General features: G+C 33.8%; 4 pseudogenes; all 4 read right to left on the reverse strand.

Moving 5' to 3' along the window:
- Nucleotides 1-8621: 8621 nt before the first annotated feature.
- LOC120197344 lies at nt 8622-33163 on the reverse strand (annotated as a pseudogene).
- Nucleotides 33164-47305: 14142 nt separating this feature from the next.
- Nucleotides 47306-48540, reverse strand: LOC120197345 (annotated as a pseudogene).
- Nucleotides 48541-49555: 1015 nt separating this feature from the next.
- Nucleotides 49556-55577, reverse strand: LOC120197346 (annotated as a pseudogene).
- Nucleotides 55578-57393: 1816 nt separating this feature from the next.
- Nucleotides 57394-60457, reverse strand: LOC120197509 (annotated as a pseudogene).
- Nucleotides 60458-60948: the final 491 nt, after the last annotated feature.

A 60948-nucleotide genomic window follows, 5' to 3' on the forward strand; every position in this document is an offset into this window, starting at 1 on the left:
TGTTTTTTATTTTATTGACATGATTCTATTTAGATTATCTCACATTCAAAGTTTTTTAAAGTAAAACATAAAATAAAAAATTGTTAAAATGAAATGACCAGATGATTTTTTATATATTATTGTACTTCTATGATTTTCATGATGTTACATCAAAGTGTTTAGGAAAAATAGATATTTATACTTGATCATAGAAATACACATAAAGTTTTAGTATATTTAGATACATATAACATCAATAATTTTAAAATATAAAATTTTACTCTTTTATATAAAAAAAAGCTAATATTATAAAACAATTGTCATAAAAAATTAAATTATAAAACTCTTAAATTATAAAAACAATAACTTTCAACATAAATAACTTCAATCGTCTTTGTATAAAAAAATAACAATCACACAGTTCATACATAAATAACATAGCTACAAAATAGGTTCTATATCAGTATCATATTCATCACATTCAATTTCATCCCCTCCAATGTCATCTTCACTCTCTTGATCACTGTCAACCAAAACATTCACATTATCTACAATATTACAGTTAATAACAGTTGATGTAATGTCATCCCTATGAAAAGATATATTTGCTGAAAACTGCATTTCCATATCGCGATCATAAATTTCAAAATCTTCATCAACGTCAGAGACTTCATCGTTTTCAACAGTTTGCATCTCTGGAACATCATATAAATGTCTATGGTGAAACTTTTGAATTACTCTCCAATCTTTACCTATCTTGGTATCATCCAAATAAAAAACCTGCTTAGCTTGAACTGCCAAGATAAAAGGGTCACTTTCATACCAACATTTGCTAATATTGACACTTAGCAAATGACCGTCTTTGTGAATTCTCCTCTTTTTATCACCCAAGTCAAACCACTTGCACTTGAATAAAACAACTTTATAATCATTGATATAATTCAACTAAATAATATCATCCAGTATACCATAAAAGTTGATTTGGTCCTCATTACCTTCAACTGTCACTCCACTATTTTGACTTGTCAAATGTTCATCACGTGCTATAGTGTAGAACCTAACCCCATTAAAAATGCAACCTGTGTATTTTTTTAACACGTCTATCAGGACCATAAGCTAAAGAAAACAATTCACTAGATATTCTTTCTGAACCTTGATTGGCAACATGCAATTTACATGAAATAAAATCAGCATAAATTATAATCGATATTTGCACAATCTAGAAAAAAATTATAATATCATATACTCACATAATTTTTAAACCATAAGGGAAATTGCTCTCTATGTCTTTCTTCAATATGCAATGAACTCTGCAGCTGAATCTCCATTTTATGTTTTCTGTTTTAATAAACATAATATAAGTTAAATGACATTAAAAGTAAATCTTACATGAATGAGTGAATGGTAAGAAAATTACTTACTTCATAAGTGGTTCAACTTCATCACAATTTGTCAATATATACCATTGCATCATTTCAAACTCTTGGTCAGACAAGAATTCATATTTTGTACTTCCTAAAGAACGAAAACTTCCTGAAAAAATGAGGAGACTATGATTATGAAATTCTTTCCCCCCATCATCATCATCATTTCTTTCTTGTCGATTAAATTTAGTCTCAATTCCAGAGAGATACATAGAACAAAAGTTCAGACATTCGGTTGAAATATATGACTTTTTTATACATCCTTCAGGACGAGCCTTGTTTCATGTATATGTTTTAAGCTTACCTAAAAACCTATTATATACAAAAAAACTTGTTATGAAAAAAAATTATAATATTATAATTTAATTTAAAATATAAAAATTAAAGAATTATCTCTCAATAGGATACATCCATCGATAATGTACGGGTCCCCCAAGCTTGACTTCACGAGGCAAGTGTATAACCAAATGTACCATCACATCAAAAAAACTTGGAGGAAAAATCTTTTCCAACTTGCACAAAATGATGGCACTATTCTTTTGTAAGTCTTCTACTTCATTCTTTTTAGCGTCTTACAACATAATCTTAAGAAAAAGTTTCCAAGTTCATCTAGTGCTTGAAACACATCTTTCGGAACGAAATCCCTAATGGCAACTGGAATCAATCTTTGCAAAAGGATATGACAATCATGACTCTTCAACCTTGAAACCTTACCATCATTTACATTAATGCATTGTGAGATGTTCGACGCATATCTATCAGGAAACTTTACTGACTTTAGAAAACAACAAAAAATTTTTGTTTCCTCCTTTGACAATGCATGAGGCATCAAGTAAGAACCATCTTCCTTTTTTTTCAAATGTAATTCTTTCTTGATTTTTATGTCCTCAAGATTTAATCTTGCAATTACAGTATCATTTTTTTCCCTTCAATGTTCAACATCGTTCCTAAAATGTTATCACAGATGCTCTTCTCAATATGGATGACATCTAGATTGTGTCGTAACTTCATTGTTTTCCAGTAAGCCACTCAAAGAATATGCTTTTCTTTGTCCAATTCAACTCTTCAGGGGTACGTTTCCTCTTCAATTTATTCAGATATTTCCCAAAGTCATTCTCTTTGAGAAAATTTAATTGTTGTAACAACTCAATCCCAAATACATCTTTCGGCTTTGATCTATTTTCTATCTTACCATCAAACATTCTACTTTTTCTCCAAACATGATTATGAGGTAGAAAACGACGATGAAACATGTAACATATCTTATTTCTCAACTTTTGTGACGGTGCATCAACGTTACAAATGGGACATGCCAAATATCCTTTTGTAATCCAACCTGATAAATCCCCATAAGCAGAAAAATCATTTATAGTCCAAAGAACAGCTGCATGCAATTGAAAATGCTCATTCTGGTAAGCATCATAAGTCCACACTCCATTTTACCATAAATCTTTTAGTTCATTCATCAATGGCCTTAAATAGACATCAATATCTTTTCCTGGAGAGTTTCTTCTAGGAATAATTAATGACATCATCATGAATGGCTCTGTCATACATTTCCAAGGAGGAAGATTATACAGAATAACAATAATTGGCCATATACTATATGTACAACTCATATTCCCGAATGGATTGAATCCATCAGTTGCTAGGCCAAGCCTAACATTTCTCGAATCACTTGCAAACCATTCATTCTCCTTGTTGAAATCTTTCCAAGCATCTCCATCTGTCGGATGCCTTAATGTATCATCATCAACACGTTTTTCTGCATGCCACTGCATATCTTGTGCTATGCTCTTTTTCATAAACAATCGTTGGAGTCATGGTTTTAGCGGAAAATAATGTAGAACTTTCCATGGTATTTTCTTCTCAACAACCTTCCACAATGACGTTCCACATTTCGGGCAACTTTGTCTATCTTTGAACTCCCCCCAAAATAGAGCACAATCATATCTGCATGCATGAATTGGTATGTAACTAAGTTCTATTTCTCTCAGAACTTTAACTGCATCATAATAGGATGTTGGAATTGTACTATTTGGAAAAGCCTCTCTCAATAGTCCCAATATCATATTTATTGCTTTGTTACTCATTTGGCAATAAGCCTTGATATGTAACAATTTAACAATAAAAGACAATGTAGACATGCTTGAATATCCTGGTAATAAGACACGTTGTGCATCATTCAACACATTGTTAAAACTTTTACCTTCTTTTTCACCTTCACTGAAATTAAAACCTTGATTTGTTTGATCTTCATCTAATATGGGGAACAAATCTCCTAATAAATCATTTAATCCATCATCTAAAACTTCAGCATCATTAGATATCCCCTCATTAAATGGATCACTCCTACCAATGAAATCAAATTGCTCACCATGATAAACCCATTTGGTATAAATTCCTGAAATACCTTTTAAAAGTAAATGATCTTCCACCTCATTCTGAGTTCTAACACATACATTTATGCATTCCCGACAAGGACATCGAATTTTACATTCTGATCCCATATTGCTTTTAACAAATTTCATGAAAGATGAAACACCTATAACATAGTTCGTAGAATATTTGGACTCCATCATCCAACTTTTATCCATGGTGTTAAATTATCCTAGTACAAAATAAAAAATATATATATAAGAGGTTAAGTAAAGATCAAATAGTTAAATTAGAAAAAAAACATGAATTTAGAATTAAAACATGAGCATAGTTAAAACAACATAATACAACTTCACAGTAACATAGATCACATGTGAAACAACCATTGCTTTGGACGGGAACATATTCTTAGCTAATGAGCCATATGAAACTCAATTCTCCTACTGGAAAAAGAAGGTTGGTCTCGCTTTACTTGTGGCTTTATCTGGGATGTCACTCATAGATGTGAAATAATTTAAACTACTTGTTATTGGGTCATTACATATATACACCATAACCTTAATCCTGAAGTTTATCTAAACAAGTTACGTGGTTTGTGGGGTTAAGAGAGAACATTCTCATGATTTGCTTAGTTTTCATCATCACGAAGACTTTCAAATCTAAGTAACAAGAACAACTCTTTGCTAAAATGAGAACGAAAGGAAAAGGAACCAAAACAAATATTAATAACAAAATTTACTAAAGAAAAGATTAAAATTATTGATTGTACTAATGATTTGAAATTTTGAAGTGAATCTTTAATGAAGATATCAAATCCAGGGTTCCAAGATAGAATTATTCACTTTGTCATTATGTGTGAAAACAGGGGTAGTGATACTAAAGACATCATTAAGGGGTAGCAGAATTGATGACAACAATTTGAATGATCAAATCATAAAATCAGTACTTACTTGAGAGATCACTTCAAATGATGAACTTGGTCTTCATCAAGATCACGCTCGTTCCTCAACGACCTTAGTTGCTGCATGAACGTACATGTATCGGTTGCAAGGAATTAAAATGCTATTATAAAACAGGAACGTGTAAGAGTTCTCATGCTTTAAAACTTCTACATGTTTTGGGCTGAATTATCCTTAAATCTTACCAAAAAGATAGATGGACCATGAGATAATATAGATATGGACTAACGAATTCTTATCAAGTCAAAAACAGAATATCGTCTAAGTTATGCCACTTGTGTGATTACAACACATTCTTCTTAATGAATTAAAGTTTTACAATAAATTACCCAAACAGTCTCATACAAAATTTAAATTCCATGATAAACATCAAACATGTAAATCCACCTTTCGCTTATCTCTTGATTCCCAAAGCAATTCAACCTCCCTCTCAAGCTCTGGAACAACAAGCATTGTCCTCCATCCTAATCATAGAAAAATTACAGAATTCAAAGCTCTTATGCATCAAGATAAACCAAATATTCAAGTAGATGCAGTTTTTGTATGCTTTATATCACAACATTATAGTAAGTAGAAAATAATTCAATATACCTGTTGATTAAAAAACCTGATAAGCAAATAATTCAACAAATCCCGTTCTTGAACCTTTTTGGAGCAACACAAATCTAAAAAACCCCAATTGATGGCTCCACAAGAATAACACAGATTCCCGATAAGCATATAAACTGTTAGACATAACAAATATACATAGAAAGTAAGTTAATTATAAAAATCTTTAATATTCAATCAAAAAAAGATCTTTAAAATATATTAATAAATTATTTAATATACAAAAAGTAAGTTAATTATAGTTAGTAAATTAATATATAGTTGATTAAAATATATTAATAAATTATTTAATTATTTAATATATAGTTGGTAAATTATTATAAATTATGATGTATACATAGAAATCGGTGAAAATGACGTATATAGAAAGTAAGTTAATTATAGTTAGGGGTGAGTGCTTGATAGAGTCAAGTCAAAAAGTTTTGACCTATTCGGGTTGATGAGTTATATTTTATAACTCAACTCACATTTAAGTTTTTTTTTAGTTATTCGAGTTATTATTTGAGTTATATTTATAACTAAACTTGATTTTGAAATCTTTTAAGTTGAATTAAGTCTGTAAACTTATTAGTTGAGTTTTTTTCTAGTCGAACCAATTTGAAAATATCAATTTTTGAGTCGAATTAAGTTCTATACACACCTAATTATAGCATGCGTTCGGACTATGAGTGTTAATAGATTCAAATCATCCACTCTTTATTCAATAATTGTTGGATACAACATAAAAGTATATAACTTTTATTCAAATTGTGTGTTACTTATGAGCTTTCCCTAGCAACATGTACAATTGATTGTATTATTTTTTGGTACAATAAAGTTTAGGTCAGGGTGCCATCCCAGTCCAAGGCCAGGGCATACTTAAGATCCAATTGAGATTTACATAGGAATTTACATATTTTCCACCAAGAGTGACAGTGGTAGGATTCAAACTTGGCCTTACAAGCTTAAATTCATGAATCTCAACCACCTGTACCAACTCTCATTGGCTTCGATCATATTATTTTAAATTCTACATATTTTTAAATAATTTAAAAAATAATATAATAAGAAATAAATATAATTAATATAGTTATTTATAGTACAATCAATTTAGGGTTTTAATAATCTTATACTTCATATAAGATACAATAAAAATCATAAATTATTTATTAATATATTTTAAAAAATTTACTAACTTACTTTCTATATATTAAATAATTTATTAATATATTTTAATTAACTTACTTTCTATATATTAAATAATTTATTAATATATTTTAATCAACTATATATTAATTTACTAACTATAATTAACTTACTTTCTATATATTAAATAATTTATTAATATATTTTAAAGAACTTTTTAGCAAAGAACTCTCTTCCCTCCTTTCATATAACCTTATTCTTCTCTGCGTTCCCTCCATCTGGGACTGCTTTTAGGTAACAAGACTTCAACTTTGGCTTTGATTCTCACTTCTTTGTCTATTAAAAGTGATTTTATGTATGTTTGATCTGATTTTTTTAATGAATTCATGAGTTCTCGTCTGTTGGAGTTTTCTTTTTTGGCTAAAAGTTGTGACTTAATTCACATGCTCTATACTTACGCTTGTATTCCCCGGACAAATACTATAGGCCAAGTGAAGATTTCACGCCTCACGAATTTCATATTCTTCCCTTGTGAAAGCTGTTCCCTTGCCGAGAACTGAAGGTAAGTGTCAATAGCTTAGGGGTAGGATATGAATGTGTTTTGAATCTCATACCAGTGAATTAATTCAAACTTGGCTTAGATCATACAAAATAAAACACATTCATGAACTTATATAATTCACTGTTGGTGACCTTAATCACATGGGAAATCATATTTCAAGCAAATCTATGTAGTGGAATATCACGTGTAATTTATATAAATTCAATAGTATTGTTTCGATTAATTGGCTATAAAATATAATATTTATTTTATTTTTTATTAAACACAAATGGTAGCAGCATTATTCTGATCTCATTGCTAATATATATTACTTATAATATTTTTTATATGTTTTAGGATGGCACCAGGCAAAGTATTTCGTAAAAAGATTTGAACGCAAGAAAATGAAACTCAAGAAGTCTCCAGTAAACTAAATCGAACCCAAGAATCTGAACCTTAACAAGTTACTGATGCTCCAAATCAAACACATGAAGAAATTAATCCAGATACAACAATTGAAAATTTAGGTAAACATTTATTTCCAATATATATATAAATGAATAGCAAATGAGGATTGAGTAGTACCAATGATATAGTTAAAAATATAAAAAATAAGAATATGTATATATACATATTATTTTAATTTGTAGCAAAGTATTTGATTTTAAAGTTGAATAATTTATTTATTTTATTATTATTCCAAAGTTAATATTTTTATTCTATAGATTCAGCCAATTTATCTCATCAAAAGGTACGAGGACCAAGTCGAGGTAAGGGACTAGAAAATCTCATGAAAGGTAAGAATAAGTTGATAGTAGAGATACCAGAGGGAAAGGGTCGACCTATTGATGCAGTTCAATCAGCCAAATTATCTTCTGAAATTGGAATCATTTCACGACAATTCATATCAATACCAACAAAATGGAAGGATATGAAGGATAATGATAAACTTCATGCCCTAGAGAGACTCAAAGTGAGTTTATTTAGTTTAATACTTCTCTTTTTAATATTTATGTACTTAATTTATCTAATTATATATTTTTTAATGTTTTAGTCAAAGTTTGATATGAAATTAGATGATGATTATGTGAAGAGCTCTGTCATGTCAATTATGTCAAAGTTATCAAGCAACCATCGACATAAGGTTCATTTGCACTTTAAGAAATTCCCAAGTGATATTGTGGCACGCCAAAACAAACCAACACAATATAACTTGACACAAGAAAATTGGGAACAACTTTGTGATTTGTTTAGCGATCCTGAATATCAGGTACGATTACTGTATTTTGATTTATGTGATTCATAATTTTTTACTCTTTTTTTATTTCTATAATAAATTATAAATTATGTTTATAATTGAAGAGAAAGTGTGAAACTAATGCAAGAGTTAGAAGAAATGTCAAGTTAACTCCTAATCAAAGATCTCGGGCTTTTGTCGCTAGCCGATATGCTATGGTAAGTTGGACACTTTTAATATTTATTATAAAGTTTATTTTTAGTTTAAAGTATAATTTTTATTTTTGAAATCATATAGCGCAAGGATGATGAAGAACCAAATAGGATTGATTTCTTCAAGGCAACTCACACACAGGTTGGTGAAATGATTCACATGAAAGAATAAAAGGTGGACCCACTGGGTTCCTCAACCTTGGATTTGATATCTACAGATTCCGCAAATCGTGAAGATTTCCCCCTAATTTTCTTGGCATTAGAATTCAGGTCCCCACCTGTGATTTGAATTTCTAGTTTGGGATCTTTTGAAGAATTTTCCCTCTTAATTGGAAGCAACTTATCATGTATGCACAAAGGGAAGCTAATGAAATGTTGTTTATCAGCCCCATCTCTACAGGGTCGTGTCAAGGTTTTCGGGGGCCCAGTACAAATTCTTATAAAGGGCCCTATTTTCTAGATATATTCGATTTTGGGGCAACAATAGTGGCGTTTGTTTGAAAAAAATGTCGCAATAGGTCCATCTATAGCGGTGTTTATTGGAAAAACGCCACTATATATACTTTTTTTGGGATTTTTTGGGGACCCTGTGCAATAATAGTGGCATTTTTATGAAAAAACGTCGCAATAAGTCTATCTATAGTGGCGTTTATTGAAAAAATGTCATTATATATATACTATTTTAGGGGGCCATTTATTGGGGCCCTGCGCGATCGTGCAGTTCGCGCCGCCCCAGCCACGCCCCTGTATCTCTGGATAAACCCCAAAAGCTAGGGTGATAGGTGACATGGTACCAAGCAGAAGCTTTTACAAACTTATCTTCTGGGCTACTGCTAACCTTCTCATTCAACCAACCTTTTGCTTCTTTTCTCAGTGATTTCACCGCTGCAATGATGGTCTCTAAATCTACGCTTCGATCATAATATTTGGACAGTTTCAGGATGCATCCATTGATGATTTTGGCCTCGGTTTTTACCCCAAATCTAACCATCAGGCTAGCTAGCTTACGGTCATACAGACGCTTGTAATGCAAGGCGTCGTTGACATGAGCTAGATACCCTTCAAATTCCAATGTCGGGGTCGTAAGAAAGTTTCGCTACCGATCTGGTGAAATGTTTAGCAGTACTGACCTCGGCTTCGATGCTTTTCACCTCATGGTAGAGCCGACGATCACAGATTGGGACTCATAGGTTAACCTGTCAGGCTTTTCCATGAAATCCGGGTATTCACTGATGCGTAAACGACTGGGTATATTGGCCGGAATGCCGGTTTTAGGGAAGTCAGCCGCTTTGGACGATAGCTTGGCGAGCGCAATACATTGCTCGCTCATTTCCATTGATGGCTCCTTGTCCGCAAACACCGTGTGGGCATTAGAAATGATGCCCAAGCTGTCGTTTATTATGTAGTTAGTGAAATATTATACCACATCCTGCACATACAAGTGTATGCATTGAGTTATTTAGATTCTTCAAGATTTATATCGCATATGTATCAGACAATTTTAATATATATATATATATATATATATATATATACACACACACACACACACACATACACACTTATATCGAACACTAACCCGAAACCTGATAAATGCAGACATGTTTCATGCAATGCTGGTATTAATGTTAATGATTTGAGCAAATACCTCCATTGTGACATCACGATCCAAAAGCTTAGTTGGTTCAGCACGATAATCCATGGGCACAAAATTGCAGGGAGGAATGAGATCTTCATCCCAAGAAACGAAATACAGATCGCCATCAAGATCACTACCGGATCATTCATTTGGATGGGGTCTGTTTGATCATGTAGCCAATATCAGTAAAACAAGTATTTTGCAATCGAGAAAGTAAGTTCCTTGGACTCTTTCATTAGTTTAAAATATTCGTGTTCAACACATATTTAAATACGGATCCTCAAGTATTTAAAAAAAGTGCATTCGAGTATTGGAAAGTCATACCTAGGGCCTTTTTGAGGGAACACAATGCAATCCACCATGTGATGCAGGACCACAACATCCACAGCCTGTTGAACCCGTAGGTCTCCAGGCTGCAAACAAGGGTTTTTAGCAATTGCGACCTTCCCCTCGATGATATGGCAATTTCGATTTGATTGACGATCGTTGAATGTTAATAACGTCTCACTCGAAGATTGCCTTGATTTAGAGTCGGAGTATTGCACAAAAACCTGACCATATTCGAGTGTCCCGGTTTCATCCAGACACCCCATTAGAATCCCTCCTTTCTCAATCAAAATTCTTGTTCTTGTCCTCAAATCGAGCAATTTTGAGGCACGAATCGTTCGTAACATCATTGAAAGGAAAGGTTCAGAATCTGGTTTGTAACCGCACAAAATCATTTCTCTTAAGATTTTTACAAGTTCACCATGGCATATCCTATCCATTGCCTCCCTTGCCTTTTCTGGATCCACCAAAATTGCATCTAATTGAGCTAAAAACTCTTTCTGCTTCATCTCAAAAACACTATCCTTGACCCCAATAGTCGACATAAGGATGATTATTTGCCGGTTAAGGTAGCAAGGGTGAAGTTTGCTCCATGACAAAACATCAAGACTTGTAGAGTCCGCGTCAAACTTCTGCATACTCTCTCTCAAGGATAATTTCGCCGAAGATGATGGATCGACAGCTACGACTCCTTTGTAACCTCCATATTAAATTTGAAATGTGGATGGTGTGTTTCTCAATCCACATTTCCTAGCTACTTCCCTGGCTAGTTTAGTCGATGTTTTCCCAATGCCATCAAAGAAATTATACTTAGTGTCATCATCGATTTTAACTTCTATATCTGGAATTATCTCGATTTCGTTCTGGCTCACTTGCAAGGTCTTGGGAAATAAACCGAGTACAAGTAATTTCCCTATAACCAGATTAGTGAGAATGCGAAATAAAAGCAGAAAAATAATACCCGAAATTGATAACGGAGTTAAGCCAATTGTGCTTACGTCTCCGGACTGCTGCAGATCTTTTACTAAGAGAGAAAATTTACAGGTGTTTATAAAACACTCACTACTCATAAGAAATCTCTCTAGTATTGGGAGAAAGAAATGATTTTTGGGATGGTTTTGAAGATAAATGAGATAGGGTATTTATAGTTGAAACTTAGGGACTAATCTTTGAAAATACCCTACAGTGCAATGACTAAAGTGAATTTACCCATTCCTATTTTCAACAAACATCTACCAAACTTTGAAGAACATTTTTCAAAGAAACATTTACCAAACTTTGAAAACTATTTTCAAAGAAACATTTACCAAACTTTGAAAACCATTTTCAAAGTTGGTTGCCAACCTTTGGACTTTTAACAATCTCCCACTTGAAGACTGATTTTAATATGCCTTCACACCTCGATCGATGCAGCGGAATTTCTAGTCTTGTTATTCTTGCATGCCAACTGAAGCTGAACACAACTTCAGTTTGTCCGTGGTCACCGTCTTTGTCAACATGTCTGCCGGATTTTGAGCTCCACTGATCTTTTCAAGTTTCAAAATCTCATCTTCCAGAAGAGACCGAATAAAATGATATCGCAATTGTATGTGCTTTGTCCTGGAATGAAAAGACGGGTTATTTGCTAGATGGATAGCACTTTGACTTGTCGCAATACAAGACATTATTTTCTTGTTTCTTGCCTAACTCTTCCAAGAAACTTTGGAGCCAAACCATCTCCTTGCTAGCTTCCGTAACAGCGACATATTCTGCTTCAGTTGTGGAGAGAGCAACTATCTTCTGTAGTTGAGAAACCCAACTCACTGCAGTTCCTCCTAGAGTATAGACATACCCTATAGTGCTCCTTCTGATGTCAATATTTCCGGCTAAGTCAGCATCTACATAGCCTGTCAAACAAAGTTCTTTGAAGCTATCGTCGAACCTCTTGATGTAGCAACAATGATCTGCTTGGCATCTGGTAAAACAACTGCTACTCATGAAGCTATCGAACATCTTGTACCATTGTCTAGAAGTTTGTTTTAAACCATACAAGCTCTTCTTTAACCTGCATATCATGTTTTTCTTGCCTGTCTTTATGAAGCCTTCTGGCTGCCTCATATAGATTTCTTCCTCCAAATCACCATGAAGGAAAGCTGTCTTTACATCTAACTACTCAAGATGTAAATTCTCTGCAGCTACAATTTTCAACACCAGTCTGATTGTGGACAGTTTTACGAATTGAGAGAAAATTTCATTGTATTCAATACCTTCTTTTTGCTGAAAACCTTTGACAACCAATCTTGCTTTGTAGCGTTTTCTCCATCATGCTCTTCTTTGATCTTGCAAATCCACTTGTTGTGGAATGCTTTCTTGCCTGGTGGTAATTCAGCTAATTCCCACGTCTGATTTGACATAAGTGAGTCCATCTCATCTTTCATGGAAGACTCCCACTTGACTGAATCCTCCACTTGCATTGCTTCATCATAACACTCTGGTTCACCATTATCAGTCAGCAACAAGTAGTGCAAATAAGGAGAATACCGTTGGGTTGGTTTAGAAATTCTGGAGGAGCGTCTTAGTTCCGGTGTGCCTGGTTCTTCTTGAACTGCTTCAGGACTGATCTGAACATCACTTCCAGAAATCTCCTCGAACTCAGCAAATTCCTTTGTTTCAGCTTTGGTATTGGAGCTGCTTGATTCTACAGTTGACCTGTCTTTGTACATCACATTCTCATTGAAAATGACATCTCTGCTTCTGATGATCTTCCGATTTTCATAGTCCCAAAACCGGTAGCCGAACTCATCACCACCATAACCAACAAAGACACATTTGTTGAACTTGGCATCAAGTTTACTTCTTTCAGCAGAGTTTATGTGTACATAAGAAATACAACCAAACACTCTTAAGTGTGAAAGGTTTATTTCTTTCTTGCTCCAAACTTCCTCTGGTATTATGCCATCCAAAGGAACTGAGGGCCCATGGTTGATCAGGTAAGCTGCAGTGTTGATAGCTTCAGCCCATAGAAATTTGGGCAATCCGGCATGTATCCTCATGCTTCTGGCACGTTCATTCAGAGTTCTGTTCATGCGCTCTGCTACGCCATTCTGTTGCGGTGTCATGGGAACTATTGTCTCTATCTTGATCCCATTATTTGCGCAAAATTCTCTGAATCTACAATTTTTGTACTCTCCTCCATTATCAGACCTTAACCGCTTGACTTTCAGACCAATCTCATTTTCCACCATGGCCTTCCATTTTCTGAAGGTATCAAAGACTTTTGATTTTTTCTTCAGAAAATAAACCCACACCTTCCTTGTAGAGTCATCGATGAAGGTGACATAATATAATGAGCCTGCAAGAGATGGAACTGGAGAGGTCCCCATACATCATTATGAACCAACTCTAACTTTTCAGCCTTGGGTGTCTTACCAATCTTTGCAAAGCTGACTTTCTTTTGTTTGCCAAAGATGCAATCCTCGCATAGTCCGATATCTACATTCTTTAGATCCGATAACTTCCCCTTTGACAAAAGTGTCTTCATCCCTTTCTCGCTCATGTGACCAAGCCTTTGGTGCCATAGGTTTGATTTTCCATCAGCATCTGCGGCTGCAATAATATTCTCTAAATTTGAGGTTATATAGAGAGTACCAGTTTTCTTACCACGAGCAATGGCGAGTGCTCCTTTGGTAATCTTCTTCACAACCTGAAAAGGTTGTACTATATCCTTCTCCATCAAGCTGTCCTACAGAAATTAAATTCCTTTTGAGTCCAGGAATATGTCTCACTCCTGTCAGCTTCCAGGTGGTCTGGTTTGGCAACTTTAATCGGATGTCTCATTTTTCGATGATCTTCAAGGTTTCATCATCGGCTAGATGAACCTTCCCAAAATCACCACTGACATAGTTCTCCATGATTTCTCGGCATGGGGTGGAGTGGAAAGATGCCCCTGAATCCAAGATCCATGATTCAATCAGAGTGTTGACGCTTAGAATCATGGCATCACCTGTCTCCTCTGTCATGTTGGCAGATTCCTATGCACCGGTATCTTTCTTCAGTGCTTTACAATCTCTTTTAAAGTAACCCTTCTTGCCACAATTATAACAGGTAAAATATTTCTTTCCTGTTCTTGATTTGCCCCTTCTGGATTTTGATCTGCCACGATTTAAATTTCTTTCTGAAGTTCTCCCTCTGGACTCCATGTGCAAGGCTGAGGAGGTTGATGCTTCACCCGATTCTCTCCGTCAAATTTCTTCGCTCAGTACTAGATCTCGAACATCGTCGAATTTCAATTTACTATTTCCCGACGAGCTACTAACTGTTGTACAGTAGCATTCCAACTGTCTAGTAGAGATGATAAGAGAATTAAAGCTCGAACTTCATCATCGAATTCAATTTCCACTGAACTTAACTGGGTTGTGATTGTGTTGAGTTCATTTAGGTGTTGTGTCATCGATGCCCCTTTCGTCATCTGCAAATTGAATAATTACCTCATCAAGTGCACTTTGTTTGAGGCTGATAGCTTCTCATACATACTGGAGAGAGCCGCCATAAGACCCGTCGTGATCTTTTCCTTTTCTATGTTGAAAGCAACATTGCGGGATAACGTCAGTCGGATAACTCCGAGGGCTTGTCTGTCGAGAAGAGCCCAGTCTTCATTCTTCATGCCCACTGGTTGCTTTCCTGAGAGATGTTGATATAGATTTTTCTGGTACAAAAAATCTTCGATCTGCATCTTCCAAAAGCCAAAGTCCGCACCATCGAACTTTTTAATTTTCACCTTCCCTTTGTCTGTAGCCATCGCTCCCACTCGAATCTGGTTTCGTTTGGATCGTTTCTGACAATTCTTGCGAACCACCGTGTATTAGAACACCTTCGTCGACAAACTCGTATCGCCGACAAAATTTTTACTGTTCACGAAATTTACTATTCACGTGAATAGTAATAAATAGCAACGACTAAAGTGAATTTACCCATTCCTATTTTCAACAAACATCTACCAAACTTTACCAAACTTTGAAAAATATTTTTCAAAGAAACATTTACCAAACTTTGAAAACCATTTTCGAAGAAACATTTACCAAACTTTGAAAACCATTTTCAAAGTTGGTTGCCAACCTTTGGACTTTTAACACAAGGTTTCCCTAGATGAACTTAGAGACTGGCCTAATCTGGTTGCATATTTGGCCACATTCCTTATGACATGGATATGACCCATTTTCTCTCGTATCCCCTCAGCAGTAAGCCCAGGCTTTGAGGCAAACATCCAAATGGAGTTATCTCTTAATTGACTTGTCGAACAAGCAAGAAACTAGAATTTCTTGTCTCCAATAAGTATACCATTTCTGAGAGTCGACAATATCCTCTGATGATATATCCGTGTAGGCTTTCCATCAGTAACCGATGTACTGGAAGACAAATCAGACGAATGTATCTTTCCAAGCTCCTCGTCAACAAAAGAAACTCGAAGAAAATTGTCAATATCTTTGATATAATTTCGAAGAACACGATTGGAGAGATTGATATCTGGACCGCTGAAATAAACCTTAGAAGGTGTCACTTGAATTCTTCTTACGGCTACCAACCCTTCAGGAAGAACGGGAGGTCTAGGAGGCTTGTTGCGGTATTCTTTGTATTGTTCATTCAGCCATTTAACAGGCTCATAGCAACAGTCTTTAAGGCTGAACATTTTCTCCAGCGCATGTTCGATGAACACGGTATCGATCCGATTGGGATCGACAGACTCGAAGAACCGGGAATCGAGTGCCTTGGGAGAAAGAAAACCGTTTTGGACCAAAGAATTGACTTAACAAGATATTGTAGGGTATGTGAATGGCTGCAGGTGGGTTTATGATGGGAACGAGATCAGTGTTGGATGAAAAGGTTGATCCTTCCTGGAGAAGGAAATGGTCTTCTACTTTCTTGTAGAACAAATTGGGATCGAACTTGGGGATTTGAACTGATCGAGGAATCTCCAAACATATTGCAAAAGATTGGCCAATGCAATTTCCTGGTGTGAAATCCACTTCCCTAACCCATTGTTCATCCTCTGCAACTTCCCTTGAGGTTCTCAGAGCTGATGGATCTCTCTCATAGATCTGGGGGGGCTCCCAGTAGCTAGAATATATGATACAATGAAGTCAATAATCATATTTATTTTTTATTTAAATCTAATGAGTTTTACTTCTAGTTTTAAAATATGTTGAATACAATAAGTAGGAAAATGCAATTATTTTTATTAAAAGTTTACATTTTAAATAATTTTGTCTTTTTTATTAAAAAAAATTGTATTCGAAACTATCCAAAATAATATAAACTATTATACTGATAAGATTAAAGTAATAAAATAAATATTTTTAAAAAATAAGAATACTATTATTAAGTAATGCAATTATTCAAACTAATATAAAATTTTAACTTTATAAACAAAATATTGTAAATTAATAATTTTCAGAAATTCAATATTTAATGTTAACAAACAATATAATTATTTTTGTACTACATATTTTATTCTTAGGAACGTATACCGTAAATTCTTTATAACAAAAAATAAAAATTGAGGAATAAGTCAGATTGTAGCCTTTATATCTATCCAATTTTTATTTTAGTACTTACTTTTTTTAATCCACATTTATACTTAAATTTGTCTATTTATTAAATTAGTATCTATTTTTTGGCCCACACTATACAATTATGAGAAATTGTAATATATATATATATATATATATATATATATAATTGTAAAATTTATAAAAATTCAAATCATTTATAACAAAATATGGCATCAGAAAAGTAAACAAATTCAGTTACTAATGTGGATAAAAAAGTTTAGGTACCAGTATAGAAAAAATGAATAAGTTGTAGGATTAAAATATGAGTTATTCCAAAAATTTACTATATAACTTCTTTCAAAATATATTTACCTAACAACACATAATTCTAAAACATGTCATCCAAGTCTATTCACGAAAACATTTGTAAAGTATCATTTAGATTCAACCATGAGGCAAAAGAACATGGATCCAAATTAAAGCAATTAGTTTGAAACATACCTGAATAACGAGACATTTATTTGTTTGATCAGGAAGATGATGCAACATAATCCGCCAAACATTGTCATTGAACAATTCGAGCTTGTAATCCACTGAATAATAAGATAGAAAGAAGTATAATTTGTCCATTTTTTAACCATATTTGAAAGAGACATGAGGTTGGTTCCAAAGAACATAAAACTTGTCTCCAAAAACCGGATAACCGAAATGCAACATCAAATCGTTGATACTGACGAGATTGAATTTGGGCTTGGGTTGTGGGATAATGTTGTGTTTCATCGGCCATACTCTCAAATAAGAATCATTGTGCCATAGTGCTTGGCTAGCGGTCCATGACAAGATTCTGTCGACATCGTCCTTGTTTTTTAACTGGACTTTGGCGTGTGCTCTGCCGCCTTCTCTTTGCCCTACTTTCACCGCTTCCACGCTTCCTTCACCGGTGTAATTCTCCACGAAGTGTTTCACTTCCTCTACTGTCAAGGCTGAACCAAATCCGAACAACTTAATTGTCTTCCCATTTTCCTTCCAACTCTATTTTCACATTCAAAATTCAATTATCTTTGATATTCCAATATCATTTCAAATAAAGACCATATACTAATATTTCATTCAACCAATCATTCATAATTATCTTTAGCTTAAATTCTATTAATCAAAACTAAATCAAGTTTATAGTTATATACTATTAACTATATACGTTATTTGAACTTTTTACTTTGAATCAATACTTACACATATTATAGTATTTAAATATTTGACTCTGTATATAATTTACGATTGTATTTAACTTTATTTGTATATTTAACACATTTAAATTTAAAAGTATGATCTTTCATTAATCAAATTTATAATTTATTGATAAAAAGATATCATTTTGATCATGATTAATATCAGGCTGTAAATCTAATTTTTGGATAACCTCACCCTTTTTCCTTATCAATAGATGAATAAAATCTTTATATTTTTATGTATTTTACGATTGTATTTAACTTTATTTGTATATTTAACACATTTAAATTTAAAAACATGATCCTTCACTAATCAAATTTATAATTTATTGACAAAAGGATATCATTTTAATCATTAATATTAGGCTCCGAATCTAATTTTTGAATACCCTCACCCTTTTTCCTTATCAATAGATAAATAAAATCTTTATATTTTATGTATTTTTACATTATAAATTTAAGAAACATATATAATGTCTATATCTGAAATAACATACATTATAAATTACAACTTCTGTTATGTATATATATATATATTCGAATAAAATATTAATTTTCTCTATATAGCTATCAGCTATGAGCCTCTGGCTAACAAATTTGATGATCAAATTTAAATGGCGCTAAAGAAAAAGTAAAAGCAATTTCAAAATCAAATAAAAAAATATAACAAAAAAAAAGAAACAGAGTCAGGCAATATGAATTGAGAAGAAAAAAAAATACAGCGAAAATCAATTATAATAGAGAAAAAAAGAAAAGGTGAAAAAACTAATGTTTTTAAAATCGGACCGGATATTGAATCGGTGAAGGTACTGGTTCACTGGTTCAACCGAGTTCAACCGCAGTTGAACCGAATTTTATATAAAATAATTTTTTTTAATTTTACATAATATTCAAAGCAATATTAATATATATGTAACACTTTTTTTAAGTTTACAATATTAAAAGGTATAAAAATATCACAAGTCATAACATATATAAATTAAAAACCATAAAATCAAGTGAAACAAAATGATTCAAATCAACTACAACATAATATTTAAGGTAAAACATATTAAATAATAAATATAATTATATAACTATAATCAAAAAAAAATTGGGGCTTAAAAAAATCATAACAAATGATGTCATTTGGTTTAATTTTTTTTTAAATAATCCCACATGGCTAAGAAACATAGAAGAGTGTCCCAAAAGTTTAAAGAGTAAAAATATGAGAACAAAACAATCTCACATGGCTAAGAAACATAGAAGAGCATCCCAATTTACTTCTATAAATAATAGAGGTAATTTGACATTCAAAATCATGGAGACTTTTGGTGAGTATAGAGCGAACTATTCTTTCGCTTCAATTGAGCTCAAATTTTAGGCTTCAATAGAAATTCTAATTTTTTTTTGAGTTCGAGCCTTTTCGAGTTCAAGTTTTAATGTTATATTTCGAGTTCGAGTTGAACTTGATAATTTTTAGCTCGTGAGTTTTTGAGTCGAGTTGAGCTTACTTTTAAAGTTTTTGAGTTCGAGTCGAACTCAGCAATACTCGAATTTGACTTGGCTCGTTGAACAAATGACGTTGTTTGGTTTAATTTTTTTTAAAAGAAAAAAAGTGAATCGGCGATTCAAACTGGTTTTACCGGTTTTCAGCCGATTCACCCCGGTTTTACCGGTTTTCAGCCGGTTCATTACCAGACCGGTTTTGTGAGGTAACCGGACTGGACAGGCCACCGGTTCACGGTTCAACCAGTTGAACCGGCCGGTCCGGTCCGGTTTTGATAACCATGGGAAAAACTCACCAAACTGACAAAGAGTTATTGCAATAGAAGAATAACGAGAAGAACCAAAACACGGAGAAAGAGAAGAATTCAAAGAGATCAAAACAAACAAAAAATATCATAAAAATTTTGAAAAACAGAGAAAAATCAATCATAGTAGAAAGAGAGAGACTTACCAGACTTCGAAAGAGAGAGATATTATAATGAATTATGGGAAGATTCAAAAACACAGAAAGAAAAAGGTTGAAAGAAAACATTAGAACAATGAAAACGAAAAAGGAGATGATAAGAGAATTAAGAAGATAATTAAAGAAATTATCAGAATTTGAAAAGAGAATCAACAAGGTTTACGAGATTTTAGAGGATGAAAATCAAAGAACTGAATGCATAGAGATGAGATGAAATTGTGACGCCAAAGAAATTTATATTGAAGTAAAGATGGAAGGGAAGGTTTCTGAGATTCTATGCTTTGGTTTGTTTGGTTAATATTATAATGTTTTGCTAATGTCATGGAATATGACGTCATGCTCCCTGGGTACTGCTCGTCTCAATTATTATTATCATATTTGGATTTATTATTTGGTCAAATTCTAATACTCCATTACCATTTCTAAAATTACGTATTCAGACCCTATATTATAAATCGATAATTTCTATTCCAATAGTTTTCAAATTTTGAAGTTTAAGTCCTGAACAACTAAATTTGTTAAATCAGGTAATGATCAGTAATATTTGGAAATAATAGATTTAATTATTGTTTATTGATTCGATCATATTTATTACAATTATGTAAAATTGCTTAGACAACAAGAATTCCATCGCAAATTCGGTGATTCTTTACCAAGGATGAAAATTATGCTTTTGCTTTGAGACTCGAATTTTACTTTGCTTCGCTTCATTAACTTGAATACTAAAAATTCGGCCAAACTTGGGCAACAAGTTAGTGGATTTCTCAGTCAAATGTTTGCCTTGCCATCAAGCTACACTTATCCCATTGCATCGGACTGAGCCACTCGATACCAGACTTTTGTCTGTAAAAACCTGGCAGCAGGAGCTGAGTCACTCGATGAAGCGACACGAGTCGTCGTTGTAGGAGCTCCGCTCCAGTTCTCTGAACCGGAGGCATGTTTTCTCTCTGCATGAGTTGTCAGTAATTTTAGGCAAATTAGCAATATTTTAAAAATCGGACCGGACATTGAATCGGTGAAGGTACTGATTCACTTGCTCAACCGCGTTCAACCGCGGTTGAACCGGATTTTATATAAAATAATATTTTTTTTAATTTTACATAATATTCAAAGTAATATTAATATATATGTAACACTTTTTTTAAGTTTACAATATTAAAAGGTATAAAAATATCACAAGTCATAACATATATACATAAAATCAAGTGAAACAAAATGATTCAAATCAACTACAACATAATATTTAAGGTAAAACATATTAAATAATAAATATAATTATATAACTATAATCAAAAAAATAAAATTGAGGCTTAAAAAAACCATAACAGATAATGTCATTTAATTTAATTGTTTTAAAAAAACAATTCTACATGGCTAAGAAACATAGAAGAGCATCTCAAAAGTTTAAAGAGTAAAAATATGAGAACAAAACAATCCCACATGGCTAAGAAACATAGAAGAGCATCCAAACTTACTTCTATAAATTATAGAGATAATTTGACATTCAAAATCATGAAACCTTTTGGTGAGTTCTCTGAACCAATACCGGAGGCTTGTTTTCTCTCTGCATGAGTTGTCAGTAATTTTAGACAAATTAGTAAACATAAACAAATAATTTCTTACAATTAAAATATAATTACTGTTCAGTATATTGATAACAGTGTTTTGTTTTTCGCAAACGGTACCCCATACGTATTAAATAACCAAGACATATGGTTTGATGGTGGGTGGATTAAGGTAGCTTATGCAGAAAGTACTCGTACACTATTATCCATTAGTATATAATACTAAAGAAATATAGATGAAATACATAAAAAATCATTGGACGAATACCGTTTTGATCAATAAAATTCTAAAATAATTATCATACTATTAAAAAATAATCACTACGGTATTATAATAACTTAAAAAAATAATACTCGTTTTTTGAAAAATTTACCAACTTTTAAATTGACTTAAATCTTACTATTACTTGTGAATTTTTTTCTCAATGGCATTGTCTGGGATGATTCCGCTCCTTGTTCCGCCGTCCATGGGCTTGCCAGGGACCACCTCCCCTTCTTTGATCTAGGCTTTGAGTTGGATATCGAATGGTCTGCTGATGAGCAGTGTGTGTTGGAAGAATGCCTTGAAAAAGATTTTTCTTTTTAGTCAAAATTCTAAGGGGCTGACCAAGCAAAGTAGAGTTTGGTTCAGATCAAAGAGGCTTAGAATATGTTTTTGTTGTATCAACAAGTCAAACCTTCATGAACTTGGCTCTTATATATTGTTCAAAGTGCCAACAATTGAATTCTCAATATAATCCTTCATGAACTTTTCATATGACCTTATGTACTTTTCTTACGTCTGTATCAAACTTATAATTCAATCCTCAATATAATCCTTGTCACACTTGATCATTTAAACTCCATCCTTTTTATTTCCTTATTCTATTATTTTTCCATAAATCAAAATCTCCTTATAACATAGGTCATATCTTTTTCTTCATACTCTTGTACTCTTTTCATATCACTTATACTTATCCCTGATTACCAATCTTTATCACATCTTCTTAATTTTGATAATCCACTTTACCTACACAACACTTTATTCTTATATACATTCCTTTTTATTAACTTTAACTCTTATATCCATCTGAATCTTCTTTCAGACATGTGAATCCTTATTTCCTTCACTCTATCACATTTTCATGATCAAAATACATAATCATATCCAAATCCACACCATACTTGGCTAGCTTACCCTGACATCATCTTCTAATCCTTTAATTCTAATACACTTATTATCACATAACTTTGTTAGTCAGCACCAGTTCTTCCAATCTATAGCGTAAACCTCGAACCATTCATAACATTCTTTCTCCTACACCATTCATTTTCTTTGTTCAAACTCAACATTCCAACTTCATTGTCTATAAATTAATCATCGATGTACACATTCTAAACTCTTCCGAAACAATATCCACATCACTGAATCTTCTATTATTCTCATGATAACATATGTTCACAATACTTTAACTCGACCGTATAATAACTAAACTACTTCATCTAACTTCTCCACTTTGGAATAGTGGAGATCCTCTAACACTATTCGACTGCATTTTCAATCTTCTGAAAACAATCCTTAACTTTTACAAAGGCGCTCTCTGAGGTGTCCGCTCTTCATCCTGCCTGGCCAGGGCAGGTGAATTGCTACCACCATCAGGTTCATTACCTCTCACTTTTATTCAAAAATTCTCATAATCAAATTTCTATTATATCCTACTAATTTTATTCTATTAGCAAGACAACATACTCCTTACACTATCATATCAGAAATTTCCCACTTTGTGTTGGCATGTACACATTTTAAAACTCCTTTGACTTCTGTTTAAGCCTAGAATCAGCTAAATCTTAGCTCTGATACCGACCCAGATACGAATCGAACTCGTACCCGACCCGAATACGAATCCGAGATGTCACATTGACTTTTCAAAACATTGACTTTTACAAAACAATTAAAATTTCAGTTTATATTAAAAACAAAATTTAATAAATTATATTAATTACAATAATACAATTTTGTTTACAAAACCAATCAGAGCAAATCTTGTTCAAATCTTTATTTACATATCAACCACTTCATATAACAAAATAAATATTATTCCATATTATTTTTTGATATGATCTTCGGAAAGGAGAGTTGACTTGTTTAACCCTCTTTGCTCCTTAATCTTCTCAGAACTACGTGTGAATATTCACACGCTAGGTCGATGATTTAGTGAGGCATATAACCATATAAAAGAGAACCCTAAATACTTAACAATGCATGAACACTTCATAATATAATATTACACACAACCATAGAATTTTTATATCATCAAGTGTATACATACCCATATCTCGTCATTATCATAATTAACCTCATTTCATATCATATATCATACAAAAGTATGTATTATCATGTAACAATACATACTACACATATCTCATTAGAACAATCATTCAACTTCTTATAATTATCAATATTATCCTTAATTCATCTTATCATCTAATCTGTATTTAATATTTATACACATATCATACATTTCAAACACAAAACACATAATATCACACAAGGCTTCTTATTTATGTCTTTATTTGCCCATGGTACACTTGTGATAACTAAATATATGTGAGTACATTGAGGTTGTGCACATATGTGTCACCACAGCTCGTATAAAATCCCACTAGGGGCACATAGAATTTGTCCCGAAGGACACATATTTGTCCCGGATGACCACATATTTGTCGGAGGACCATATATTATCCCGAAGGACCACATAAAATCCTCGACTCTTGATATGCTCACTATACCCTAGCTCTCATTTACATAACATGGGCATTATCATTTATTCTTATCACATATTCATAGTCACACAATTTTCACATAACTTATATCATTTCACATGTAGCCACATGGTCATTAACATATTCACATGGTTCATGTAACATTTATGTGGGCATTTAGATTAGTGTCTTATAACACATATCAATAACTTCATATCGCATAACATATAGTGCTAGCAAGATGTATAATACATACATGTAATCACATAACTATTATCAAATAATTATTCTATATTCTTTATGATCACCTTATAACCCATATATTTAAGCAGATACTCTTATACATAATTTAATATAATTCATATATCAATACAATATAGTTTATTTTGTAGATTTCCATAATCATCTGTATCATATAAAGCTTATACTAGTTTCATATCTTCACTTAGCTCAACTTCTCATATTTTGTTACCTAACCATGTATTCTTATATGGTTTCCTATGTAATTAGCATACAATCAATATTACATGTTAGTATATTAACTTATGTCAGTATTTCTAGCTTATGTCCAATTATCATTTTATTATCATATATCCATGCTACTTAACTTATCTCAGTCTTCATTTAATCACATAAGTCCATTATTAATTCACATAGATCTAATCATAACTTATACCTTGTTATCATTTTACCTAAATCATTATCATATAGTATAATATATGTCATATAGTTCCTTTAACTTAAAATATTTCATAGGATTCATGTTTACATGTCAATTATTCACATAAGTACTTAAGTCGATAACACATAGCTACGAAATTCCTATTACATGGTTTACATTTTGTTCTTATCTCTTCTCATAAACATATAGATACATAAATCCTCATTACCTAACTTATTTTACATTTCCATATAATCCTTTATATTTATAACACATAGCTTATACCACTTTCATAAGTCATTATTGTTTACATAACTCTAATCATATAACTTATATTCAGATTCCATCATCATCAAAGTTTCATTATATCATTTAACATAACTGATTACTCTGACATACATTCACATAGCTCATGGAACACATATAGTATCACATGTAACATATATAATAACATATGACACAGAAAAATCATATCAAGTATATGCTTGTATTCATGGATTCATGTACCTTAATATGGAAAATAGACTCATCGCAAGTCTATTCCATAGAATATCATACACTTAATATTAAGCACTCACCTGAGTCTCACTAGTCAATACAAACAACTATGACTCTTACACATTCTTGTAGCTTCGAATCATCTTAAACTTGTCTTCGATCGATATCTACACGAATATATGACTTCTATAAATATCGAAGTTTGAACTTTATAACCAATCAATAAAATGTTAGCTGAAAGAAACACTTAACTTATCATTTTATACTCATAGTATCGGTACTCCCCAATATATTGATATACTCTTCTATGGTATCGATACCTCCTCGGTACCGATACCATTTTTACATTCGATTTTTACAACTTGATAATGGTATCGATACCCCTTCAACAGTACCGATACCACCCTCTAGGTATCATACTACTTAAAGATTTCAACTAATTATATCATATGGTATCGATATTGTTCCTTCATTATCGATACCCCAATCTCAATTCTACTTATTTGCTTTGAAGTATCGGTACTAGATGAACAGTACTGATACCCATGCCCAGAATTATTTATTTAACCCAAAATTTTTCCAAAACTTACATAACTTCCACTCTAGTAATTCTCTCAATTCCTTGCACTCAAATATACTTACTCAAACTATCTTATATCACATAAACACATCCAAACATTTAATATCTCATTAGAACACTTGGAACTAAAAATCTTACCAATTTATCAACATGTTCCAAATTCATCCAAGAAAGCATACTCACCTTATGCAGAAGAACCCATGGTGGAGAGGAAGAAGAAAGCTAAAGAAGGCTCTAGATAAGCTTCTCCCATTTCTCACGTTTTTTATATCACTTAAAGAGGGAAGATAAAAATATTTCCTTTGAAAAGACCATAATACCCTTCCAATCATCCAACTTTGATATCAAGTCCTAAACAAAATTTCCAAAATGAATCCTACTTTTCAGGTTATTGTAATTAAAACACTAAACTTTGAATTCTTACAATTTGGTCACTGGCCTTGTTTTGGGATGTTACAGGCATATTTTCATGTCAATTATGCATGTATATATATATATATCCTTTATGTCATTCTTCCATACCAATTATGTGGGGTTATACATTTCCATTTAGCATCCTTTCATATCAATTAGCACGATTAAGCAATTAGTCTTCATCCAACTTGCATTATTGGCATCTTTCTGTCAAATGCACCATTGGGCATTTAGTCTTTTTACCCAAAGGTATTTAACCTTTCATCTAACTGACATAATTGACACCTTTATGCCAAAGGCATAGTTAGACTTTTAGTCTTTACTCAAAGGTATTTAATCTTCATCTAACTGGCATGATTGACACCTTTCTGCCAAATGCACAGTAGGCCATTAATCTTTTACTCAAAGGTATTAACCTTTCATCTAACTGGCATAATTGACACATTTCTGCCAATGCACAGCTAGGCCATTAATCTTTTACTCAAAGGTATTTAACCTTTCATCTAACAGGCATAATTGACACCTTTCTGCCAAATGCAAAGCTAGGTCATTAATCTTTTACTTTAGAAAATTTTTTACTCTAATAATTATTCACAATATCAATTAACTCTTTCAATTCATTATAAATTCTATAGTTTGGACACATAGTACCAATACAAAAATTCACAGTCTTATTATAATTTACGTGGGTGCACACACATACCAATACATAAATTCTTGAACTTTTTATGAATTTATTAGTTTTGCACACATAGTGACATTTGGTAATCACCATACATATAGTAAGCAACATGCATTTATAATTATCATAACACATAAGTACATAATTAATGCACTTGTAACACCCCCCAACCTGTACCGACCCGAATACGAGTGAGGTGTCACATTGACTTTTCAAACTTTGACTCTTAAAGAAAATCAAGGAAATTTTGAACTTTCATTAAAATAAAAAGTTGTTAACTTACAAAAGTTTAATCTTTTACTTTAGAATTTTTTACTCTAATAATTATTCAATATCAATTAACTCTTTCAATTCATTATAAATTCTATAGTTTGGACACATAGTACCATACAAAAATTCACAGTCTTATTATAATTTACGTGGGTTGCACACACTACCAATACATAAATTCTTGAACTTTTTATGAATTTATTAGTTTTGCACACATAGTGACATTTGGTAATCACCATACTATAGTAAGCAACATGCATTTATATTATCATAACACATAAGTACATAATTAATGCACTTGTAACACCCCCCAACCTGTACCCGACCCGGATACGATCCGAGTGTCACATTGACTTTTCAAACTTTGACTCTTAAAGAAAATCAAGGAAATTTTGAACTTTCATTAAAATAAAAGTTGTTAACTTACAAAAGTTTGACCATAACAATACAAAATCGATCAGAGCATTCGTAATTAACAAATTGTTTGCATGCCAACACACTAAATACAACAAAACATATACTTTGTCAATTACTTCTGATCTGATCTCTAGTAGTGATGTTGTCCTTGCCACTCCTATTTCTGATCTTCTTGTTTCTTGGTACCTAAGTGTAAATCACTTACACGCTAAGTCACAGACTTAGTGAGGCATAAAATGAACATATAACAATAAAATCTTGAATACACTACTATCAATCCATTATGACATTGTAATGTACATGTATCTACTAAACTAATACATATATAATTATGATATGCACAAATGAACTTTAACTTCTTATAAGAGTTTTCATTTAAGTTATCTTTGGATGCCCATGTATATTATTGAGAACAGGAGGTACGTTAGTACACTGAGGTTGTGCACAATGTTATCACCACATCTCGAATATTCCCACTAGGGAACTGAATATTTGTCCCGAAGACCACTATGTCCCGAAGGACCACTAATAAATCCTCGACTCTTGGCATACCAATTATACCTACAACTCTCATATTATATAACATGGGCTTAAATATGATTACATTTCACATTTCATATACCATTACTCACTTCTCATATAAACAAACCATTCACTTCACATGAACACATATGATCAATTTGTTTATTATTCATACATGGATTTGTTCTCTTATAATTGCATACATTCAATATATATTATATTAAAGCATTTAAAAGATATGCAAATACTTATTATAACCATAACATATGCATGTATATATAAAAAACAAAAAACATGAAATCAAATATAGGAAATAGCTTATCGCAAGTATTATTTCCATTAAACTATATCTATAATATACACTCACCTTAGCCTTGCTTGATTCAAATAAATTTTAGCACTTTATTTCTCAATGCTTCCCAATTCTTCGATTGATCCGGAATGGGATTAAGTTATATCTATATAATCATACATTGATACATATCAGTATTCTAATTGACATACACTAATCTTTTCTTTCTTAAACTAGAGAATAGTCTTTTTCAATTTCCCTTTGAAGAGATCGGTACCCACTATAGGTTATCGATACTCCCTTAACTGAGGTATCGATACCATGCCTAGGGATACCCCTATTGTATTCTGTGATTTTCGTTCAAAGATGGTATCGATACCATTCTTAAGGTATCGGTACCCTTGGTATCGATACTGTTCTTCAAGGTATCAGTACCCTTTGAATTCCTTTCTAAATTTAACCCTTGAAGTATTGGTACCTGTTGAATGGGTACCGATAACCCCTAGCCCAGAAATTACATTTTAAGCACGAAAATTATACTTCATAACATAACTCTTTAATACCCTTAAATCAAGGATACATACTCAAACACATTCCTAACCCTTTAACACATCTTTAACCTCAAATTCTCATCCATATGAGATCAAGAATCAAACTCAATCTAACACTTCATATTCCTTAATTCCCCATTGACAGTCAAATTGGTCTTGAAATCTATTATTATCTTTCTATGAAGATTCATTTAAGAACCTTCCATCTAAAATCCTTTTAACTCATTCATTTTTTGATTTAAGATACTTAAGCTTTCCTTAAGCTTAGTTATCATCTAATGATCATAAACCACCTTAAATTCAACAAGAATTAACTAATAAAAAACTCACATTGTTTGGATCTTATGTATGAAGAAATGAAGAGAAGAGAAATCTGGAACTTAATTTGGCATCTCTACATTTCCACGTGGGCTAATATAACCTTCTTCAAATTAATTATTTTACTATCAAAATAACCATTTTGTCATTATATTCCTCCTTTTTTGTAATTTGATCCTACACAACATTTCTCATATAAGTCCTTGAACTATTCATTTTCTACTTTAGTCACTAAATTCTAAAATTTTTATAATTTAGTCATTAACCCGGTATTGAGGATGTACAACACTCACCTAGTAATCCTCACTAATAAGATGTAGAGATGTCTTACTATTCAGAACTTTATCTTTTTCATTTTCTTGTTAGATTCAGGCTTGGTTACGATCATGTCTATGAAGGATAGTTATTCCACGGGAAAGAATGAGAGAAAAATAACTTAGTTTTTCCCCCTTTTCCCCACTTTAATACCTTATTAAATGATATAAATTCATTTCCCCTTCAAAGGACTAAAATGGCTTCTTTATTCATTCATTTATACAAATGGTCATAAACACTTTATAATCATTTCCTATCTTTTTATTATTTATACTAATAGTCTTCAAATTTTAAATCCTTTCAATAAGGTCACTAATATGATATTTGGGGTATTACAACTCCATGGAAACATCATGATCCAAAGCACAGCTGGTTCAAGACGATAATCCATGGGCGAAAATTACAGGGAGGATGAGATCTTCATCCCAAGAAATGAATACATATCGCCATCAAGATCACTGCCGGAGTATTCATTTGGATGGGGTCTGTTTGATCATGTAGTCATTATCAGTAAAACAATATTTAGCAATCGAGAAGTATGTTCCTTGGACTCTTCGTTAGTTAAAATATCCGTGTTCAACACATATTTAAATACGGATCCTCAAGTATTTAAAAAAAGTGCATTCGAGTATTGGAAAGTCATACCTAGGGCCTTTTTGAGGGAACACAATGCAATCCACCATGTGATGCAGGGCCACAACATCCACACCTGTAGAACCGTAGGTCTCCAGGGTGCAAACAGGTTTTTTAGAAATTGTGACCTTCCCCTCGACGATATGGCAATTTATGATTAGATTTGATTTTCACAAGATGACACAAAAACCATATTCGAGTGTCCCGGTTTCATCCAGACACCCCATTAGAATCCATCCTTTCTCAATCAAAATCCTTGTTCTTGTCCTCAAATCGAGCAGTTTTGAGGTACGAATCGTTCGTAGCATTATTGAAAGGGACGATTCAGAATCTGGTTTGAACCGCACATAATCATTTCTCTTAAGATTTTTACAAGTTCACATGGCATATCCTATCCATTGCCTCCCTTGCCTTTTCTGGATCCACCAAAATTACATCCAATCATACTGCAGCTCTTGTGTATGAACTCCAATTCTGTTTTATTAAGCTTTCAATTTTTTCCTGTTAAATTCATTCATAATTTGACGATGAATAGATTATAAGTGGATCGAAGTTGGATCTAACCTTGCATCATCTTCTGTAAGGAAACTGTGTAGAATCAACCCGGGATGCTCCATCTCCATCTCCGTCTAGTCATTTGTTTCACCACTAAACCATTAAATTTGAAAATTTTGGGCAATGGCCCAATATTCATGGTTGGGTCAGATTATCGATCCGAAAATTTTTTTTCAGGCCCGACAATCTATCTCATCAAGACAATGAGAAAGATTAAATCGTAAAAATTTAGTAAAGAAAAAGTTTAATTGGAGGTAGCACGAATAACTCAGGGTGAGTTTGGTTAAAGTAATATAAGATTAAAGCCAAACATAAGAATATCGACAGAAATGTATTTTTACCAAATTATCTTTTATATGTTTGTTTTTTAACAAGTTAAATTCTACTATAATATTACTATAAATAATTTATATATTTTCTTTAAAAATTTAAATTCCTAAATTTATATAATTTTTTTTACAAAATTAAAAGATAAATAGTTTAATAAAATGGTAAATTTTATTTTAACCCCTGAACTTCATATAAATTTCTAATTATAATTTTTTTTTTGTAAATCTAAAATAGTTAAAGATAATTTATATTTAACCTTCGTAGAATTTTTTTATTCAATAACAGAAGAATAATTTTTTGAAAAAAAAATTTAAGGACATTTTAGTCCAAAAGGCCAGGAATGTAACAATACCTAAGGGAATGAGTATTCATATTCCCGGTAATATACTCCCAAATATCTCTGTTGGGAATAACTTATTACCGGGGCTGGGAATATTTGCCAACTAAAAGGGGAATGACATTCCATTCCCCTGGTAATGTGAGATACCCTGAACCAAACGCCCCCTTAGTATCTCCGTCCTTGTTTCTCAACATCTATTTTCTTCTTTTAAAATACTTAAATTATTTTAAAATCGAGACTTTACTTAAAAGAAACGAAAGCATCATCCGATATTTCATATCCCATAGTCATGTATTAAGTAAAAATTTAATTATTATTTTGTATGGTATTCATAACATATAATAGTATGTGACGCCGGACAGAATAACGATTATCCTGCAGGCTAATTCCAACAGATGATTCACATGAGAAAATTTGCCCAAAAAACCAGAGAAAATATCTAGGGTTTAATATAATAATATAAAATCAAAAACAATGCGAAAATCAGTCCACAAGCTGGACTGTTATAGCCAAAATCGTCTTTATCCGAATTTTTCCAAAATAGAAAATCTCGAAAATCACTCTAAATTGAAATTCGAAATAAATTAAGCAATCTGCAAAAAATCCGGCCCAAATCGGATTTAAAATGACTTCCTAACTGACAAGCAAAATATTACCATAAAAAGTAAAAATAAATAAACTAATGATTCAGAGGGAAAACGGCAGAATTTGAGGTCGAAAAAAGGCCGTATGGAGCCATGCTCAATGTAGACAGCGTGCGCGTCGAAAGGGGCTTTTTGAATTGGGGTCTTATGCGCGATTCCGACACCCGTAGCCAAAGTTATGACCAAAATACTTAAACATACTCAAAACGGCCCCAATGAGTAACATATCACTCAACTCCTGCCTTTGCGCTGATCTGCCAACTTATGGTATCTCAGCGCCATCAATGTGCAATCTGACAGCTCAACATCATCTATCTCGGATCCTCCTGCATCAGTTACCTCGGGTTGAAAAGAACTCGTCCTCGAGTTCAAAGTAGATCCATCACAATCCACAAAATAAGGACTTAGCTGCTTCACATTAAAGACATCAGAAGTCTTCAAATGACTAGGAAGGCACAACCTGTAAGAATTATCATTGATCTTCTGCACGACCTCACAATGTCCAATCTTCAGATCCTTATGCTTATTATACTCGCCAGCAGGAAAATGATCACGAGTTAATACAGCCCAAACAAAATCACCAACATCAAAAAGTACCTGACGACGATGACTGTCAACCCGAGTCTTGTACTTGGTATTGCTCTCATGAATGGTCTGCTTCACCTGTTCATGGATACCTCGAAGATACTTTTCCATCTCATCTGCTTTAGGACTGAAACGTCCTATACGTGGAATAGGGGCTAAGTCCAGCCCCGAATGGGTTCTGACCATAGACAATTTCAAATGGACTTAAACCTGTGGTTCTATTTTTTGATCTGTTGTAGGCAAATTCTGCTTGAGGCAGTGCCAAATCCCACTACTTCGGCTTCGTTCATGCCAAACACCTCAAAAGGTTACCCAAGCTTTGGTTCACCACCTCGGTCTGGCCATCCGTCTGGGGGGTAGGCGCTACTAAAATTCAACTGTGTTCTCAGTTTCTCCCACAGGCTCTTCCAGAAATGACTGATGAACTTAGTATCACGATCTGAAGTGATGGATTGAGGAACACCATGTAAACGCACAATCTCCTTGAAATAAAGATGGGCAATCCGGTCAGCATCCATAGTCTTTCTGCAAGCTACAAAATGGGCCATCTTGGAAAACTTGTCAACCACAACAAAGATAGAATTCGAGGCCCTTTGGGTGCGGGGTAAGCCTAATACAAAATCCATGCAGACATCGAACCAATAAGCTTCAGGGACAGGTAAGGTAGTGTACAAGCCCGCATTGGTGAGAACTCCCTTAGACCGCTGGCACACATAACAATGGTCCACATAATGGGCCACATCACTAGTCAACTTGGGCCAATAAAAGTTAGAAGAGATAAGGGCCAAGGTCTTATCTCGGCTAAAATGTCCCTCATTATGAAGTTCACTTATAATTTGCTGCCTCAATGAACAATCTGGAATGCACAACTGTAATCCACGAAACAAATACCCATTATGCAAAACAAATCATGACGGTGACCCTCAGTTACCTCCTAAAATATCCTTCCAAAGGAAGGATCAGCTGCATATATATGTGAACGTCTCAAAGCCTGCAACTTTGGTACTCATGGTGGTGAGGAGTAAGGTACGACGGCTCAAGGCATCTGCGACGCGGTTCAAACTCCCTGCTTGGTGCCTCAGCGTAAAAGTGAATTCTTGAGAGTATGCCACCCACTTGGCATGACGTCTACTCAGCTTGTGTTGGCCATTGATGTACTTCAAGGCCTCATGATCAGTAAATAGAATAAACTCCTTTTGTACTAGGTAGTGACGTCAATGCTTCAGAGACTGAACTATGGCATAGAACTCTAGATTATAAATGGAATAATTTTTCTTTGATCCAGATAGCTTCTCACTGGAAAAAAAAAACCGGACGACCTGTCTGACTAAGAACACCACCAATGCCAACGCCAGATGCATCACAATTTACTTCGAACACTTTGTCAAAATCAGGAAGTGCCAAAACTGGTGCCTCGGTCATCTTCTGCTTGACTAGTTGAAAACTGGCCTCTGCCTCCTCAGACCACTGGAAATCACGCCCCTTGAGGCACTCTGTGATAGGGGCAATCAGAGTACTGAAATTTCTAATGAACCGGCGGTAGAAAGATGCCAATCCATGGAAACTTCGGATGTCATTTAAGGTCCTTGGTCTGGGCCACTCCAAGACGGCATCTATCTTTGACTGATCTGCGTGAACACCATCAGTAGACACAACAAAACCAAGAAAAGTCACAGAAGTAGCAAAGAAAGAACACTTCTTCTGATTGACAAACAAGCACTCCTTTTTCAGCATCTCAAAAAACAAGACGGAGGTGATCAAAGTGTGAAGCCCATGTTGGACTATAAACGAGGATATCATCAAAGTAAACTACAACAAATTTCCCCATAAAAGGTCATAAGACCTGATGCATAAATATCATGAACGTACTGGCCGCATTGGATAACCCAAAAGACATGACCATCCACTCATACAACCCTTTTGGCGTTTTAAACGTCATCTTCCACTCATCTCCATGTCTTATTCTGATTTGCTGGTATCCGCTTTTAAGGTCAATTTTTGAGAAGACCTTAGAACCGGATAGCTGATCCAATATATCATCTAGACGGGGGAATTAGAAACCGGTACTTCACTGTAATTCTATTGATCGCTCGGCTGTCAACACATATACGCCAAGAACCATCTTTCTTTGGTATTAGTAGAGTAGGGACTGCACATGGGCTCATACTCTCTCGGATATAGCACCTCTCCAACAACTCTTCCACCTGTCGCTGTAACTCTTCAGCCTCCTTCAGACTGAGGTAATATGCTGGTCGATTTGACAAACTTGACCCAGGAACAAGGTCAATTTGATGTTGAATATCCCTCATAGGCGATAGTCCAGGAGGAAGATCCTCTGGCATCAAGTTAGAGAATTCTGCTAGCAGCCTCTACACCTCTACTGGTAAATATATCCACGCCTACTGCACTATTCTCGCAAGATAGTAAGGCATAGACCACACCTCCATGCTCAATCTCATCTAAAAACCTGGACATAAAAAGCAGGTTAGTATTATGGGTTACCGGGGTAGGAGTGAGTCCTTCTCGCCGGGTGCCAACATAATCTTTTTTCCCTTGATGCTAAGGGAATATGTATTCTTCCATCTATCATGAATGACACTGTGATCATACTGCTAAGGTCGACCCAACAATATATGACACGCATCCATAGACACAATATCACACCAGGCATTATCAAAATATTTTCTACCAATTGAAAAAGACACGAGGCATCGCCTATCAACTGTTACCTCACTCCTTTATTTAGCCATGACAACTTGTATGGCTTAGGATGACGGTCCGTCTTCAATTACAATTTCTGGACAACCTCCTCGGATACTAAATTCTCACAACTGCTGCTGTCAATGATCATTTTGCAGACTTTATCTGCAATTGTACAGGTTGTGTGGAAAATATAGGTTCTCAACCAATCGTCCCTTAAATCTCCCTTGGGAGTCAGTAGACTCTTGCGAACGACCAGAGTCTCATGACCATCTCCATACAACACATCATCAGTCTCATCATCGTCATACATGGGTTCGCCAATCTCTTCAGTCTCGTCTTCCGTGTTTTCCTCAATCAACAAATTTTTGCCCTTTTGACTAGCAGGCTTCCTGCAATCAGTCGCCCTATGCCCTTGTTCACCATAACAAAAACATCTAATAGTAGGGTTAGAATTACCCTACGGTGGCTGCTGAGCAGGACGGGAATACTGAGGGCGAAATGGCCGACTGTTGTGATCGCTCCTGATCACTGGTCTCCTGTTTTGCTGTTTTACAACAGCAAGTGCACGCTGGTAAGCTTCCGAAACACTCTATAGTGAATGAAGGCTGAGGACATCTTGCAAGGGCTGGCGTAAATCCCCCGAATACCGCACCACCATCTGCTCCTCCGTCTTAGATAAATCGTTCCGACCAATTGGTAAAACTCCTCCGTGTAATCATCGACTGATTGTGCACCCTGCCTCAATGCATGAAGTCGCTGAAACAAGGTTTACGTGTAGCCAAAGGGAAGAAAGTGACCCTTCATCTTCTTCTTCATCTTCTCCCAATCAGTGATCTTGGCCTTGCCCTGCCTTTCTCGTGAACGTCGCAACTGCTCTCACCACGCAAATGCTCTGCCCTTGAGTTTGATGGCGACCAGTTTCACTTTCACATGATCGGGGACTTTCTTATAATCAAAAATACGCTCTACTTCATTAATCCAATCCACAAATCCCTCGGCCTATAAGGTACTAGAAAACTCAAGGAGATCGACCCAAAAATCGAGGTCTCCATGACGCTCCTCCCGACCACGGTGCTCCCGGAGTATAGCACGATTTTGATACGGGTTTTCGAAATTGGAATTAGTATTGTGATCAGAGGTCTCACGATCCTTGAAATCCTGCGCCGCTAGGGGTTGGGTTAATTCTACGACTTGCCTCTATAAATCTACAATCATCGCATCCTGAATGTTGTGATCACGGCGTTGGGCTTCCTCATTCGGAACCTGCTCACGACGACCACGACCTCCAGCCATTGAAACTGGTGAAATTTCCTAGGAATATGTTGAAGCTCTGATACCAACTGACGCCGGACAGAATAGCGATTATCCTGCAGGCTAGTTCCAATAGATGATTCACAGGAGAAAATTCGTCCAAAAAACCAGAGAAAATGTCTCTAAGGTTTAATAGAATAATATAAAAAAACAATGCGAAAATCAGTCAACAAGCCGGACTGTTATAGCCAAAAATTGTCTTTATCCGAATTTTGCCAAAATAAAAAATCTCAGAAATCACTCTAAATTGAAATTCGAAATAAATTAAGCAATCTGCAAAAAATCCGGCCCAAATCGGATTTAAAATGACTTCCTAACTGACAAGCGAAATATTACCATAAAAAGTAAAAAATAAATAAAACTAGTGATTCGGAGGGGAAAACGACAGAATTTGTAACATCCCAAAAGTCGAGTCAATGACCAAAATGGATTTTTTGGTAATTTAGTGACCAATCTCAGAAAGATTAAAAGTTTAGGGATTTTAAGGAAAAATGTTGGTGTTGGATTAATAACAAAGTTTGAAAGTAATAAGGGTATTATGGTTATTTCTCAGGAAAGATTTTATTTCCCTTTATAAATGGTAATAAGCACGTGGGAAAGGAGAGAATTCTCGAAAGTTTTCTTTCTTCTTCTTCTCCAGCCGTGAGCTTCAAGTGAGAAAAGGTGAGTTTTATTTTTTCTTGATTATTTGTGGAAAGGTTAAAGTTTTATGAATTCTTTTTTGATCATTATTAAAATTGGGTTTTGATCACTAAGCTTAAGGAGGCTTAAGTTATCTTAGAAATCAAATATAAAGGAGTTACGAAAGATTAAAGAAAATGAGTTTCAAAGTGAATTTCTGAAAAAGAGTTAATAAATGAATGTGGTGATGGAATTTGACTTGTCATAGGTGTGAATAAGAAGTTATAAGTGTTAAATCAAAGTTTGGATAACATGGAAAATTGGGAATGATTCTTAATTTTAAGAATCATGAAGAGATATGAAAGATAAAGATAGCTTATATGGATATAAGTTGGTTTATAAAGTGGTAGTTGAGTTTAATGACATGTTAGGGCTTAAAATAGAAGAATTGAGTGAAGAGTTGATGATTTTCAGGCTTGAATACAATTTCTGGGCATGATGCATCGGTACACGTTCAATATGTACCGATGCACTCTTAAAAGAAGAACACTGAATGCCTGGAATGCATCAATGCAGTTTGAGTGTGCACCGATGTACCAAGACAAATTTTGAAGGTGCATCGATGCATTAAGGGGATGCATCGATGCATGAAAATTCGAAGCCATTTTGTGTATCGATGCACTACCTATAGTGCATCGATGCACCCCTAAGGAAAAATGTGAATATGGGTTTATTAAGTTTGTTTAAGTTGCTAGTATCAAATTACAAGGTGTATGTATCTAATAATTGTCTTGAAAATGTATAATTATGTAGATTCAGAGCCTGAACGAGTTCCGGAATCTCAAGTAAGATCGATCAAAGGGAAATATAGAGATTGGAATTGACTAGTGAGGCCAGGTGAGTGCATATTCAATAGTATATGATGGGTGATGGGAAGAAGACTTGTGATGAGTCTATTTCCTGAAGAGTTATATATGAATTCATGATTAAAGGCATGAGTTGAATATGAGTGTATGTATGCTTGATTATATGAATTGATATGGTTTGTATGTACTATGTGGTTTTTGTACACACACTATTAAGTGTTAATAAGAGAATATCAAATAAGTTATGAAATTATATGAATATAGAAGATAAGTCAAGAGATATAGGGAAATAGAAATAGAGGTTTATGAAGAATCATAGGAGAATAAATATAAGTAATAAGATAATGAAATATAAGACTATGTGAAATACATGGTTATGAGAATTAGTAAAATAGAGTTATTTGATTTAATGATAATTGAGGAAACAAATAAGATTGAATTATAGAATGGAATGAGAATAATATATCTATTAGGGAACTTGAATATAAAGCGTTGATATGTATACATATATGATAATTATATGTTAAAGATCTATGGGGTTATATGAAAAGGTTATAAGGAATGTATGAAATTGAATTAATTAAATGGATTAAAGTAGTATATAATAAAATATGATTAAGTGTAATATATATGTTTAGAATACGATATAAGTTATATAATCTAAAGGAATATAAAGAAATAAAGCATAAAGTAGACGAAATGAGATAAGTTATTATATACCTATATGATATACGTTATCATGTAATATTAAAGGATTCAGGAAACTTATAGAAGCTATTTGAAAGTGATCTAGGTGTTTATATGTAATTATTCGGTAATTAGTTATATGAAATAAGTTTAGTGATTACCAGATCATAAGAGATAAGTCAGAGAATGTGAATAATATGACCATAAACTATGAGCATGTGTGATGAAATGAATATATGAAGACATGACTATGAGATATGTGATAAGAAGTTATGATTAAATGATCAAGAGATATAAGCTAAGGGATATCTGTGAATTACATGAAAATGTGTTGTGTAAGTGAACTACGTGATTACATGTATGTGTGAATGAAGCTACGAGCTTATATGAATATGTGATATGTTTACATGAATATGTGCAATGATATAAAAGATAGTGCCCATGTTATGTGTCTTGAGAGCTTTGGGGTATAGTTGGCATGCCAAGAGTTGAGGGTCTACGCGGTCCTTCGGGACATATAGGTATCCTATGGAACATCTATGAGGTCCTTTGCGACACATATTTGGTCCTTAGCATATGTATATGATTCTTAAGGAATTTTCTACGCGGACCTTCGGGATATATATATATTCTTTGGAACATGTGTGAAGTCTTGTGAGACACATACTTGATCCCTAGTATATGTATATGATTCTCAATGAATGATATATGGTCCTTATGGACATTATTATATGGCACTACGGTGCAATTCTATGCGGCACTCCGGTGCAATTCTACGTGGCACTTCGGTGCAATTATACGAGCTGTGGTGACAGCATTAGTGCACAACCTCTATAGACTCACATACCTATAGTTCTCACATACGTCCATGGGCTAATCAGGAGATAATAACAAATATATGTTTGTAATATGATAAATGTTGTGTGTGTGTATATTGTTTGATTAAGGGGTTTAAGTATAAAAGTATGTGATTAAAAGATAAATTGTTGATGATGCTTTATGTGTATGTAGGTATATTTTGTTAAGTAATCTAATATGATTTTGTATGCTATAATGAAATAAGGTGATTTAGTATAGCATGATAGAATGAAACATGCATGAATTGTTAAATGTTATCAAGTGCATTATAATTTTTATTTGCCACACTAAGTCATCGACTTAGCGTGTGAGTGTTTCACACGTAGGTTTCGGAAAGCTAGAAGAAAAGCTAAGAGAGCAAGACAGTCAACATCTCCCTTACAAATTTCATATCAGAAAATAGATGATTTAAATGATTTTGGTTATTTTGAATATAATTGGCATGTACTAAAGAATTGAGTTAATATACTCTGATTAATTTTAGTTATTGTGGTCAAGTTATGTAAATAAATTATTTACTTTAATTAAAGCTTTAAATATTCTTTGAATTTTGTCAAGAGTCAAAGTTTGAAAAGTCAATGTGACACCTCGGACTCGTATCCGGATCGGATATGGGTTGGGGTGTTACATTTAATGGTATCAGAGCTAAGGTTTAGTCGATTCTAGGCTTAAACCGAAGTCAAATGAGTTTTAAAGATGTGTACATGCCAACATAGAGTGAAAATTTGATCTAATAGTGTAAGGAGTGTGTTGTCTTGCTAATAGAATTAGATTGCTAAGTTATAATAGAAGTATGATTATGATAATTCTGAAATAAAGGGAAAAGTGATATTCATGATTGTTATAGCTATTCACCTGCCCTGGCCAGGCAGGATGAAGAGCGGACAGCTCAAAAAATTCCTGGTAAGATCAAAAGTTGATTTCAGAAAGCTGAAATCATATCTGAATAATGATAGAAAGTTTTCATTGTTTTGAATCGGACACACGATATAGAGTATTTTTGTTATTACGTGGATAAGATAGAATATGGTGAACAAGTGTCACCATAAGATTGTTAAAAAGATCAAAGGATTTGGTGAGTATTTGTATAAGAAATTAAGAATAGATGCATCAGTGACAAGTGATTAAGAGATATGGAGATAGAGTATATGAATTTAAGACAAAATGATAGTACTATGTTTAAGCAAGAATATGGATATGATAAGGGTTTGCATTTTAGATGGAAAGTGTTAGCGTTGGCTAACCAGATTATGTGATGGAAAATATATAGAAATAAAAAATTTTAAGATGTTGTCAGGATAAGACAACCAAAGATGAGGAGGATTGTGATACAGTTGTATATTTTTATCATGATAATGTGGCATAGTGAAGAAGATGAGGATTCGTATGTTTGAGTAAATCTAAGGATTGATAAGAAGAGTTTAAGAATTGGCACATCAGTGATCAGTTTATAAATAAAGGAAGTTAGAATGTTGAGTTGGAACAAAGGAAATTTCATGAAGTATGAGAATAAATGTGGATTTGATAAGTTAAGTAAACTATCGCTGGGATAATTTCGACTGAAAGGAATATATATTAATGGTTCGATGAAGGTTTATGTTTTAGATTGGAATATTTGGTGGTGACTAACATAATTATGTGATGATAAGTGTATTAAGTTGAAGGATTATAAAATGTTGTCAGGGTAAATTAACTAATTATGGTGTGAATTGAGACATGATTATGTATTTTGATCACAAAAATGTAAGGTAATGAAAGAGACAAGAGAATAGTAATGTATATGAATAAGAGTGTGGGTGGATAAGTGAGTAAATTGCACTGATTGGATTTCAACTGACAAGATGAATATGAGTAAGCTGATTTGGGCTTATGCCCTAAATTAAAAGTTGTTATTGATTAATTGTAATAGTATGGATAATAAAGTTATAAGATTTGAAGAAAAGATAAAGTTAAGTTAATCAAGTATGATGTGGATTTGGATATGGTTTTGATCATATAGATATGATGGAGACAAAGAAATAAGTATTTGTATGTTTTAAAAAGGGGGATTTGAGGAAGGAAATACAAGTACAAGAAATGGTAAAGAATGAAGTTCTATATAAGTAAAGTGGATTATCAAAATTATGAAGATGTGATAAAGATCGATAATCAGAGCTGAGTATAAATGATAAGAAAAGATTATGTGAACATTAAAGAAAAGATATAATATGTGTATAAAAAGATTTTGATTTTGAAGGAATGAAAGAATAAAGGGATAAGAAAATGTCAAAGATGTAGTTTAAAAGATCATGTATGACAAGAGGTATATTGAGAGATAAGTTATAAGTTTGATATTGAACCGATACAATTTTCAATTATTAGAAGAACAAGAACGGGTGATTATTCTTTGAGTAAATATGTAAGGGTTATATAAAAAAATTATGTGTATAGTTATTCAGACAAGGATTAGAAATGAGCAAAAGCTTGATTTATGTGCAAAGCACATAGAGAATGATGAAGAAGATCAATTGATTCATAATATTGATGAATGAGGATTAGGGTTGCTGTCTATATAATAAATGATATTATATGGACTTATAAAGATGTGGATGTATATGAAGATTTGAGTTTGGGGAAAAAGGTAAGTTTGCTAGCGGTAACAGGAAAGATTAAGAAAGGGAAGCAACATGAAAATATTAGAAGACATGATATTATAAAGGTATGCAGTGAAAATTCGAGGACGAATTTTCTTAAGTAGGGGAGATTTGTAACATCCCAAAAGTCAGGTCAATGACCAAAATGGAATTTTTGGTAATTTAGTGACCAATCTCAGAAAGATTAAAAGTTTAGGGATTTTAATGAAAAATGTTGGTATTGGATTTAATAACAAAGTTTGGAAGTAATAAGGGTATTATGGACATTTCTCAGGAAAGATTTTATTTCCCTTTATAAAGGGTAATAAGCACGTGGGAAATGAGAGAATTCTCTAGAGTTTTCTTTCTTTCTTCTTCTTCTCCAGCCGTGAGCTTTAAGAGAAAAGGTGAGTTTTATGAATTCTTGATTATTTGTGGAATTAAAGGTTGGGTTTTGATCATTAGATAATAACTAAGCTTAAGGAAGCTTAAGTTATCTTAGAAATCAAAACATAAAGGAGTTACGAAAGATTAAAGAAAATGAGTTTCAAAGTGAATTTCTGAAAAAGAGTTAATAAATGAATGTGGTGATGGAATTTGACTTGTCATAGGTGTGAATAAGAAGTTATAAGTGTTAAATCAAAGTTTGGATAACATGGAAAATTGGGAATGATTCTTAATTTTAAGAATCATGAAGAGATATGAAAGATAAAGATAGCTTATATGGATATAAGTTGGTTTATAAAGTGGTAGTTGAGTTTAATGACATGTTAGGGGCTTAAAATAGAAGAATTGAGTGAAGAGTCGATGATTTTCGGGCTTGAATACAATTTCTGGGCATGATGCATCGGTACACATTCAATATGTACCGATGCACTCTTAAAAGAAGAACACTGAATGCCTGGAATGCATCGATGCAGTTTGAGTGTGCACCGATGCACCAAGACAAATTTTAAAGGTGCATCGATGCATTAAGGGGATGCATCGATGCATGAAAATTCGAAGCCATTTTTTGTATCGATGCACCTATAGTGCATCGATGCACCCCTAAGGAAAAATGTGAATATGGGTTTATTAAGTTCGTTTAAGTTGCTAGTATCAAATTACAAGGTGTATGTATCTAATAATTGTCTTGAAAATGTATAATTATGTAGATTCAGAGCCTGAACGAGTTCTGGAATCATTGTCAAGTAAGATCGATCAAAGGGAAGATAAGAGATTAGAATTGACTAGTGAGGCCAGGTGAGTGCATATTCAATAGTATATGATGGGTGATGGGAAGAAGACTTGCGATGAGTCTATTTCCTGAAGAGTTACATATGAATTCATGATTAAAGGCATGAGTTGAATATGAGTGTATGTATGCTTGATTATATGAATTGATATGGTTTGTATGTGCTATGTGGTTTATGTACACACACTATTAAGTGTTAATGAGAGAATATCAAATAAGTTATGAAATTATATGAATATAGAAGATAAGTCAAGAGATATAGGAAAATGGAAATAGAGGTTTATGAAGAATCATAGGAGAATAAATATAAGTAATAAGATAATGAAATATAAGACTATGTGAAATACATGGTTATGAGAATTAGTAAAATAGAGTTATTAGATTTAATGAGAATTGAGGAAACTAATTAAGATTGAATTATAGAATGGAATGAGAATAATATATCTATTAGGGAACTTGAATATAAAGCGCTGATATGTATACATATATGATAAATTATATGCTAAAGATCTATGGGGTTATATGAAAAGGTTATAAAGAATGTATGAAATTGAATTAATTAAATGGATTAAAGTAGTATATAAATAAAATATGATTAAGTGTAATATATATGTTTAGAAATACGACATAAGTTATATAATCTAAGGGAATATAAAGAAATAAAGCATAAAGTAGACGAAATGAGATAAGTTATTATATACATATATGATATACGTTATCAGGTAATATGAAAGGATTCAGGAAACTAATATAAGCTATGTGAAAGTGATCTAGGTGTTTATATATGAATTATTCGGTAATAAGTTATATGAAATAAGTGTAGTGATTACCAGATCATAAGAGATAAGTCAGAGAATGTGAATAATATGACCAGAAACTATGAGCATGTGTGATGAAATGAATATATGAAGACATGACTATGAGATATGTGATAAGAATTTATGATTAAATGATCAAGAGATATAAGCTAAGGGATAACTATGAATTACATGAAAATGTGTTATGTGTAAGTGAACTACGTGATTACATGTATGTGTGAATGAAGCTACGAGCTTATATGAATATGTGATATGTTTACATGAATATGTGCAAGGATATAAAAGATAGTGCCCATGTTATGTGTATTGAGAGCTTTGGGGTATAGTTGGCATGCCAAGAGTCGAGGGTCTACGCAGTCCTTCGGGACATATAGGTATCCTATGGAACATCTATGAGGTCCTTTGCGACACATATTTGGTCCTTAGTATATGTATATGATTCTTAAGGAATTTTCTACGCGGTCCTTCAGGATATATATATATTCTTTGGAACATGTGTAAAGTCTTGTGAGACACATACTTGATCTCTAATATATGTATGATTCTCAATGAATGATATGTGGTCCTTATGGACATTATTATATGGACTACGGTACAATTCTACGCGGCACTCCGGTGCAATTCTACGTGGCACTCGGTGCAATTATACGAGCTGTGGTGACAGCATTAGTGCACAACCTCTATAGACTCACATACCTATAGTTCTCACATACGTCCATGGGCTAATCAGGAGATAATAACAAATATATGTTTGTGATATGATAAATGTTGTGTGTGTGTATATTGTTTGATTAAGGGGTTTAAGTATAAAAGTATGTGATTAAAAGATAAACTGTTGATGATGTTTTATGTGTATGTAGGTATATTTTGTTAAGTAATCTGATATAATGAAATAAGGTGATTTAGTATAGCATGATAGAATGAAACATGCATGGAATGTTAAATGTTATCAAGTGCATTATAATTTTTATTTGCCTCACTAAGTCATCGACTTAGCGTGTGAGTGTTTCACACGTAGGTTTCGGAAAGCTAGAAGAAAAGCTAAGAGAGCAAGACAGGTCAGCATATCCCTTACAAATTTCAGATCAGAAAATAAATGATTTTTGTTATTTTGAATATAATTGGCATGTACTAAAGAATTGAGTTAATATGCTCTGATTAATTTTAGTTATTGTGGTCAAGTTATGTAAATAAACTGTTTTTACTTTAATTAAAGCTTTAAATATTCTTTGAATTTTGTCAAGAGTCAAAGTTTGAAAAGTCAATATGACACCTCGGACTCGTATCCGAGTCGGGTATGGGTTGGGGTGTTACAGAATTTGAGGTCGAAAAAAGGCCACATGGAGCCATGCTCGATATGGACAGCGTGCGCGTCGAAAGGGGCTTTCCGAATTGGGGTCTTATGCGCGATTCCAACACCCGTAGCCAAAGTTATGGCCAAAAGACTTAAACGCACTCAAAACGGCCCCAATGAGTAACATGTCACACTCAACTCCCGCCTTTGGGCTGATCTGCCAACTCATAGTATCTCAGCGTCATCAATGTGCAATCTGACAGCACATCATCATCTGTCTCTGATCTCCCTGCATCAGTATGCTATTCAAAATTGCTAAGATTAAGCAACACCAACTGAAATAACTTTTATTTCATCAGATCAGGTATCTGAGTGGCCTGCAGTTTAAAATAGCTAAACTGACGCCAGACAGAATAGTGATTATCCTGTAGGCTAGCTCCGACAGACGATTCACAAGAGAAAATTCGCCCAAAAACCAGAGAAAAAAAGTCTCTAGGGTTTAATAAAATATTATAAAATCAATAACCATCCAAAAAGCAGTCCACAAGCCGGACTGTTATAGCAAAAAAAATCGTCTTTATTCGAATTTTGCCAAAAATAGCAAAATCCCAAAAATTACTCTAAATTGAAATTCGAAATAAAATAAGCAATCTCCCAAAAATCCGGCCTAAATCGGATTTAAATTGACTTCCTAATTAACAATCGAAATATTACCATAAATAGTAAAAAATAACTAAATCTAGTGATTCGGAGGGGAAAACGGCAGAATTTGAGGTTGAAAAAAAGGCCACATGGAGCGTAGTTCGATGTGGAGAGCGTGCGCGTCGAAAAGAGCTTTCCGGATTGGGGTCTTATGCGCGATTCTGACACCTGTAGCCAAAGTTATGGCCAAAAGACTGAAACATACTCAAAACGACCCCAATGAGGAACATGTCACAATCAATTCCCGCCTTTGCGCTGATCTGCCAACTCATGGTATCTCAGCGCCATCAACGTGCAATCTGACAGCTCAGCATCATCTGTCTCGGATCCCCCTGCATCATAAACCATATCCAATGAACCTTGTAAACCAGATATCATCATTAATGAGACGACCAAAGAACAAAAGGAAAAGAGAACAAGGTGTATTGTTGCGAGAAACTAACAAGTTCCTCGTTCCCCTTTGTTCCCCTAATCTTACTGGTTTCAAATGTTAAAAATGTCTTGAATCAATATCTGGCCACTCTTTTACATTTGCATTCGATTTCGACACATCTCAGTTCGCAGCCCCCTCTCTCTCAACTGCACTAGCAGGTTTCCTCGACACAATTGTTAGTTGTCATCATAGATCACCCGCTGCCAGTTCCATCTAAACTTCCACTGCCGTCTTGGTTTCGAGATTTCCCATCCGAGCTCACCCCAGGAAAAGTTGTGTGAAGGTTGGGTTTCTAAGAGCTATACTCTTTTTTCGTTGGGGAAGTTGAGTCAACGGGAATGTTGAGTTCATTTGCAGTAGATGGCAATAGTTGAGGTGATGAATTATTGGATCCTGGTGGAGGTAGGAAAACTCCGGTGCCAGGAACAGGTAGATGAGGTGGGGAATGCCTTGGAGGAGGAGCCGGCCAAGCAGTTGAACCGGGTGGGACAGGAACCGGAGCCGAGAAAGGAATTGAAGGAGCAACTGGACCGGGCACAAATAAAGTTTGAACACCATTCGGAGGTGGAATTTATCGCCAAGTCGGGGAGACTGACAGTACACCGGTTGTTGGAACCACTTCATAATACTTGCATCCAACAGAATGTCGAAAATGATTGGGTGATCTATTAGGTGGAAGACACTGTCGAGACGACTGCAAAATCAAAGGTAAAATAAGTCTCTGGTTGTCAGACACAGATTTCCTCGGTTGACACTTGGTAAAGGAAACAAGTATACGTTGCTTCCGGACGGATGGCAGGGCATGCTTGGCGAAATAAGTCGATTTTCCTTCCATCACAAGGAGAGATCTGGATGATAGTTAAGAAATAACACAATCTCAGGGCTATTAAACAGAACAGGAGAATCATATGGAACTTGAAATACCTTCGAAGCCATAATACCAGTTTTCAAGATCGACTAAATGCCTAACTTTCACCTTAGTGATCCAGAAATATATAGATATTATTAAAATTTTGAAGGATCATGAATGTTTTCATAATCAGAGAAACAGTAAAACTATTACCCGGGTGGAAGAGAAAGCTTTAGAGAGCCTCGAAAGTCCCCAGGATGATCAACTGCAATTACCCTTCCGAAAGCAATTTCGCACTCAGTCAAGAACAGGAGGCAAACAGGCTTTCCGAACCAAGGTGGCCATGTGCAAGGCTGTGAATGATCCCCCTAGAAAGAAAAAGCCACCATACTATCATCCTTAAAAGCTTAGCTCGCTTTATATAAAACCACAAGAAGCACCATCTTTTACCAACTTCATTATAGACATCGATGATGCAGGAATCGGGCTTTGCAGTCATATCTTGCAACTCGACCAAACGTTCAATAGCATCATGCAGAAAGGAAATAGTTATCTAACGGGAATTTTTTGTATACACATGCTTTGAATTTGATACCTACTCAAACGATATTAAGTTATTTATTACTTAAACCAATTAATAAATTTTTGTTCATTTTTAATTTATAGAAATTTATTTTATCGATAACAAATCATCGATATTTGATATAATAAAATAATATAATTAACAACACTGATTATAGAATAAGGGAATTGAGAAAATCATCACCAGAATTTAATCCGTAAAGGGCCAGAGATAACTCAACTAATAAAATGGAATGGAAGCCTAATTTAAATGAAGTATACCATGTAACATATCAAAACAGAAAACTAAAGGAAATATGCAGCAGAAACATAAGAATATTAGAGAAGAAACATAAACAAAGAAGATAAAACCAACAATTTCATTCATATCATTCTTATCTTTCTTAGCCTAACACATAGGGTTTATACAAACTTTTTCAAAACTCAACTCTAACATTTATTTATTTATAAAATCCCATTACATACCAATATCACGATGATATACAATAAATATGTCGTCTTCCCCATTTATTGGATGCAATCAGTTTCGGGCCAGCTTGCTTAGCTGCGGTGTTGTCATTTACAGTGACGTCGGCAGTGGCGCCTGCCTTCTCCACATGTAATCGGAACTTTGTATCGGGTTTGATCGTAGCAATATCATGTGCTTATTCTTCTTAAAGTTATCCATGTTGCTTCTTTGTGATGAGGGGTGAGAGTGGTTGGGGACTTTGGGTGGTGTTGCATGTCTTTGATGGAAATGGGTTCAAGTTTAATTGAATTTTACTTTCAAAGTTGAAGCTTAATTACAAATAAAGATTAAATTGTTGTAATAATCTTGATTAAGCTTATTCATGTATTAATAAATTGAATTTCATTTGAGAAAAGAAACTGATATTAGCAATTACTTATGAACACGTTAAATCAAAGACATACACACAAGTTGGTGAAATGATTCACATAAAAGAACAAAAGGTGGACCCACTGGGTTCCTCAGCTTTGGATTTGATATCTACAGATTCCGCAACTCGTGAAGATTTCCCCCTAATTTTCTTGGCATTAGAATTCAGGTCCCCACCTGTGATTTGAATTTCTAGGGATTTGGGATCTTTTGAAGAATTTTCCCTCTTAATTGGAAGCAACTTATCATGTATGCACCAAGGGAAGCTAATGAAATGTTGTTCATCAGCCCCATCTCTGGATAAACCCCAAAAGCTAGGGTGATAAGTGACATGGTACCAAGCAGAAGCTTTTGCAAACTTATCTTCTGGGCTACTACTAACCTTCTCATTGAACCAACCTTTTGCTTCTTTTCTCAGTGATTTCACCGCTGCAATGATGTTCTCTAAATCTACCCTTCGATCGTAATGTTTGGACAGTTTCAGGATGCATCCACTGATGATTTCGGCCTCGGTTTTTACCCCGAATCTAAGCATCAGGCTAGCTAGCTTATGGTCATACAGACGCTTGTAATGCAAGGCGTCGTTGACATGAGCTAGATACCCTTCAAATTCCATGTCGGGGTCGTAGGAAAGTTTCGCTACCGATCTGGTGAAATGTTTAGTAGTACTGACCTCGGCTTCGATGCTTTTCACCTCACGGTAGAGCCGACCGATCACAGACTGGGACTCATAGGTTAACCTGTCAGGCTTTTCCATGAAATCCGGGTATTCACTGATGCGTAAACGACTGGGTATTTGGCCGGAATGCCGGTTTTAGGGAAGTCAACCGCTTTGGACGATAGCTTGGCGAGCGCAATGCATTGCTCGCTCATTGCCTTTGCTGACTCCTTGTCGGCAAACACCGTGTGGGAATTAGAAATGACGCCCAAGCTGTCGTTTATTATGTAGTTAGTGAAATATTCTGCCACATCCTGCACATACAAGTGTATGCACTAAGTTATTTAGATTCTTCAAGATTTATACCGCATGTGTATCAGACAATTTTAATATATATATATATATACACACACATATACACACTTATATCGAACACTAACCCGAAACCCGAGAAATGCAAAACATGTTTCATGCAATGGTAGTATTAATGTTAATGATTTGAGCAAATACCTCCATTGTGACATCACGATCCAAAAGCTTAGTTGGTTCAGCACGATAATCCATGGGCGGAAAATTGCAGGGAGGAATGAGATCTTCATCCCAAGAAACGAAATACAGATCGCCATCAAGATCACTGCCGGAGCATTCATTTGGATGGGGTCTGTTTGATCATGTAACCACTATCAGTAAAACAAGTATTTAGCAATCGAGAAAGTAAGTTCCTTGGACTCTTTCGTTAGTTTAAAATATTCGTGTTCAACACATATTTAAAACGGATCCTCAAGTATTTAAAAAAAGTGCATTCGAGTATTGGAAAGTCATACCTAGGGCCTTTTTGAGGGAACACAATGCAATCCACCATGTGATGCAGGACCACAACATCCACAACCTGTAGAACCCGTAGGTCTCCAGGGTGCAAACAAGGGTTTTTAGCAATTGAGACCTTCCCCTCGACGATATGGCAATTTCGATTTGATTGACGATCGTTGAATGTTAATAAGGTCTCACTGGAAGATTGCCTTGATTTAGAGTCGGAGTATTGCACAAAAACCTGACCATATTCGAGTGTCCCGGTTTCATCCAGACACCCCATTAGAATCCCTCCTTTCTCAATCAAAATCCTTGTTCTTGTCCTCAAATCGAGCAGTTTTGAGGCACGAATCGTTCGTAACATCATTGAAAGGAAAGGTTCATAATCTGGTTTGTAACCGCACAGAATCATTTCTCTTAAGATTTTTACAAGTTCACCATGGCATATCCTATCCATTGCCTCCCTTGCCTTTTCTGGATCCACCAAAATTGCATCCAATTGAGCTAAAAACTCTTTCTGCTTCATCTCGAAAACACTATCCTTGACCCCAAGAGTCGACATAAGGATGATTATTTGCCGGTTAAGGTAGCAAGGGTGAAGTTTGCTCCATGACAAAACATCAAGACTTGTAGAGTCCGCGTCAAACTTCTGCATACTCTCTCTCAAGGATAATTTCGCCGAAGATGATGGATCGACAGCTACGACTCCTTTGTAACCGCCATACCGAATTTGAAACGCGGATGGTGTGTTTCTCAATCCACATTTCCTAGCTACTTCCCTGGCTAGTTTAGCCGATATTTTCCCAATGCCATCAGAGAAATTATACTTAGTGTCATCATTGATTTTAACTTCTATATCGGGAATTTTCTCGAATTCGTTCTGGCTCACTTGCAAGGTTTCCCTAGATGAACTTAGAGACTGGCCTAATCTGGCTGCATATTTGGCCACATTCCTTATGACATGGATATGACCCATTTTCTCTCGTATCCCCTCAGCAGTAAGCCCAGGCTTTGAGGCAAACATCCAAATGGAGTTCTCTCTTAATTGACTTGTCGAACAAGCAAGAAACTCGAATTTCTTGTCTCCAATAAGTATACCATTTCTGAGAGTCGACAATATCCTCTGATATATCCGTGTAGGCTTTCCATCAGTAACCGATGTGCTGGAAGACAAATCAGACGAATGTATCTTTCCAAGCTCCTCGTCAACAAAAGAAACTCGAAGAAAATTGTCAATATCTTTGATATAATTTCGAAGAACACGATTGGAGAGATTGATATCTGGACCGCTGAAATAAACCTTAGAAGGTGTCACTTGAATTCTTCTTACGGCTACCAACCCTTCAGGAAGAACGGGAGGTCTAGGAGGCTTGTTGCGGTATTCTTTGTATTGTTCATTCAGCCATTTAACAGGCTCATAGCAACAGTCTTTGAGGCTGAACATTTTCTCCAGCGCATGTTCGATGAACACGGTATCGATCCGATTGGGATCGACAGACTCGAAGAACCGGGAATCGAGTGTTGTGGGAGGAAGAAAACCGTTTTGGACCAAAGAATTGACTTTGAACAAGATATTGTAGGGTATGTGAATGGCTGCAGGTGGGTTTATGATGGGAACGAGATCAGTGTTGGATGAAAAGGTTGATCCTTCCTGGAGAAGGAAATGGTCTTCTACTTTCTTGTAGAACAAACTGGGATCGAACTTGGGGAGTTGAACTGATCGAGGAATCTCCAAACATATTGCAAAAGATTGGCCAATGCAATTTCCTGGTGTGAAATCCACTTCCCTAACCCACTGTTCATCCTTGCAACTTCCCTTGAGGTGCTCAGAGCTGATGGATCTCTCTCATAGATCCGGGGGGCTCCCAGTAGCTAGAATATATGATACAATGAAGTCAATAATCATATTTATTTTTTATTTAAATCTAATGAGTTTTACTTCTAGTTTTAAAATATGTTGAATACAATAAGTAGGAAAATGCAATTATTTTTATTAAAAGTTTACATTTTAAATAATTTTGTCTTTTTTATTAAAAAAATTATTCGAAACTATCTAAAATAATATAAACTATTATACTAAAAGATTAAAGTAATAAAATAAATATTTTTAAAAATAATAACACTATTATTAAGCAATGCAATTATTCAAACTAATATAAAATTTTAACTTTATAAAATCAAAATTGTAAATTAATAATTTTCAGAAATTCAATATTTAATGTTAGCAAAAAATATAATTATATATATACATACTTCATTCTTAGGAACATATACCGTAAATTCTTTATATGAAAAAATAAAAATCGAGGAATAAGTCAGATTGTAGCCTTTATAACTATCCAATTTTTATTTTAGTACTTAGTTTTTTGTTTAATCTACATTTATACATAATTTGTATATTTATTAAATTAGTATCTATTTTTTTGGCCCACACTATAAAATAATGAGAAATTGTAATATATATGTAAAATTTATAAAAATTAAAATCATTTATAACAAAATACCGGTATCAGAAAAGTAAACAAATTCAGATAAAAAAAATTTAGGTACCAGTATAGAAAAAATGAATAAGTTGAAGGATTAAAATATGACTTATTCAAAAATTTACTATATAACTTCTTTTAAAAAATATTTACCTAACAACACATAATTCTAAAAGACGTCATCCAAGTCTATTCACGAAAACATTTGTAAAGTATTATTCAGATTCAACCATAAGGCAAAAGAACATGGATCCAAATTAAAGCAATTAGTTTGAAACATACCTGAATAACGAGACATTTATTTGTTTGATCAGGCAGATAATGCAACACAATCCGCCAAACATTGTCGTTGAACAATTCGAGCTTGTAATCCACTGAATTGTAAGACATAAAGAAATATAATTTGTCCAGTTTTGGACCATATTTGAAAGAGACATTAGGTTGGTTCCAAAGAACGGAAAACTTGTCTCTAGAAACTGGATAACCGAAATGTAACATCAAATCGTCGATACTGACGAGATCAAATTTGGGCTTGGGTTGTGGGATAATGTTGTGTTTCATCGGCCATGCTCTCAAATAAGAATCGTTGTGCCATAGTGCTTGGCTAGCAGTCCATGACAAGATTCTTTCGACATCATCCTCGTTTTTTAACTGGACTTTGGCGTGTGCTCTGCCGCCTTCTCTTTGCCCTACTTTCACCGTTTCCACGCTTCCTTCACCGGTGTAATTCTCCAGGAAGTGCTTCACTTCCTCCACTGTCACGGTTGAACCAAACCCGAACAGCTTAATTGTCTTACCCATTCTCCTTCCAACTCTATTTTCACATTCAAAATTCAATTATCTTTGATATTCCAATATCATTTCAAATAAAGACCATATACTAATATTTCATTCAACCAATCATTCATAATTATCTTTAGCTTAAATTCTATTAGTCAAAACTAAATCAAGTTTATAGTTATATACTATTAACTATAATTGTTATTTGAACTTTTTTACTTTGAATCAATAATTATACATATTATAGTATTTAAATATTTGACTTTGTATATAATTTACGATTGTGTTTAACTTTATTTGTATATTTAACACATTTAAATTTAAAAAATTGATCTTTCATTAATCAAGTTTATATTTTATTAATAAAAGGATATCATTTTCATCATGATTAATATTAAGCTCTTAATCTAATTTTTGGATAACCTCACCCTTTTTTCTTTTCAATAGATAAATAAAATCTTTATATTTTATGTATTTTACGATTGTGTTTAACTTTATTTGTATATTTAACACATTTAAATTTAAAATATGATCTTTCATTAATCAAATTATAATTTATTGATAAAAGGATATCATTTTAATAATTAATATTAGGCTCTGAATCTTATTTTTGTATACCCTCACCCTTTTTCCTAATAAATAAAATCTTTACATTTTATGTAATTTTAAATTATACATTTAAGAAACATATATAATGTCTATATCTGAAATGACATACATTATAAATTACAGCTTCTGTTATATATATATATATATATATATATATCCGAATAAAATATTAATTTTCTCTATATAGCTATCAGCTATGAGCCTCTCACTAATAAATTTGATGGTAAAATTCAAATGGCGTTAAAGAAAATATAAAAGCACTTTCAAACTCAAATAAAAAATATAACAAAAAAAGAAACAGTCAGCCAATATGAATTGAAAAGAAAAAATACAGCGAGAATCAATTATAACAGAGGAAAATAGAAAAGATGGAAAAACTCACCAAACTGAGAAAGAGATATTGAAGTAGAAGAATTACGAGAAGAACCAAAACGCAGAGAAAGAAAAGAACTCAAAGAGATCAGAACACAAAAAACAATATCATAAAATTTTGAAAAACAGAGAAAATCAATCATAGTAAAAGGAGAGGGACTTACCAGACTTGGAAAGAGAGAGATATCAGAACGAATTATGGGAAGATTCAAGGTCACAAAGAAAGAAAATGGTTGAAAGAAATCATTAGAACAATAAAAAATTAGACGGTAAGAGAATTAAGAAGACAATGAAAGAAATTACCAGAATTTGAAAATAGAATCAACAAGGTTTGCGAGATTTTGGAGGATGAAAATCAAAGAACTGAAAGCATAGAGATAAGATGAAATTGTGGCGACAAGAAATTTATATTCAAGTAAAGATGGAAGGGAAGGATTTTGAGATTCTATGCTTTGGTTTGTTTGGTTAATATTAGAATTAGAATGTTTTGCTGATGTCATGGAATATGACGTCATGCTCCCTGGGTACTGGTCGTCTCAATTATTATTATCATATTTGGATTTATTATTTGGTCAAATTCTAATACTCCATTACCATTTCTAAAATTACGTATTCAGCCCCTATATTATAATTTGATAATTTCTATTCCAATATTTTTCAAATTTTAAAGTTTAAGTCCTGAACAACTAAATTTGTTAAATCAGGTAATGATCAGTAATATTTGGAAATAATAGGTTTAATTATTGTTTATTGATTCGATCATATTTATTACAATTATGTAAAATTGCTTAGACAACAAGAATTCCATCGCAAATTCGGTGATTCTTTACCAAGGATGAAAATTATGCTTTTGCTTTGAGACTCGAATTTTACTTTGCTTCGCTTCATTAACTTGAATACTAAAAATTCGGCCAAACTTGGGCAACAAGTTAGTGGATTTCTCGGTCAAATGTTTGCCTTGCCATCAAGCTACACTTATCCCATTGCATCGGACTGACGCCACTCGATACCAGACTTTTGTTGTAAAAACCTGGCAGCAGGAGCTGAGTCACTCGATGAAGCGACACGAGTCGTCGTTGTAGGAGCTCCGCTCCAGTTCTCTGAACCAATACCGGAGGCTTGTTTTCTCTCTGCATGAGTTGTCAGTAATTTTAGACAAATTAGTAAACATAAACAAATAATTTCTTACAATTAAAATATAATTACTGTTCGGTATATTGATAACAGTGTTTGTTTTTCGCAAACGGTACCCCATACGTATTAAATAACCAAGACACATGGTTTGATGGTGGGTGGATTAAGGTAGCTTATGCAGAAAAGTACTCGCGTACACTATTATCCATTAGTATATAATACAAAAGAAATATAGATGAAATACATAAAAAATCATTGGACAATTACTGTTTTGATCAGTAAAATTCTAAAAATTATAAAATAATTATCATACTATTAAAAATCACTACGTTATTATAATAACTTATAAAAAATTAATCATTTTTTGAAAAAATTACCAACTTTTTAAATTGACTTAAATCTTACCATTACTTGTGAATTTTTTCCTCAATGACATTGTCTGAGATGATTTCGCTCCTTGTTCCGCCGTCCATGGGCTTGCCAGGGACCACCTCCCCTTCTTTGATCCAGGCTTTGAGTTGGATATCTAATGGTCTGCTGCTGATGAGCAGTGTGTGTTGGAAGACGGCCTTCAAAAGATTTTTCTTTTCAGTCAAAATTCTAAGGGGCTGGCCAAGCAAAGTAGAGTTTGGTTCAGATCAAAGAGGCTTAGAATGGTAGGTTTTTGTTGTATCAACAAGTCAAACCTTCATGAGCTTGGCTCTTATATATTGTTCAAAATGCCAACAATTGAAATCTCAATCCTCTGTTTTTTTTAGTAAAAATAAATTTCATCTTCCATCTTTCAACTCATCTCTATACATCGATTCTGCAATATCGAGCATCAACACACATCAACCTTCCTAAAGAAACCTATAAATCATGTCTATGCGGTATGTCTCATATTTATGCATGTCTCAGTTTCATCTATGTATTCCACAACATCTTTACATACATAGATACATATTTGTCGCAAGCTCTTGCAAAATGGTATTGTTTTATCATCAGAATCTACAACCTTCCTTATTTTCAACGGCTTAAAAAAGTTGTAGAATTCATGTACCTATTTTGCTTTGTCTGATTTTTTACAGGATACAGAAGCCATGTTGAAAATCATTACTATGATTGGTTCTTGCGTCGTGTCATCGTCAACCTGTGAAGATCAGTGTATCGGATGATACTGGGTAATACCTCGTCTTGGTGGCAACTTCCGCAAAATGAAAAGGACCAAAGTTGAAGGTAATATCTCCACCAACTGCCCAAGAAAAATAATAATAGCCTTATTTGTATACATGTTCAACCAAAATGACTAAAGCAACTAAAAGCAAGTGGAGATGATGGGGAAAAAGTTAGAAAGACATGAATAAAATATCATCATCTACACTCATAGGTAACATTATTAAACCTAATTTGCAAATAATGATAAAAGTACGAGGGTTACACACCTGCCCATTTATATAAGTCAGGATCAAAAACTTCCATTCATTATCGAAACAAAATACCATGTGATTGCTATCTATAAAGCATTCCAATTTACCAAGTGATTATCTATAATGAATTTAGAGAGCATACTTACTCAATGCTGTTAATTATTAAATCTACTAAGGATACAACAAATACTTACCTGCAAAGAACATCTTTGATATAATGACCAAAACTGGGATATACTTCCACCATAATACCAGCCACATTGCTATCTGAAATCAATTCCCTCATCAGAAGTCACACTTACAAAGAAAATCAAGTATGCCACACTTTCCAACAAGGCTGAAACTGAATGTGCTAGGATGAAAAAATGCTACACTGTACGTCCAATTTGCTACTAAAATCTACAAAAAGTACCATTTACATACTAGACACTGTTCTGGTAAAGGAAATATTATATTCTAACCTATCTAACAATTTTTTTTTCATCTGACCATGATTTATAGAGGCCAGCATCAGGGTAGCTTGTTGGCATATTCTAACAGAAGAAACTGTGTAAAGTAATAAGAAAAAGGAAGCTATTGTGAAAACGTAAATGCGCAGTGTGCACAGGTCAGAGTCTTATTGAATATAGCTTGACATGTAAATTAAGCAAGATAAATTAATAAGAAATTCCAACCAGGTTAAAGGTAATGTGAAATAAAAAAATTAAAAAACAATTGGTACAGGTCAGAGCCACTAATCACTAAATTAACAAAGAGCTACCAGGAATGGAATACTGAAGCACTACAAACTACCTGACTTCATTGCTAAAGCATGTTAGACGTAGTGTCTTAAATCATGACTAACAGCTGACAAGAGTACAGTCAAAAAGGAAAAGAAATATTAGGGTGATGCATAAAGCACAAGCAATTTCATTTATCATTTTAGCATATTGACAGCTGAGACTGTAGAATAGGTGTCAAACTCAAATCCCTATTGACAATAGAATACTCGACTTCTTGGAGGCAATAGCTATGAGAAGGAACTTCAGAGTATGACATAACAACCAACGCCAAGAAACTTCTGATGGAAGACGACATTTATATTAGAGGTTCATATGACGTATGAATGAATAAAGACACCAATGCCTTGTGAGTAACTGGACATATATAGAAATGTAATTCAAAACATAGAAATTATTCTGGACAAGAATGAGGATAAAGAGCTGACTCGGGGTATACTGTTGCAAGATCATACCTCCAAATGTGGAAATTATTCTGGACACCACAAATTGGACCCTTGACTATTTCCTAGCTTGATTCTCATACAATTAAAGAACTAATGCAGAAAATCAGTCTACCGCAATATTGCCACATGGAGCACATTATTTATACTCTCCCTCCAAGAAAAGGAAGATCATTTATGAAAAATAAGCTAAATAATATGATCCGATTCACAGTATTTCGTAAATAAGTCATCAAACAGAGTCAATGCACTACTCTGTCAAAATTTGCTGCCCTTATCTCAGCTAAAGATTTACAGATTTTGAACAAATTAGTCAACTAAATAATTAAGCCTTCCAGTAGAAAGAACTCAAATTTCCCTTCTATTGGCACTTGATCGAAATAATAGAAAATATACTTCACCTGAATAGTATAAACCACCACATTTATTACAAAGAAAATCGGCCTAAGTCCATCAGTTGATTCAGCTCGTACCTGTTTCAGGATAGGCAGAGTTAAGATAAAGCTAATTCTTTCAAAACAATAAAGACAGCAGCGCCAACGCAAACTGGCAAAGGTCAAATAATCTAACCTGGTAGTATATCTCAGCCAAAACAAAACCAGAAGTGCATATGTCGTGAAGAAGGCTAGACTTGGTATGTCCAGAAAGATATGTTGAACAATCTAACAAAAATGCAAGCAATCAACCTTAAGAAACAAATTGTGAATAATTCATGCCCGAGAATATAAAAAAAAAAAAAACCACTGGATGCAAGCCTTGTACATTCCGCCTGAAAACAAAGACTAACCCACGAACTGTCATACAAATAAAACCATGATAAATAAACAAACCAAAGTAAATGGGAAAAAAGTGATAAAAAAAAGTTCAGATACGAACCCCCATTCACCAGAAAATTTAGTAAATGGAAGACCTTCTGCGTGGTCCAACCAAATTCAAGAACTCTCAAATGTATCCGTATCAATTGAACCTATAAAAGTCAACAAATAAACGAGCTGCGAACAAAGATTGTAACTGAAAATTGCTATTCATGACAACGACATTAAGAAAATCTTCTTATATTACGTAAAAGTAATGAAACAGAATCTTTATTGTAAGCAATAATCATAAGTGTTCCTAGACAACGCCAATCAAGCAGAGATAAACCCTAATTACTTACAAGTAAATAAATAAATATAATAGTGGTGGAAAAAGGGAGGAGAGGCCATACAAGAGTAAAGATGGGGACGAGAAAGTAAACGGCGGCGAGGATGTGAAAAATGCGATCCTGCCAGAGCGTTGAATCGTTAATGTCACGCCACCCATTGGCTTCGCCGTTCACCTTGTACGATATCACTGCCGCATCGATGCCGTATCGCCCCATCAATCTTCCTCCTCTCTGTTTTTTTTTTTTTTTTTTTAAAAAAAAAAAAGCAATTATGAAGAGCAAAGCAAACAAACACCGCCGGCGCGAAAGAGGTGAGTTTTATTGTTATGTGGAAGGTACCGGCATAACAAATTTGAAAAATGGCAGACTAGTAGATGCCTGTATGATCTTACGTGTCTCTCTAGTGAGCTCCACTTCATGCACTGACGTCATGTGGCAATATATACAATATTTTCTAAATTAGTTCTTGAGTTTTAAAATACTTTAATTAAGTACTCAAATATCAATATTATAACAATTTCTCTTTCTAGTTTACCGTTTGTTGATTTTCTTATTTTGTTTTAATTTATTATTGATTTTAGTTTACCTGGATATCTTTCTTTTGTTTTAGTTTACAAAAGAAGATTCATATATTCGTTTTCATTTTTATTTAAAAGAATATCGTATATAATGATTCTTTATAAAATTATTATCAATACATCAAATAATAACAAACATTAATATCTTATCTTATACATTATAACAAGGGAGACAACTTGATTCTTTGCTTGTATAGAGAGAAATGGGATGAACATATCTTTGAAACTTGCAAGAAAATAGTATCATAA

The sequence above is a fragment of the Hibiscus syriacus genome, unplaced genomic scaffold (assembly GCF_006381635.1).
Source record: "Hibiscus syriacus cultivar Baekdansim isolate YM2019G1 unplaced genomic scaffold, ASM638163v2 tig00117048_pilon, whole genome shotgun sequence".
In the NCBI taxonomy this organism is placed as follows: domain Eukaryota; kingdom Viridiplantae; phylum Streptophyta; class Magnoliopsida; order Malvales; family Malvaceae; genus Hibiscus; species Hibiscus syriacus.